General features: G+C 42.5%; 2 protein-coding genes and 1 pseudogene across 2 annotated transcripts; 2 read left to right on the top strand and 1 right to left on the bottom strand.

Annotated features, from left to right (window-relative positions):
* Positions 1 to 287: 287 nt before the first annotated feature.
* retreg1 (reticulophagy regulator 1) lies at positions 288 to 24244 on the top strand. The gene is made up of 9 exons (XM_073492022.1): positions 288 to 462; positions 2104 to 2210; positions 4078 to 4108; positions 18484 to 18601; positions 18730 to 18814; positions 19064 to 19186; positions 19444 to 19514; positions 20184 to 20307; positions 21337 to 24244. Exons 1-9 carry the CDS (start codon positions 290 to 292, stop codon positions 21858 to 21860), a joined length of 1356 nt encoding a protein of 451 aa, XP_073348123.1. The 5' UTR covers positions 288 to 289; the 3' UTR covers positions 21861 to 24244.
* Positions 24245 to 25048: 804 nt separating this feature from the next.
* On the top strand, positions 25049 to 28184 carry LOC141017086 (GTPase IMAP family member 9-like). The gene is given in 4 exon segments (XM_073491703.1): positions 25049 to 25079; positions 26113 to 26526; positions 26529 to 26941; positions 28176 to 28184. Coding segments are annotated over 4 exon segments (867 nt in total).
* Positions 28185 to 28706: 522 nt separating this feature from the next.
* Positions 28707 to 31218, bottom strand: LOC141017414 (tubulin alpha-1B chain-like; annotated as a pseudogene).
* Positions 31219 to 72089: the final 40871 nt, after the last annotated feature.

Consider the following 72089-nt stretch of genomic DNA (forward strand, 5'->3'; position numbering starts at 1 on the left):
ATGAAAACCAATTAAAAAAACCTGTTGATTTTGAGACGGGGGACCCGGAAGTGCAAACTGATTTCCGGTTTTAGGACTAGAAAATACACTACTCTATTAGCAAATAAAGTCAGGTTTTTAACAACACAGTTTCAACGTCAGCAGATAACAGTGTCTTTTATTTTCCAACAGACGGGGCTTTTATTGTGAAAACCCTGACAGGAAGTCGCATCACAGCCCGGTTGACTTGCCGTCTGTCCGCCTGCAGAGGAGCGGAGCGGCGCAGCGGAGGGGCCCCGGTCGTTTTCCAATGCTGGGGAGCCGGGACACAGGAACCGCGGGCGGCCGGGAGGCGGCTGCCGGGCCGCCGGGGCCGCAGAGCGGGCAGCGCCGCGCAGGGTGTCGCCTCTGCGGCCTGGTCAGCTGGAGGCAGAGACCCTGCAGGACCTCAGCCCTGTTTGCTGCAGCCAACACGGTGATCTGGTAGGAACCATGACGCAGGGATACCAGGCAGACTCCCACTGAGACAACCCTGAGCTCCTGTTAATTACATGTTAGACAGTCAGGACTGTGGATTACTGTAAAATACTGTAAAATACTGTAAAATACTGAAAAATCCTTCTGCAGGGATGTGTTTTTTTAAGGGGAAATGTTTGTTGCTTCCAGACAGAAATGAAACGAACTGGTGTGAATCAGGATGTTTGTGGTGATGTCAGAGAAATCTGAGGTTTTTTAAACAGTTTGCACGAGTTTAACTGTTTGTATTTTATTATCTAAATTCACAATAACGCCCATATGTTAGTTTAGCTGATGGTTATAATCTCTTTACATTTTTAATTTCTCAGCAGTGCCAGTAATAAAATTAAAAAGTAAAAAGGTATCTGCTTGATTTAAAAGGTCCAGTGTGTAGGATTCAGGTTTCAACTGAATACAAACTGTTTTTTAAAAATGTCTCACAGTTTCTTGAAGCATCTAAATCCACAATAATATCACAATAATATCCATTTGTCAATTCTGCCTTATACACGCGACAGACAGAGGATCGACGTGTCGTTCCCTTGAACACACGGTGTGAAAACAAAAGGATAAAAACTAAAATTAAAAATATAAATTGTAGCTTAGCTAGTGGGAAGACAAAGGAAACAAGGCACAGGCAAGAACTTAAATATGTGTACATCAAAGAGTATTAAATATATGATATATCGAGGTATTAAATAATATATAACAATATTTTCAGGCTGTATCGTGATAAATATTCTACGTCTTGATACGTCTCAGTCCTCAGGAGCTCTTTGTAAATGTTAGGAGGTGGCGACAAAATCAAATATCACAATATTTTTGAACTAATATCTCGATATCAATATTGCGACAGTGTTGGCTCTCTGACAAAAATGATATGAACGTATGATATTGATCATTGCATCATAGTTGTCGCTGAGCGTCTGCGGTCCTGGTTGTTGTGGTGTGTCGGCAGCTTTTCAACAGACTGAACGTGTTGAACCGGTCGGTCAGTGAGAGAGATCACTCACTCACCACTCACTGATTTCACCTGATTTCACCTGATTTCAGCTGATTTGCCCTTCATGACAATCAGAGGAGAAATCCGGACAGAGAGCTCGCTTTTAAGACACAGCTCTGGAGGAGAAATACTAAACAGTCACATGTTAAAATACTGACTTTAAAAATCGGCCCCTAAAAACTCACCGTTAATAATTTATGTGTAATTTCTGCTCCTCAGTTTAACCCCCAGACTTCCCAGACAACACTGAAGACACGTCATCTGCATCATTCATATTTCAGAGCTTTTCTTTGACATTGTTCATTTAAATTATTAAGTATTTTACTATAAAGTGCTCAAAGGGAAATAATAAGCAAAGGATGGTAATAACGTTCAAGTTAAGTTATTTTAGAGCTTCGATCATCCGACAGCACTGATGACAAACTAAAAATAGAGAAGTGAATATTCGGTCGTTCTCACAGTCTGGGAATTTTGGCCACAATCACAAATTCACTGAATATTTTCCTGCTTCAGTCCAAAAATATCCGAGTTATCCTTCATCGCAGCCTCGCCTGCTGAGCGGGAGGCCCTGATGCAGCAGGGATCTCTGTTTTGTTCCTCTTCAGGTTGGTGGCCTTCAGCTCTCTGCGAGCCTACAGCCTCACGGCCGTCCTGCTGGCTCTGCTGGTCGTCACTGTGACCTCCAGAGACGTCGCTCGGTCCAGATCCACAGGTAAAACCAGACGAATACCTCCTCATATCACCTGGAGGCAGGGCAGGGTAACAATGTCTGTTTCTGTCATAGTTATTTGACGTTGTTTTCTTCTTTTCTTTATCTTATGTGACAGTAAACTGAACATTTTTCTCTTTTTTCTGACACAAAAAAACTAAATTTAACTTTAACTTTGTTTATTGTGCGTCAGTACTGAATCTAATGGGAAGATTAATGATAATAATAGAATAATATAAAGAATTTTATATTGCAACTTTCTAACTTAAATGATTTTTCGGCGCATGTGCCTTCAGTTACTACGTGTTAATTTAGATACTAATACTATAACATCAGTGAACTGTAGGATAATATGGTGAACCTCAGTTACACAGGAGGAACTACGAGTTCATCCCACAGACTGCTGAAAGGATAACTGCAGCTCATCACTTCTTTTTCCTTTTCACAGTTTTTATCTTTTCTGACAATAATTAGACTCTTAGAAAATTAATATATATGTAATATCTTTGTTTGAACAATCAGATGAAGATTATTCAGCCACTATCTTGATAATTTCTTCATTATTAAGTAAAAATTAAAGAAATCTCAAATATAAAAAGTTGCATCTTTGTCTTCACGTCATGCTGAGCTGAGTAATTGGTATTTTTAAGGGTTTCAGGTTTTTTGAATGACTTGAGAAAATATTTGGCTCATTAATTGTTTATGAGAATCTTATTTTCTATCCAAACTGCTGGATGTGAGTTCAGCTCAGACTGCAGATGATTTCACCCTGATGGTGACTCGTTAGCCTGATGAGTCAGGACGAGGATGAGACGAGGATGAGACACAGATGGTCGCTCATCAGCCCGACTGTTGCTCACTGATTACACAAACATTAAGGCCTTGTACACACGTACACGGTGATTTCTTAAAAATGAACCTTTTTCTATGAGTTCTCGTCTTCTGTGCACGTAAACAGTGTTTCACGTCACTGAAAACTGAGCTTTTGGAAAAACTAGAGTGTGCGTCAAGTTTTTTGGCCATAAATCATAGATTCATACGATAATTCAGATAAAATGTATCCTCACAGGATTAAACGATGAAGTTATGACATTTGATCTCCAGTAGGTCAGAGGTTAAATTCACTGTGACATCATAATATTCTGCAAAAAACTGTTATTCAACGCCACAACTCTTAAAGGAACAGTCTGTAGTTTTGTGGAGTAAATGTTAAAGAGCAGAGAAACATCTTCACTGACTGATTTAAACAAACTAAATAATCAAACTCTCTTTGTTTTCATGACTGAATAAACTGAATAAACAAACTGACCTTAAAGGACAACACACTTTGTTTATATGTGGCGGACCCTGCCACCTTTCTAGCTTCAAACAGTGTTCTGGGACCTTATTGTCCTCTGAGAACAGCTTGTTTACTCACTGATGGAGAAAAAGTTTGTTTTATTACCTCATTAATATTATAAATATTAAAATTCTGAGTTTGAATTTCTTCTCCAAAACGACACACTGCCCCTTTACACGTCTGTGGACTGTTGGTCTCCGGCTGTTTTAATGGTTTGTGCCTCTTAGTTCCAGTAAAGGAAATCTTAATGATGAAAAGTCGGACCAGCTCTGTGTCAACAGTTTGTCTTTGTTTCATAACAAAAGCCGTGTGTACAAAACTCGACCCGTCCTTTTTATCTGAGCCCGTGTAAACATGTAATAATGATATAATGTGTTTTTAAGTTATAACTCCTTTTTCTATATTGTCATTCATTATGTGTTCAGACATCAGTCTTATCTTTATTATTCATCTCCCTCTCATCATCACGGCTCTTTATTTCCAGTGACCTACTCAGTGATGATGAATAATAGATTTCTTCTTCTCCCACAGGAGCTCACTTATGGCGCAGCATGACTGCAAGGTAGGACACCGAAGAGCATCTGATGTTTGTTTGTTTGTGTGTTTGTTGTCTGTTCTGGGGGCAGGGATCGTCTTATTGGTCGAGATAAAAGTCGAGGGCGGGGTCAAAGCCCTCGGTCGCGTTGGTAACCGGTCGCTCTCTGAACGTCGGAACACTTCGGCACAAACGAGCGCCAAGAGCAGTCGGTGTTTCCCGGACGGTTAAAATGGCCGCAAGCTCTCGGGCTCCTGGGTCAGAAGTGATGAAGCGGCAGAGTTTTTGTTCCTTATTACAACAACAAGGCAGTTTTTTAATTTGTTAGTTCTGGATATTATCACATTAAACAGCTATTTGCCTCTAAAGCTGGCAGGAATTTCTGAGAAACAAACATGAAAATAAAGTTTCATATTTACAGTGAAGAAAAACAAACAGACCCCTGTGACACCTGTCTCTTAAACTGGATCCATGTGGTGTTGATGTGGTGTAAAGTTTCTTTGCACAGCTGGACTTCACCAGAAACGTGTGACGTATCAAACTGAACACACATCCTGTCTGTGAGGACACTCGTCCTGAATCTGCACTGGACCATTGAGAATCTGTATTTTCAACCAGCTCTTGCACAACAGGTTCAACATTTTGTATTATAGGAGCCTAAATATCGATCAGAACGTTAATCCCTTCGTAGAGCATCAGATTGGATTCATGAACACAACCCAGTTTAGGTTAGTTCACCGAAAAATATTTAAAAGTTGAAGACGTCAGAAGACGTGAACAGACAGAGAGGGAGGCTGAATGGGGAGAAAAGGCGTGTTAGTGTCTCATATCTGCAGAGAGTTTCTTATTTTCTCTCTTTGTTGCTGCTCGGGACGCTTTACCAACCCAACATGTGGCTGTTTGACGTCCTGGGAATGAGACTCAACAACCAACTATCTTTGTGGTGCGTTCAGGAACAGCTGGGACAAATCCTACTGACTCTACCTTTAACTTTAATAGTCTGTGAATTATATTAATATGACGTGAGCTTCAGTCAGCTTTGACCACAAATGTCCTTCAGAGGGAGACTTTTTACTCTGATACTCTGAGTACATGTCAGAGTCTGTACTCTATTACTTTTACTGGAGTAAAGAAGGTGAATCAGTACTTCTGCTTTTACCAGAGTCTGTTTCTACACAAGTATCTGAACTTCTCCAGGAGGAAACAGCGTGTGGACTTTTGCCCATCTGGTCAGCAGGCTAGCTAATTAGCTTAGCTTATAGCTACAGGATAGCGTAGGTAATTTGAAATCAGAAGCCCAGCAGACTAACTAATCAGCAGGTTTAATCTAATAAGACTAGACTGGAATTTTAACTTGTTTTGCAGTGCACTACATGAGGGTGCACTGATCGCTATCAGCCAATATTCACTGTAAACGGTTTGATTGGTGATTTCTGTAAAAACTGATCAGTACAAACACACAAGACCGTTTTTCTACGCGCCACTAAAATGGCGTCCCTTCGTCCCCGAAATCAGGGACGACAGAAGATCTGCTCGGGACGAACAGACCGTCAATGTGACCAATGACACGTCTTCTCATGCTGTTACTATGGTTACAATCACTAGCTGGCCACTCAGCAGGAGACCTACAAAACATGAAACGCTTCCCATGGTACCGGTCCATCTATCCCCACGGTCACAGGACCGAGACAACACTGCAAATGAGCAGCAGTGAGCAGGTGGTGGAGTCGTGGCTTCAGGACACAAAGACCTCAGTACTTTTAGTCTTTGTTACGAAAGTCTGTGTCAGTTCAGTTCAGTCATTTTATTGTCTCAGATGGGACACTGGATTTGCAGTAACAAAAGTACAAAAACAAACATTACATCACGTGTTACTGGTAACTTTTAATGTTGTTTTGATTGTAACACTAATAACTAACAACTGTAGATGATAAAGTAAAGTAAAGTCAGCCTGAGGTCGAGCTGAAGCTAAAGATTAAACTCCTGAACGAAGCGGTTTCACAGTCCGCAGTTCAAATCGGTTCACTTTCAGATTCTGGGTCAGTGTGGGATAAATTCACCAGAGTTTTTGTTCCTTATTTCAACAACTAGGCATTTTTAGTTTGTAAGAGCTGCTGAGTCTTCTGGATATTATCACATTAAACAGCTATGTGCCTCTAAAGCTGGCAGGAATTTCTGGGAAACAAACATTAAAATGAGTGAAGAAAAACAAACAAACTGACACCTTCCTCTTAAATTGGACCCACGTGGTGTTGACGTGGTGTTCAGTTTCTTTGCACAGGCGGACTTCACCAGAAATGTGTGACGTATCAAACCGAACTCACAGGTGTGTTGAACACACATCCTCTCTGTGAGGACACTCATCCTGAATCTGCACTGGACCGTTGAGAATCTGCAGAGCTGATCGGTCACACATGACTGTCTAATCTAATCCTCTCTGAGACTGAACCACGTGACCACTCCAACACTGAAACGTTCAGTTTCAAGTCACAAATAACGACCCGACCCCTGTGAGACACCAGTGTTTACATTGAAGATTAGACGGAGCGTTAGGAACACTGCAGGGAATAAATACAATTTGAGAAGTCACAAGATTTTATGAGTGAGTCGGAGGAAACAGATGAGAGCAGCGTGTCGAGAATAAAACCAAAAACATGAAGTACGAATAATGTTTTTAGAGTTAAATTTCCTCCCGTCACCTCAGCCGGAGCCGTCACAGCAGCAGGAAAGTGTTTTATCAGCAGCCACGACGGCGTGCTGGTCGTGTCTTTCACCTCGTGAGTGAGTGTGTGTGTGTGTCATCACGGTAAAATGTGGAAACAACACAGAAACAGTCTGAAGGCCGAGTTTGAAGACGACTGTGGTCGAGTAAGCCCGGTTATTTATCTAGATGGTAATTGGACCTGCATTTCTACAGTGTTTTGTTTCCAGTCTACTGACCGCTCACACTGCTGCACAACATTTGTCACATTCACACACTGATGACAGAGGCTGCCATGCAAGGTGCCAACCTGCTCATCAGCAACAATTCTGGGTTCAGTATCTTGCTCAAGGATACTTTGACCCGCGACCCGCTCCACCTCCTGAGCTACAGCTGCAGAATACGAACAGGCTTTCAGTGTTTAGGCTATTACCATCTGATGGATTTATGGAGCTGCAAGTATCTTCCTATTATTACAAGGACAGAGACACATGAACCTGCTCAGTCACAGTCAGAAGCAGCTAAATGAATCTGTCACTTTTTAACTTGGATTTTGCTCCGTGCTGCTGAGTTCTGACCCGTTTACCTGACGAAGTCTTGTTTGTGACCGAGTGGTGGAGGAGGAGGTGTTGGTGGTGGCATTTGGAGTCACAAACATCGGTCACCTGGTTCACACTCCTGCCCTCATTTTGAAAGTGATTGTGTGTGAGTGTGTGTGTGTGAGTGTGTGTGTGTATATGTGTGTGTGTGTGTGTGTGTGTGTGTGTGTGTGTGTGTGTGTGTGTGTGTGTGTGTCCGTCACTCGATGCTGCTGCCAGCTCTGAAGGCTCTCTGGGATTCTGCGGAGGTGACAGGGATTTGTGGGCGCCAGGCGGGATGCAGCATGTCTGAGTTATATAACTGATAGTCCAGGTCGGGGACGAGTCTCACACACACTCACACACACACACACACACACACACACACACACACACACACACACACACACACACACACACACACACACACACACACACAGATACACGCCAATATTGTCAACAGGGCACTACAAACCTCCACTATCTAAGAGTGGACCTCTGTTTCTGGTCATTTTGAAAAGACAGAAATAGAATAGAAAAGCATCTTTTAACCACACACACACACACCTCATGAGCTGGGTTTCCATCTCACTATAACAACAGTGATCGTAATCCCATAACACATCTTCTTTACGACTAGTGAACAGAAAACGTCTAAAATACACATTCAGGTGTTTCTTGTAGTTCAGATTTCTGTTTTCTGTTCATTTTACACACTTAACATTTATTATTTTTATGTAAGAAACTATTTATTTGTGGTTGACTGTTCTGCACTTTTGCACATTTCATTTTAAAACAGGTAACTCGTTGTCTGCCGGACTGTTTTGTTACTTTCACGGTGGTGGTTGTGTTGTACGATGGACAAACGATGGAGCACGGACAGTCTGTAGTTTTAATATTGGCGTTCAGCTGTGGGGGCCCCCAAACCAAATTCTGCTCAGGGCCCCATAAAGCCTCGGGCCGGCTCTGCTCATCTCTATGGTCTGAAGGTGTTTACAGAGCGGTTTGTTCATATTTCACTCACAGCCTGATTTATAGAACAGTTTATTCATAAAAACATGAAGAAAATAGAGGTTTTATGGCTGTTCAAATATTAATAATAATAATAATAATAATAATAATAATAATAATAATAATGATAATAATAATAATAATAATAATAATAATAAATGCTCTTTATATTGCACCTCCTGTCCTGAGTCACATTTCCTCCTCTAGATATCTCTCTGTACTCGCCGCCTTCCTCTACTTCCTCTCTGTCTCTGTGACATTTGGCCGGCAGGGTGGGATTGTGTCGTCGTCACCTGCTGGTGTCTGTCAGAGGTGTCTTGTGGGCGACTGTACATCAGGCTCAGAGCGAGTCTCAGGCGAAAGGCTTGAGGGAGATTAGTCGCTGACCCAAAATGCGAGCTGACAGCTGGGATGTTTGAACCGCCGATGTCCCCTCCTTTGTAACTGTGTGTGTGTGTGTGTGTGTGTGTGTGCGCACTTCTTAAATGTGATGATTTGCCATTTTTCCTCGCAGTTATTTTTATTTTTATAGACTAAACCATTAATCGATTAATCGTGAAAATAATAAAGCAGATTAATCGATAATGAAAAAAAAAGGACAGTAAGAAGACGACATCACGTCAGAGGAAAGATTAAGAACAGTAAGAAGAATAAAAGATAATAAATCAATTAAAAATGAACAAATAAAAGCAGTTAAGGATGGTTAGAAAAAGACAAAAGAAGATGAGAAATAGAAGAAGGAGTAAAAAGTTAGAAAGTTGAGGTCGTGTTGACTGTTTTCTGGTTTGTGGACTGATAAAACTGTCAAAACCTTTGACTCTTAATACGTATATGAAGCATTAAAATGAGGATTTTCTGATTTCTGATTGTCATTCAGGGCAGTAAATGAAAAGTCTTTGTGTTTGGGACATTTTATAGACTAAACCATTGATTGATTCATTGTGAAAATAACAAGCAGATTCATTGATAATGAAGAAGTTGTACGTTGCAGCTCTGGTTCTGACAGGAAATAACCTGCGTGATTAAAAAACACGATTGTCATCTTCGACTGTGAGAGTTTAAAAAGACGTCACGTGACTTTAAATGGATTCTGTTTTTGTGGCTTCGAGGAAAATCTGTCCGAGCTGCTGTTTGTTCCCACAACAACACAAAGTGTCTTAAGAGTTGTGAAACCTGAGCGCCGTGTGTGTGTGTGTGTGTGTGTGTGTGACTCAGCTGTTTCTCCACTGGCGGAACTGATTCAGAGGTGTGACACGAGGCCGGTCGGGCCAATCAGATGCGCTGCTCGACACAGAGGGGGCGTGCTTCGGAGAGAAGCCTCTGATTGGACGGCGGCCGACTGTTAGAAAACAACAAACACAACAAACCACACAAGTGTTTCATCACAGTCTGATGATGTCATCGTCTTTTATAAACAACTGTCAAAATCTTTAAATGACTCCGTTACAGACTCGTTTTCTTTGTGTTTGTTCAGATGAAGATCTGACTGATGAAGCGGTTCATCTTTAGGAATTAAAGAATAAAGTTTACAGCCTTGATGTGCTCACATTTATCATATTAAACACTATAACACACAGTGTAGTAAGAGCCGACAATCTGATGTAAGTGGTGACAAGAAACGAGCACAGAGAAATGGTTAAAAAGCCACACAGGAAGTAACAACATTCATATTTTCACTGTGAAGTTGATGAGTAGATTCTGATCAATATTTCGATCAGGGTTTAGTCTTTACTGCTTTCTGCTGACGCCTTTCAGCGAGCTGCCTTTGTGTTTATGTTCTGCTTTGCAATTCATCGAGAAAACATGTTTTATTTTATTCCTTTAGCGTCTAACCGCGTCATAACAATGTGTAGATTCTCCTGTCTTTCTTCAAACTGTTGTCGTCCTGAGTAGAAAGAATCGATCACTGCTGATTGATGATATCGGCTTCTTCTCTCTCCGGTTGTCTCAGATCAGTTCACCCTCCTGTTTTACTGCAGCACCTCTACCGTCCCGTGCACTGAGCAGTATGTTTACCATAAAACCAAGTGTGAAACCAGAAGTTTGCGCAACTTCCAAGAAACTTTGTGTGCAGTCATGTCCACCTGTTATTCCACCATCGTGACGCAAGTGCATACAAACTGCAAAACTAAGTCACTAAATCAAAATGTCTCAAGTATTTTAAAAAGTGAAGTTCTGGTGCAGTGAGCCTCATTTTTTGGGAGCATGTTCAAAAATCTTTTGATAATTTTGGTTTGTAGGACTGAAAGAAGTGACCTGATAAAATGGAGATTTTGAAGTGAAGTACTGAATCATATAATAACAACTCAAATAATGTGATTACACGTGATATGAGCTCATATTTATTTTGAAGTAAACCATGTCACGATGGAGAAGAGAACTTGGACCCAGGCAGGATGATGTTTTAATCTGAATCGCGGCATCACAAGAAACCGTCAAACACAACAGATGACTCGACAAAGACTGACCTGAAGTCCGGACTTAAATACGAACTAAACGTAACGAGGGGATGAGGAGCAGGTGAGGAGGAAAAAACCAGGCTGCTGAGGAGAAAACACACAAAATGAAACTGAAGTGACAAAAACATGACAAACTGTCTCATTTCTTTGATAATGATCAATACGTTTGTTGTTTTTTGTCCTTTTACTTTCATTTGTTGCATTTCTGATTTTTCGGAAATATGCTTTAACCCTTTATGGACAAGAGTTGGTTAATTAGAGAAGATCGATGCCACTCTGATGACTTTATCCTTAACGTGAAGCTACAGCTAAGACAAATCTGATTACAGCGTCGGAGGTCGAGCTCCTAGTTGCTCAGTGGCGCTTGAAGCACAAGCGTTGATCCGCATATCGTCAAGCGAATCGTCTTGAGACTTGATGGTGATTTAATTTTGCAGCTCTTCAAGACTTGTCCGACTGTTTTCCCACAGAATGGCTCAGATTCTGATGGTTAACAAGTCATTTTGGGGCCGTGACGCTCCAAAAAACGTATTCAGTGTTTTCCAGCCTCGTCTTATAAAGGTTTTAAAGGCTGCATTACAGTAAAGTGATGTCATTTTCTGAACTCACCCACTGAGTCATTGTATCCACGTTACAGAAGCTCTTTGTGTTCGTATTTTGTGAAAGTACCAACACCATCACTGATATTGAAGTGGGGCCTATCAGTCAAATATATTGTGATATTTGTTTTTGTCGCCCAGTCCTAACGTCGAGGAAGTGCTTTTTAGAAAGGTTTAAAATATCGAGGTATATATCGCGACATGACCTAAAAATATGTAGCAAGTGGAAGAAAGCTGTTCTCCACATGAGACATTTATTGCATGTCTGTCCGTCCTGGGAGAGGATCCCTCGATTTCCCAAGTTTTTGAATCGAAGGAGTGGAAGGACAGAGGATGTACAGATTGTAAAACCCACTATGACGATGAGATTGTGACTTTGGGCCGTATAAATACATGTTATTTGATTTGTAGACTGTTTGAGGGGTGAACCACACACACATCTTTTCTCTTGGTTGAGGCAGCGACTTTGAACTCCACGCGAAGCTGATGTGATTTGCTTCGCCACTGGATGCGAATGTTTTATTTGGAAAGTGAATTGGAGGCGAGTATTTGTTGATTTCACATGCAGATGATAGAAGGAAGAGGAGAATGCTGCCTGACAAAAGCGCCGCGCTGGCCGTTATCCCAACAGTCGACATCCGATGAGTCAGACAGTTAATGTGGCTCCATCTTCTCATCTGACTCCCGGTGAGAAGTTGCATTTCCAAATGTCAAACCTCTCTGAATAAACAGCCAGTGTTTAGGAAAAACAAACATCAGTGAGTCAGTCACACATGTTTCCTCTCGTCGGGCTGTCCATGCCATGTCACTGACACAAGCGGAGGCATGTTTGGGGGGTTGGTGGTGGTGTTGGTGGTGGAGGGTGTTGCTGTTTCTTCCCCCCAACCCCATCCCTCTGTCCTCCTGATGGCTGCCAGTTGGAATGTAGTGTGACCGGGCTATTTTTAGACGAGGCCGCTTGAAATACTCCAACCGGGGCTTCATTGAGGATAAACACAATCTGCTCTCGCGCCGTGTGGCACGTCTGACCCGAGTTCTGCTCGAACCTGACCTGAGTTTTTGTTGGCATTTTTTTTAACTTCAAAAACAAGTTCGACCCGTCTCTTCTGACGCATCACTTCGACCCTCCAGTGCTTGTCTGGCTTTGATAGTGTCGTCAAATCTTCTGAAGGTACCTGAAGCTCCTGAGATGTCTCCTGAAGATCGTGGGGTAGGACTGAGGTAAAGAGAGACTTCAGGAGCAGTGGATTGTTTGTTTCCTGAAAGGATCTGTTCTCCAAAATCACAGAAAAAATAATATCTACTTTATTTTCTCACTTTCCACTTGTGATAGTTTGGGTTTTATTTGTCTGAGTTTTGAGATAAAAGCAGAAGAGATTTATCTCTTTCTTTCCAAAAAGATTTAATTTCATTGAACATTTTGAAACATGTCTTGCATTGAACAATGTCCCAGTTACTCCTGCTTGCTTTTAACAGAAGAAAAGAGAAGTGGTAACTAAGAAAATATGTTTTTCTTGTGAACCTTTGAGGCTTTTGACACTTCGTAATGAGCCATCACATGGGAAACTGTAATCTTGTTTTTAACGTACATACTTTATGATCCCAAACTCGTCAGAAGGGAAGTTCACACATTGTTTTGGCACATTTAACTCGAGTCTAAATGGATCAACAACACGAACAACACGGCACAGATCTACTTGCAAAGCGGTGCACATCGTTGCGTCATCACTCCCCATCCATCCATAACACTGGCGTCTTGTATTACTCGGGGCTCTTGGCTTCATGAGACATGCAGACTGGCCTGCTGCGAAGGCATTAACTGTAAACTCGATCAGCTGAGACTCTGCCTTCTCACTCCATTAATGTCAGCTTACTGTATAAGCAGCTGTACGTGGAGCATAAACAGGTATTAGATGCATCAGAGACGGGGTTTCTGCGTATGTATGTCCACACAGACAGGTTGGTAAACATACTTACACCCCCACCTCCCTCCTCCCCAATCACGAGTGAAGAGCTGGGATGTTTTTGCCGCCATTCTTCGCATTGTTTGTCTCGGCCTATTTTTAAAGCGCCGTCACTGGGCTTGTTAGGGGCTCAGACGCGCTGCTCCCTGTGTTGTTTCAGAGATTACCGATTGGGTAAAAAGTGATATCTGCCTGACAGCTGCTCATGTGGTGCCGCCGCCCTCCTCCCCCGCCTCCAGTCCTCTGACCTGACAAGTTCAGAGGAGTGTTGACTGATTGACACACCAGTGGACGGTGGCGTTTAAGATTTGGTCATCACCAGTGCTACTAAGAAATTTACCCCCTCAGTTACTGTTGCTAGATCAGACGAGCTCGTCAATAAGAAACATGGCGACGGTGATGGTCCTGTTTATTTGGCTGTTCTTGGGCATCAGGTAATACAGCTTCAACAAGCCGACGGCAAGGACGACAGCGTGCAACGGAAGGATATATTCACAAACGTTTAACATTAGGCTAACTCCTCTTAATGTAGCTAAAACTAACCATTACACCATAGCTAGCTCTTGTACTATGACGTGTCCATGAAGACTGTGGCATCTACACAACGTGACTGTACGTCATAATACTTCATTTAAACAATCGTAGGCGTTGTTGAGGGCTGACGCACAGCCTGGTCCACTTATCACATCGGACAGAATATGTCTTCAGTTTTGGGGTATCAAGTGTCGCTTTTACAGATTCACCAGTAACATCTTTTAACCATCTTCTTAAAGTTCCCATGAAGTGCTTTAATTTCAATTATTTTAATCACATACGTCTTGCCAGTATCACGCCCAACAGCGGCAAAAAAAAAGTTTTGTGGAGTTTGTACCTTCCTGGAAACTCATTTGCCCGGAGAAAGTAGCTTTACTTGTTGCTAACAAATGTTTTTCTTTTCAACACAGACAAACCAAATACACTTTGTTTTTGGAGTACAGAGCGAAGACTGGCAGGACTTAGGATGAGTCAGCTGTTTGCAACTTTGCGTGGAAGCTCAATTTTGAATGCAAGTTTGTTGACATCCAATCACATACAGGCCAACCCCCTCTGGAGGACATTTGTGGATTTCCCTTCAAAATATTCATTTAAAAGTTGGCATGACACCTAACTGCAAAAACAGCAAGGTGGACATCATTTTCCACTTCTGATCACGACCAAACTTTCACCCATGCCATTGAACCCTGTCATCTCCAAGAAAAGAGTCTGGCCCAATCCCAGTCCCTCCTCCCCGGCCACTCAGCCCGACCACTCCGCTGTTCACATTCGTGCCAAGAGGTGGGGTGTCCTGATTGTAGTTGGGATAGAGGGGCAGGATGAAGTCTGTCGTTTCAATGTATTACGGTCCTTTTCTGTATAACAACCATAAAACAATCAGGACTAGTGTGCTGTTGTCTTGGTAGCTAACTAGTGAAACACTGCTAGTATCCTGGTAATGAAGCTCTTATTGATTTCATGAACAAATTGCGAGCGTCCGTGCTTTTCTGTCTCCATCAGCGATAACACCAGGATTGCAACGTTAACGTTTGTTGGCATTGTTTTAACTTCAAAAACAAGTTTTACCGTCTCTTCTGACGCATCACTTCGACCCTCCAGTGCTTGGCTGGTTTAATAAGTGTCGATAAATCTTCTGAAGGTACCTGAAGCTCCTGAGATGTCTCCTAAAGCTCGTGGGGTAGATAAACGGCGAAGAGTTTTCTTTCTTTCTTTCCAAAAAATGGAATTTCATTAAACATTTTGAAACAGGTCTTTCCTTGAACATTGTCCCAGTTACTCCTGCTTGCTTTTAATCAAAGAAAGGAGAAGTGGTAACTAAGAAAATACGTTATTTCTTCTTTTTATTGGTGATTTGGGTGAACTGAACCTTTAAGGCTTTTGATAACACGTTGTCAGCTGTCACATATGAAAACTGCATACTGGAAATGTCCGCTAACGTCTCGGAGGGTTGTCCCATTTCATGTGGGGATATTTCAGCCACTACGCCTTGTAACACTTTTCTGAAGTGAACTTGAAAGCAAGGGGTCGGGGGGAAAAATTTGAAATGGGATTGAGCCTTCGTCTCCACGTTGATGGGAAAACAAACTGTAACAAACTCCTTTTCCACGCTCCAGGTGATCTGTGATGTGCTGAAGCTTGACGGTACTTTATCCATGAAGACTTGCGTCTCCTTCCAAGGAAACGTCTGTCTTTCGTGGAACAGGGAAACGCTTATCCTGTCTGTCCCTTCACAGTATCGCTGTCACATGTTCGACACATCATGTTTCCCTGGAAATCAGCCTTGGAGAGGGGAGCAGCGGGTCGACCTTTTCGTCATATGGGTTATGTGAGACACGGCTGGGTCAGGTGGGCGGTGTATATGAGATACTGTAGCGTCTCGTGCTTCTTCCTTGCAGTCATGACTGAGGGGGGGAGGTTTGGATGGGTTTATGGTGGAGAAACTCAACAGGCAGAGTGGCTTTGGGTGGTTTAGTTTGTGAATATGGAGTTAAAACAGCTGTGTGTGTGGAAGAAAACTGACCGGGGGGGGGGGGTTGAATATGTTGCTTAACGGGATTTCCGTCATTAGCAGCTGCCAACAAATGCTAATTCGCACCACTTCAAATGCCAAAACTTTTCCTGAAGAGCTGCCAGCAGGAGGGATCAATCTGTCAGAAACAGCACATTAAACCAGGAAATGTAAAACTGCCTCAGTCAGTATTCAAACTTGTTTTGCTGTAATTTACCATTATTTGCAGAAATGTAATTGCTATAGAATTATGACACCATCAGCGTTGAGATTCGCTCTATTGATCTATAAAGTCCGCTTACACTTTTCACACATTTCTATCTGCTTTAACGTCTTCATTAGAGACTAAATGGATGAATAAAACGTCAAGCAATCTGTTAGGAAATGCTGGTGGGGGAAGTTGTCTGTTTCCACTTTAACAACGCACAGGGATCAAACTTGCGGCCTGTCGGTCTCTGAACGGCTGTTGAACCACTACAAGCAGCTCGTAAAGACTGACCCGATCAGCAGATTAACTGGGTGGAGAGTGGTTGAGATCCCTGTTGTATTCGTTAAGCTCCCCCTTTAACTGTACCAGGGTCGCTGAGGTCAAATCGGTCTCATACCTGAAGCTTACTCAGTGTTTTATATGGCTTCATATCCATATTCACACCCTGAAATGTGATACGGCACATCAGATGTTAAAATACTACCTCAGTAAAAAAAGCAAACTAGAGGTGGCATGATTCTCCAAATCCACAATATAGCATATCTGGATTAGTGAAGGTCAACAGATCGTTGGTTTTATGTCCTGACATGTACATTCAGATTGTTCTTTAAATAGATGGGGGTGTTTTACAACAACAGCTTGACTTTATCCTGGTGGCTTTTTTCAGGTTAAAGTTAGACAAGCTCGAATCATATTCACAAAAAATAAAGACTCCATAGTTCGACATAAAATACCAGCTGTCAGGGATTCAACAATTTAAAAAAAAAGATAGAAGTCTGTTGAATCCGTCCAGAATAAACCCTCCTTGCAAACAAATAAAAAAGGATCTCTGATAAAGAAAATAAATAGATGGATGTTCGTTGGTCGTTTTCAACATTTTAAAATGAGTCTCCAGCTACTTCAGTTGTTTAGGAGAAAGCTGCAATGCTGTTTTGCTGTGAAGCTCCAGAAATGTTTTGTGGACTACAAAACTTCACCTGATAGTGCCTGAATTTAAATTTTTGGATGATCCATAAATGACTCCATGGTGCCATGGTCACACCAGGACAGCTGTTTTCACACACCGGACATGAAGTTTCCATCCTCTGTTGGATTAAGTGTAGTACATTGTCATTTAAACGGTTGAAAGCTGTTGATAACTCACTGTTACACTGTTTTGTATCAGCCATTGAAAAAAACAATAAAGGAAATCCCCGTTGATTCGGCTAGTTGAGTTAACGGAACAGAAGCTAGCCAGGAGAGCGAGCCGGACTCTTGCTGCCTCACACCCTCATCTATTTATCGCACATGACCTCCACATTAGCCACATGTGTGCCTTTTATAGCTGCTTTATGTGAGGTGAGCACGAGGGCTGATAGTAGCTCAAACAGGAGGTGAGTTTTGGGAACCCCTCGAGGTGGAGGGGAAAGTTACCCCTCAGCAGGTGGCCCAGAATTCCTAGCATGAAGAGCACTTTCACATTCCTGTTCTCATCTGTCACCTGTCTATTTAGTCATCTTGCTAGTTTTATGGTAGGTTTCTTAATTTAGAAGATGACATTTGCATCTGACTAGCACTAAATTTTTATCAATGACCCTCAACAGAAGAATTCTAAGGCTCAAAATAAACCTCTTCAATTCCTCTCATGGTGAAGTCAAGAGACTGTGTTTGTAAAGCACATTTAAAGACAACACAAGTCCTGTGCAAAGTCTCCAGATATAAGTATAAAATCTAGACCACCAACAGCTTCCAGTCAGAGGATGTCAGAGTCCTGGAGGAGACTCCAAAGAGAAACTGAAGCATGAATATCATTTTTCACCAGGTAAAATTGTGAGAACAAATCTTGACGTCAAAGATTTTCCATCGCTTCCTCTCCTTCACGACCCACAGCTCTGTCACTGCTCCGGTGTTTCTCCATCTCCTCTTGTGTAAACCGATGTGCTTCAGCTGTTTTAAGCCAGTTTAAGGTCTGAGAATTCAAAGAGCGTAGTTACCTGACCGGATTTCCTCTAAAACATGGATGGAGGATTGGTCTCTGCCCAGAATAGACCCCAAAACTTTGGGGGACGGATCCAGAAACTTTTTTTTTTCTCCATTTGAGACAGATGGTGCCAACCTGTCGAATTCATACTCAAAACAAACAGGGGGCAGCGTATCACCAACTGCTAATGGCTGCTAACTGTAGCTGCCGTTAGCCAGTTAGCTCTATTGGCTGTGCATCTAGTGGTCCAGACTGGGAGCTTCAGGCACGGGGGAAGTGTTGTCGTTTACACCAGGAATGTTGGACCAGTCCTGGACAGGTGTTTGCATATTGCACCTTTAAAGATGACTAACACTGTTCCTGTCTGTCTTGTCTTGTAGCTGGGAGATCATCGACTCAGGCCAGGATAGTCGGTCTGGGACTGGACCTCAGCTCGGCGACTCCCTCAGACTCTTCCTCCAGGAAACGTCGGCTTTCAAACAGCAAAATCCAGGAAAGGTGAGCATGCAGGCGACCTCAGAGTAACCTCAACCGTTCACTGAGTCACTGCAGTGAAAAATTGATCGGGAATAGTTCAACATTTTCATTGTCACGTTGTCTTTGTGTTTGCTCTCCTTCTCGTCTAGTTCTGCCTGCTGGTTTGCAGTTTGTGCACCTTCTTTGCCGTCTTAGGACGCTACATTCCAGGGATTGTTATCTCATATATTCTCGGTGAGTAAACCAAAGATTTGCACATGTACAGACCTTTTCCATCATGCTGAAGGTTTATATGGTTGGACTAGCATATCATCATGGAGTGGTGACACTTACAAGTGGCATATAGCATCAAATACTGTACGAGCAAACTTATTTCTGCAAATAAAGTTAAAAGGACTTTTTTAGTGTATTTTTATGGCTGGTATTTTAATGACATTTCTGGAAACTGAGGCTTACTTTTCTGTTTTTCGTCCGTCTCTGCAGTGCTGGGTTTTTTCCTGTGGCCTCTGATTTCGTCTCACGAGGTTGGTTTGTGGCTGGAGCCAGTTCTGCAGAAGCTGGACTTTGGCATCGGGGAGTTCCTTCAGAAAATCAAAGAGAACCATGGTAACTATGACACATGTCAATACGTTAAATGTCATGTTTCATATGTTATGAAACAGTTTTGTTCTAAGTTTCTTCCAAACAAACAGAAAATACAAAACACTTTTACCCCCAACACACAAGCTGTAATAGCCGCATATAAAAATCAAAGTATAAAAACCCACACAACTTATTTTGTTTTTATTCGTGTCTACCGCACCAACATCTTCTCTTTACTTTCTGTATTCAGCACTCGACTGAAAATGTTTTCTTCCTTTCAGAGCGGAGAATCATGCAGGCTCAGACTGAGAAAGAGAACATCGAGTCGGACCTCTCCTCCATGTTTCCAAAGGTTAGCTCATCATCTCATCTCTATCTAATTACGCCTCTGTGGCACGACAGGGTCCACTCGAAGCTTATTGAAATTCAGTACACATGATCCACATCAGCAAAAGACATCAGCTGTGCCAAACTGAACGCCAGAAGATGGTTTTTAAATGTTGCTCCTCAATCCAAACAGCTGGTTCACTGAGTGCTTCACTCAAAAGTCTTAAAATTGGATCTTTTATATCATCACTATATGAATAAAGTGGATGTAATGTAGAGAGACGATTCATCATACTGCTAGACTGAGACTAGAGATGTGGATTTAAATTAGATTTAAAGGAAAAGTTCACTGAAAAGTTTACCCCCCTCCCACAGCTGAACAACGACTGAAGTAGCTGGAGACTTGTTTTAAAACTTAAAAAACAACGAATTAAAAAAATTAAGTCTCTGGAAGCCCAAATTGCTATGTTAGGGTTAGGGTTAGACATTATTTACACATCACTTTACATTATTTTCAAATCACTTTGGGATCTCAGAGACTTGGATTATGCTGGAAGAGCTGTATGGAGCCATTACATTTTTTTTTGCACTTAAAAATTGTCCCACCAACTCAAGTCTGAGTCAATAAATTATAATATCTGTAGCTTTGTCTGTGGTCCAAAATCTGACGTCTCCACGTGTTTCCCTCCTGCAGCTCGACTCCACAGTGTGTAAGGAAATGTCTGTGTCGGACACAGAGGTGTCGGATGTGACGTGGACGGACAACGGTACTTTCAACCTGTCGGAGGGACACACACCACAGACGGAGAACTCCGAGGGTAAGTTTGTCAGCGCCACAGTTTCCTGCAGATGGACGCACGGTTTTCAAGAACTGGTGCAAATAATGATTATTTTCATTGTGGATGAATCTGTTGATTATATTCTTGATTAACCAAATTTGTTGTGTGGTCTATACAATGTCAGAAAATGGTGAAAAATGTTGATCAAAGACCAGGATGAAGCTGTCTACAACCATAGGGAGGAAAGAAAATATTCACATTTAATAAGCTGGAATCAGAGAATCTTTTCTTAAATAATTACTCAAACCAATTAATCAATTATCAAATCGCGTGAAACTAAGAATTGTTGTGTATTTGTTACCTTTCGTTGAGCCTTTAATATCTACAGAGGGAGCAGCTCCTCTTCAGCAGAGTGCACCGTGTTGCATGGTGTGTTTCTGTGGTGTCTTTTGCCCTTTTTCTTTTTCTAGTGTTCTGCTTCCTTGCGCTCCTTCCCTCCACACCTGTCTTTTATCTGTTTGATCAGCCGAGCCCTGTTACCTGAGTTCTTCTCCAGTCTGCACTGCATCTCCTTCATTAGCCCTTCCCTCTGCTTGTCCAACCTATCAGCTCCTTCCCTGTTTCTAGTGTTTTTTTCCAGTCATTACCCTCACCTGTGTTTCTCTGCCTCATCCCCTCGTTAGTTTAGTTTGTATTTAAGTCCAGTCTTTTGTCCAGTCATCTGTCAAGTTTCATAAAAAAGTCAAAATTCTCTGATTCCAGCCTTTAAAATGTGAATATTTTCTGGTTTCTTTCTTCCTCTATGACAGTAAACTGATTATCTCTGGGTCGTGGACAAGACAAGACATTTGTGGACGACATCTAAGGACATTTTTCACTATTTTCTGCCATTAGTTACTATTTTAATTAGTTGAACAAACAACTAATTGATGATCAAATGACAATGAAAATCTTCAGTTGCAGCCCAATTTCTCTGACATATGTAGCAAACTAAATCTACCATGCACTCTTATAAACATATATAATAAAAAAACTATATTATAAATAAACATCTTTTTTACCTCACAGACCTCGACAGAGAAGAAGCATTCACAGGTGGTCTCCCAGAATTCCCCTCACTTGACAACGGCGCAACGACCAATGGCGACGACGACGATGACCTCAGCCTCGGCCTCCCCTCACCTTCACCTCATCCCCAGCAGCCAATCAAATCCAAGCATTCACCCTCTCCTCACAAAGACCGACCCACCGACAATGCTCTCGAATTAGTCAACCAGATGGCGGGCGACGTCATCGCTGCTGCCGTCACAGCCGCTATCCAGGAGAGAATAGTGGCGGCGGTCGGCTTCACGGCGCTAAGCGAAGACACACAGCGGTCGAGACTCCCAGAAACCACCAGGCTGCTGGAGCTGGCCGAGGAGTCGGACAGCGAAGTGGAGGACTTCGAGCTGCTGGACCAGTCGGAGCTGGAGCAACTGGAGGGGGAGCTGGGGCTGGGGGAGGAGAAGGCCCCGGCTACAGAGGAGGCTCAGGCCCAGAGTGACAAACCGGCCTCTTCTGGATTCTTCTCCAAACTCCTGAGACGCCACTGATCGGGCACGAGAACGGTCGGCAGGGGAGGTGGACGGGTTAACGAGGACATGTGGAGGGGAGATGTTGTGGTCACACAGGACACACTGTCTGAGAAAATAATGTTTCCATTTATCTTTTAACCTGTAGAGCAGTTTGTCAGACATGGAGGTGGAAGTGATGTCACTTTAATCAGAATCATCACAGCCCAATGCCGAGATCAGAACACACAAAGTCAGCCAGATAATGACCCGACCCGGCAGACGTGGGGATGAAAATAAGCAATTTGGGAGATCTGTGAAGGAAACTCAAGTGAATATAACTCATATGCAGGATGTTTCTCCCTGTGCAGTGTGCACGCGGCACTGCATATTTATTTATTTATCTATTTATTTGTTGACATTTATTCAGCTCGTTGTTGAGCGCTCTTTAATCTCAGAGCATATTTGATTACTGGTCAGATCGCGAGTCTGATGTTAACGTGGCAGGCCGGGTCGGGTCGGGTCGGGTCGGGTTCAGGATTGATTTAGTCATTTTTTCGCTGCTTGAAACCGTAAACGATGAAGCTACGATTGGTCAGAGTTCAGCCTTTGATAAAGCTACTATAATCACCTGATATGACTCAGTGACCGTTATAAAGTACAAACGTGGTGTTGTCTGATCCTGGCATTTAAGGTTGTTGATGGTTTAAGGACTAAAAACCTACTTGTGGTTTGAATCAGTTGCTGTGGTTACATTTGTCTTTTCAAAGCGACTTTAATCACCTGATCACATTTTATTTAAATGATTCATGCTTGGTTTCAGAATCGGTCCAGTAGATCTCCTCAGCTGGAAGTCGCATCACTGCAACGGCTGCGATTGTAATCCTTCGGGACAACTCCGACCGTCCACTGAGCGAGACTTCTCCACGATCGAGACTTACTGTATGTTTCCGGTTACTTATTATTTAACAAAGCGGTTCTCTCTCTCTGTAGGAATCATTTCTGTAATGTTGTCAGACAGTTAAAACAACAACCTCAGCCTGTGAGTAGAAAAAAACAAGATGTAACATTGAACGCATCCCAAAAATGGCATTGAAAAGATCAGTATAACTGCGGCAGGATGCGTATTTTACAGCGACCTGAGGCGTCCGACTGCCTTGTCGTCCACTGCTGCTACAGTGTCGACAGCCCACTGCACGTCTCAACACTCACTTTAATGCTGAATCCATTCATCAGACTACATTACCCAGAATTCCACAGACTTCAAATCGAATGACAATCACCTTTAATGCTCAAAATACTTCTACTGGTTGGATAGTTGACTTTATCAACTTTATTTTTTATTATTTCCTTTTTTTAATTTTATATGTATTTTTTTTTTTCCTGGAACATTTATGAAGTCGAGGGACTTTTATTTTATTACAACATGCAGCAGGTATCAAAATGCTTTGCATGGACATCTCATCTTGAGACATAAATATATTTAAACATTAAAACATTTTACTTTCAGTGCATCAAGGCCTTGAATTTCACATTATTCACAGTCGGATCGTTCCCTAACTCGCCAAAATGTAATTTAGATTTTCATACGTCAAACATGACGACAGTCATTATTGTAATTATCACTCACCAGATTCAAGGTTTGCCAGCTGGTTTGAAGTGATCTAAAAAAGGCTAAATCAACACTCAGTGGATGTTTTTTAGAGAAATATCTCAGAACAGAAACAGATGGAGGCTTAAGAGTTACATTTCTGCAAAAAACATACCCAAACAAAGAGCACACATGCAGGAGAAAACAAGACGCTTTTCCAGATAAGACTCGATTACTTACTTACATGAAGACCTCTGCTCTTCACCTCATAGGATGATCCAAAATAGTGTAAAATATAGTTTGAGTGCACTGAAAGTAAAATGTTACGAAACGGCGTGTTTCCATTTGCACCTTAATTATTATTCAACGATGCACCGACGTCTGCTGAGTCAAACAAAGATGAAGAATGACTGGTCGGTTTCTTTAACATGCCTTGTACACTGAAAGACATTGATTTTATAATTAAGACACACAGCAATGTATAATGAATCCTCTTGAATTAATCATGTAATGCCTTGTATTATTACTCTAAAGATCACAGTAGAAATGTTTATCAGTGCCTATAAGAGGACTTTGTAGTGGCTGCAGTTCATTTCTAGCTCACATGTGATAATAATTGTATAAGTCAAAGAAATGTTCAAACATCTGAACACTGAATAATATAAAAACAACTTTTTAAATATTGAGAAAATTGATGAGATAATTCATGTTTTTCATTTACCTTCCTGTTGTCGAAAAGTTCAGAAACATGTTGGTGAGTCAGAACCAAACTGCATTAACATAATGTACTTTTATGTAGTTAAACTCAAGAATGTCAATAAAATGTTGTAACGCAGTCGTGTAGTTTCATTGATCTGACGCAGTGTGTGTTTGTGAACGCAGCGTGTATTACTCATGGAGACATAAATCTGTTTACAGTCACATTTAGAGAACTTTCCTGCCTTTTGGTCTCCAAAATGTAAATTATTTAATTATTGTGCTAAAACTTGATTTAAGGTCGGGGGTAGAGTTTGGCATTTGTTAGGATTAGTCTACATTTACGTCAATACCATGTCTCCTTAAGTAATAAAAACAAGATTTTCCATTGGTTTTGTATCTGGAAACATAAACTAGTTTTATTAAAACAACAGTTATTAGCAGTAGTCAAGTGCATTTACAGAAATACTACACTTCAATACAATCTTGAGGTCCATAAACATGTAGACCTTCATTTTCTGCCAATTTCCACATCTACCCTCCTGTATTTCAGATGGAAATACTTTTAACGCTACAATTATCTGACAGCTTTTAGATTTACTTTTCAAGATTTGACAGTTTGTTCAACATGTTAAATATCACGCAGAGTGTAAAGATAAAACAACTCAACATTACGGGAAAAGTCGTAAAGTACTTGACAACATTGAAAGGCTGCCTACCAACACTCATTCTGCCAAATAATGAGCCCTTTAACTATCTGAAATTTTGCTTTGTTCTGACTTGACGGGAACCTGCTGTAGATAAACTATTCACACCTGTTTCACTTCGTTGTCAACACTGTGATGTGGGTGTGGTTTGGTGAATAAAGCTTTTTAGTTGAAAGGTGTGACACTAAGACACTTCCCTTCAGCTGCACACCTGCTCTGCCCTCAACAACACAAACATGGCCAGCAATGCCAAAGAAGCCAAACACGGTAAGTTCATCAGCTCTCTACTGATAATTCTTTCTTCTACCCTCCTCCGTTCTCAATCTGCGATCACTGCTGAACCACAGTGATCACTTCTGATTGGCATATTTCAGGGGACAAATGGGAGGAGTGTGACTGAAATCTAGTTTGATCAAAAGCCAGGATGGTGTACGTCACGGCAGCTCCTCCTCTACAAATCTACTCCTCTGTTAATTCCAGGAAATAATCTATGTGCAAACTTCTCTTATTTTGTTTACCAATGAGTTTGTGTACCAGTGATGATTGTTTGAGGGTGAATCTACCCGACCCTACAGTCAGAAAAGAGCTTTGATGTCGGGCAAAAAACTAGGATTACATGTGATGCCAAGTAAACTGACACATTTACCATTTACCACACCACCATCATTTTGTTTTTTTTTCTCATAAATTAGTTAATGAACTTAATGTGGATGACTTCAGATGGTTCAAGTAGTGAACATCGAACTTGTATTACTGATTGTTTTGTGTTTCTGCTCCATGAAAAGACGAAGAGGCTGATTCTGTTGTCAGTGTCTTCATAGGTTTTCTAGATATGCGTAAAATCATGTCTGGTAGTAGGAACAGGTACTTGTGGACACGAAGACTGTTTCTATTTTCTTCTTCTTCCTTGAGATTTATTGGCTGCTGGTAAACAACTGTGTTTTTTTCCAGTTTGCGACCTCTTCTTCCTTTGCTCTGTTCATTCCATCGATGTGTAACATAACCAATTCTGATGAAACCATGCTTTGAGTAGCCTAGTTTATTTGCTCCAAACCAGTCGATGGAAATGTGCCTAAACTTTGGCAAAACCTGGATTAAAGTCAGGTTAGAGCTAACTGCTTTAGCTTCCTTAGCTTTCCCAGAGAGGCCATAATCTGGTAACTCCGAGACTTTTGTCCATTTCACACAAACTCATACAGTTCTCCTCTGCACCATGAATGTCCAAAATACAATACAGAGATAAAGTGATTTTTTGTGAATAACACAACTGCATATTAATAATATCCGATCTACTCTTTAGAACTGACCGGATACAATAATGAGGAGCTCAGGATTGTGCTGGTGGGAAAGACAGGTGTTGGGAAGAGCGCCGCAGGAAACACCATTCTGGGAAAACAGATGTTTAAATCACATTTCTCTCCTCAGTCTTTGACTGAACACTGTGCTAAAGCCTTTAGTGAGGCGGATGGACAACTGGTTGCTGTTATCGACACTCCGGGTCTGTTTGACACCAGGAAGGATCAAATGAAAACAATTAAATGTATTGGACAGTGCATCAAGTATGCTTCTCCTGGACCTCACATCTTCCTGATCATCATCAGACTGGGCAGATTCACAGAGGAAGAGAAGAAGACAGTAGAGGAGATTCAGGAAATCTTTGGAGAGGAAGCAAACAAATACAGCATGGTTCTCTTCACCCATGGTGACCTGCTCAAAGAAAACCCATCGAGGAGTTCTTGAAGGAAAATAAAGACCTGCAGGAACTTGTGTCCAAATGTAACGGTCAGTACCACGTCTTCAATAATGAGCTGGAGGATCGTTCTCAGGTCAGTGAGCTGTTCAACAAGATCAGAAATATAACAAAGAAGAACGGAGGAAGACACTACACAACTGAAATGTTCCAGGAGGCAGAGAAGGCGATTGAAGATGAGAAACAACAAATCCTGAAAGAGAAGGAAGAACAAAGGCTCAAAGAGCAGGAGGAACTGAGGAAGCAAATAGAGAAAAAGTATGAGGAAAAACTGAGGAAGATGAAGGCTGACAGAAAGAAGCAGAAACAATTGAGAGAAGCTCGTGAAAGAGAACTGGAAGAGAAAATAAAAAAACTGACAAAAGAGTGGGAAGATCAGGTTAGACAGGAAGCTGAAAACAGTGGTCGCAGTCTTAACCTGATAAAAGCCTTAGTTAAAATAGTTGTAGAAGCACTGGTGAATAAGGTGGCATCCATGATAATTAAATAAAAACTGAGCTGGTTTGCGGAAGAAATTCTGACTTTGTGCAGCAGATTTATCAAACTAAAATCTCTACACTCCTCTTGTTTTTGATTTGCTTGTTGGATGTGATCTATAATAACAGGTAGTTCATGGGTGTTTATGAATGTGCAGTTTACCACTAAATGTATAAAAGTGTTTCCGATTGTCAAGACAAAATGTAACTGTGGTAAATTCTTTGTGAAATAAATATGAACAATTCTTTTCTGAAGTCATTCAGATGTTTAATGTGTAAGAAAAACATTCATTATTCAATAAAGGATCTAAAGGACAGTTTCTGATTTTTCACTCACATATGCATCAAGAGTTTGGATCATATATATATATATATATATATATATATATATATATATATATATATATATATATATATATGTATATATATATATATATATGTATATATGTATGTATATATATGTGTGTGTTTATATACAGTTTATATATATATACACACATTAAGTCACATATATCAGTATGTATATGTGACTTAATGTCATCTAGTTCATAATGTCATAGAAACTAAACTTTCAATAAATGTTAAACAAACATGATCAATAAATGCTGAGTGGAGACACAAATTGTCATGAATATGTTGCTGAGGTGATCATAACGCTGATAATAAATGAGGAGTTGTTGTAGTTGTGCAGTTCATTCATGATCCATCCAAGCTGAATTCCTGCATGAGCATAGATATTGGACAATAGCTCCCTCCACTGGCCAGGAGTGTAAATGGTACAGCTGGAGGGAATTGAACTGAGGACAAAATAACAATAAGCAAAATGTAAAGGCTTGAATTCTTTTAAAATCTATGAAAAAAACATTAATTTATGTAAAATTCAAATTAGCACAACAAGCCTCCAGGCTTATGTTGACATTGTATACCCAAAAATAATTATGTAATATTGTGAAGACTGGATTAATTACCAGGCAGCAGAGCCAAAGCTTAATGTTATATTTTACATACTTACATACTGCACAATGAGGGGATTGGATATTTTAATGCTAACACAGTATTTCTGCACTGTGGGGTTAGTACTTCCCCTTTAGGTGAAATATCTGAACTTAAAACTGAACCCATTCTCATTGTATTCAGTACATTTGAAAGTAACAGCTTGTTCTGTTGTAGACTAGACAGTACCATCTTGTCCTCTGGACAAAAAACAAATCTTACCTCGGAAGCTCAAGACACATTTCACAATTTCAAACTTGAAATCAACTCTTTGATTAGTATAGACTTTATGACAGTTGGCTTTTTTCTTCTAGGCATTCCCAATCAAGCAGGACTCAATCTCACCATCACATCGAAGTGCTTAATGATGAAATGAATTATGAGTCCATGTGTCAACAATCTGCCACTAGCTGATGTCAGAAATGACAAACTTGAAATTGTGAAATACTTGGTGTATTAAGTTACAGAACTAAGATTAATATTTTGTCCAGTGATGAAACACAACATCTAGTATGCAAACTAAAACACTACAAGCTGTAACTCGCAAATTTCCTGAACCCAATGAAAAAAAAAAAAAAAGGCTCAATAGGTGTCACACAAGGTAGAAAACCTTGAAGTCACAGCACGAATATCTACCTATGAAATTAAACCAATAAAAAGGAATACAACTGCCAGTGAAAAGTACAAAGTTCATGTTTTACTTATCCATGTTTGTTACACCTTTAATGCGAGATCTGCACATGATATATCGAAAACATCCGATAGTGTAAAAGTCATTTAGTAGTTAAATTGCAGGCTACTTACAACAGTTTCCATTTTCAGCATGAAACAATACTGCCCCCAAGTGACTAAAGTGAATGGAGAAGCAAGCTCTCTAATGCCAAAAGCAAACCAGTTTGACGTTAGCAGCATACTATTAACATAAGCGAAACTACAGAAATGGAGCAATCTGCACCGCTATTAAAATGCTTAAATGTAATGAATGTACTGGTATGTCAAAGACCGTAAACAGTAGTGTACTCAAACATTTTATTTTACATTACAGATGCATTAGATCAAGAGAATGCATGTCTGTTTAATACTCTTCTCCCTCCTCCTCCTCCTCCTCTCCCAGACTGTCAGCTCCAACCTCCTCATAATCCTTCTCCAGAGCTGCCATGTCCTCTCTGGCCTCGGAGAACTCTCCCTCCTCCATACCCTCACCCACATACCAGTGCACAAAGGCACGCTTGGCGTACATCAGATCGAACTTGTGGTCGAGCCGAGCCCAGGCCTCTGCAATAGCAGTGGTGTTGCTCAGCATGCACACGGCCCTCTCGACCTTGGCCAGGTCTCCACCAGGAACTACAGTGGGTGGCTGGTAGTTGATGCCAACCTTGAAACCGGTGGGGCACCAGTCCACAAACTGGATGGAGCGCTTGGTTTTGATGGTGGCAATGGCAGCGTTCACATCTTTGGGCACCACATCACCACGATACAGGAGGCAGCAAGCCATGTACTTTCCGTGGCGAGGGTCACATTTCACCATCTGATTGGCTGGCTCGAAGCAGGCGTTTGTGATCTCAGGCACTGAGAGCTGCTCATGGTAAGCCTTCTCAGCAGAGATGACAGGGGCGTAGGTGGCCAGAGGGAAGTGGATACGAGGGTAGGGCACCAGGTTGGTCTGGAACTCTGTCAGATCAACATTGAGGGCGCCATCGAAACGAAGGGAGGCAGTGATGGAGGACACAATCTGACTGATCAACCTGTTCAGGTTGGTGTACGAGGGACGCTCAATGTCGAGGTTCCTGCGGCAGATATCGTAGATGGCCTCGTTATCCACCATGAAGGCACAGTCAGAGTGCTCCAGGGTGGTGTGGGTGGTCAGGATGGCGTTGTAGGGCTCCACCACAGCGGTGGACACCTGGGGAGCAGGGTAGATGGAGAACTCCAGCTTGGACTTCTTGCCGTAGTCGACAGACAGACGCTCCATCAGCAGGGAGGTGAAACCAGAGCCGGTGCCGCCTCCAAAGCTGTGGAAAACCAGGAAGCCCTGAAGGCCGGTGCATTGGTCAGCCTGAGGACCGGGAGAAACAGCGACCACATGTGGAGATAGAGTTGTGTCATTTCATATTCTGGAGCCAAGTTGAGAATTCTGTTTTGTATTTCCCCACCAGTTTGCGGATCCTGTCCAGCACCGTGTCAATGATCTCTTTGCCGATGGTGTAGTGTCCACGGGCGTAGTTGTTGGCAGCATCCTCCTTGCCAGTGATCAGCTGCTCTGGGTGAACAGCTGGCGGTAAGTCCCAGAGCGCACTTCATCTGAACATAGATCAATTTAAAAATGAGGGTTAGACTTTGGTAAAATCTTATTAAATATACTGTAGATGAGGTTTTACCAATGACAGAAGGCTCCAGGTCCACAAAAACAGCTCTGGGGACACGCTTTCCAGCTCCAGTCTCACTGAAGAAGGTGTTGAAGGAATCATCTCCTCCAACGGTCTGGTCACTGGGCATCTGTCCGTCCGGCTGGATCCCATGTTCCAGGCAGTAAAGCTCCCAGCAGGCGTTGCCCATCTGGACACCAGCCTGACCGACGTGCACCGAGATACACTCACGCTGTAGAAAAAAAAAAACATAAGGCAATTTGTAATATTCACCATGAAAATTTATCAGACATTTACATGTTGATAATAATTTCTAATCAGATGTTTAGATATGATTAAAAAGGAGAATATCCATTACACAGGATCTGTGGAGGAACAAACAGTCAAAAACAAACAGCTGATAGTTTTCATGCACAAGAAGCTTTTTTTTCTGAGATCAATAAAACATGGAAATATTAAAGATCAAGTGTTTGATTCATTGATTGGCAGCAAGTACAGCTGAGATTAATTACAGGTCCTGCCTCTAACCTTTCATAACAATCAATCTCAGCTACACTTTGATATACAAACATGTGACATAACATTAAAACACAGGTCACAGTTTACTGCCCTCTTCATATCAGACTGCAAACATAAAACTAAAAGCACAATAAGCTAACACTGATTAAAAGGTGTTTAAATTACTAAAATTAAACTACTAAATTGATGTGGATTGTTCCTGTTATTCCATTCTCACCATGTTTCCTGACGCTGTGTCTAAATGACAGACAAAAGACGAAATGAGGCTGAAGAGACTAATTTGGCTCCTACTGGTAAGAAGCTACTCAGGAGTCTTGCTGGGTGGGGCTTTTTATACTCGGGGAAAGCAGCTGAATCCGATTGGCTGAGAGTCACACAAGCTCTTTTCCTATTGGTTAAGCCCAAACATTGACAGAAAGCACAGCAGGTGTTATTAATAACATTAATCATGGCTCCACTATTCTTTTTTTTTCTTTATTGAACAAGATTCAAATACAAACATTTAAGGCACAACTGGTCTGTACACAGCATGAACCTATTAATAAAATAAGCAAAAACAAATTAAAATAAGGAAATGTGAGAGTTTTATTCAAGTGATGCAAGTTCATTCCTAAATCTGTTGAACTGGGGTTTGACCCCGAACCCAAGACAAAAAAATTCAGATAACCTGAATTTTATTCCTAAAATGAAGAAGTACCTTAACCCCCAATCGAGTCAGGGCCAAAAATGCCATTTTTTTTGTCTCCCTGCTGATTGCTTTCCCCACAATTCACTCTGATGGTGTTTTTCTCCTTTTGTGACCAAGAGAAAGTTTGGCTTTATCCTCTCAACAAAGTGGTAACCTTAGAGTATAAATGTGACTGGACCAGCCTCGTGTCATTATAGAAAATGAACCAATGAGCCTCTGCGCCTGCTTTAAGGGCAGGTCGTTAACTACAGGTTGTTTCTTTTCTTTAAATTGAGACTATATCGGTCCCCAGTGTGTAACATCCTGCTGGGGAACAACTAGTATACCAGATAACCAGAACTGTATTCAGTCACCACCTCCTCTTAAAAGACAGACTGTGTAGATCAGTCCCACTTTCAACTGTTGAACACACTTTCTTACCGTGGTGTCCTCTGCAACTTGTCTTTTGAAGTAAATGAGTGGTGTTAAACCAGTCCTTATATGGTACACACAAACAGCTGCACCTCTAAGACTCATGGTTCAACTGAGATCTGTCACACTCTTGGTCTCAGTAGTTTTCCACTGTGACATGGACACAGTTGTGTTCTTCCCACACGATTTAGAAAGATAACTTTAGTTGTTAATTAAAGGACGTCTTGTGCAGTTTAATGTAACTGAAGCGTCAGATTCCAGGTGGAAGCCTTAAAAGAAAACAGATTTTTACACACAAGCTTGTTTAATTTATTTAATTTGATCTAATTTTATGTAACTGTGACACATTAACTATATTCATGGACGCACAAAGCTGATCTCCTGCATGAGCACAGATATTGTACAGTAGCTCCCTCCACTGGCCAGAAGTAACTGTAACATGTGAAAGATGCAGCTGAAATGAACTGAGGAGAAAATAAAATATGATGTTAATCATATCTAAAATGAAAAGGCTTTTAAAATCATCTTTAAATCCATGTAACAACTAAGAATTGATGTTTTATATAAACTGGCGATAACAAAATAGATCAGGAACTTTAATCAGTCCTCTTGTACATACTGACCATGACTAGATCAGTTTTTTTAAGAAGTGGGGGACAAAGTTCATCATCTCATTCTGTGTAAAAAATAATGCTTAAGTTCAGTCAGAGAAGCTGATATGAGGCCGCAAAGACATGAAACATGTTGTGTTGATGAGAAACTATCTCCTTTCTTTACCCGAGAGGAAATTTCAACCTAAAAAACTGAAACATTAACTTTATATCAGAACTATTTTTGTCTCAGCTGAACTTTAAAATGTATTGTAGTTTTCATGACTGCACAGTTTGACCCCTGTCTCTTACAGGAATCACTTCAAGGCCAGTATGAATGAACACAAGGAATAAAAGCAGCTGATGACAGGTGTACTACAACACACAACACAATACTCACATGTCATATATGCAAAAAGAAGGTTATTGGCACATAACACACGACACATGAGGAGAGAGAAAGTTTAATGTAAAATAGGAAATAACTAAACTAAAACCCCAAACCATAACAACAAGATCATTTGATATCATGTTGTGAACAGACAGTACAGTTCAACGGCTATACTGACATGTCTAGTACATGCTGATGGGAGGGGTGAACAGGGTCTGCTGTCTGTAGTTTGTAGTTAACTGAAGGAACCATGAAAATGTAGAAGGACTGGATATTCAAGCCGAGATCAAATTGAACATATATACATAATATAGACATAATAGAAACACAAAAAATAATATGAATACATTACATTTATAAATTATTCTGCAGAGTAACCTCACAAAATAATATTATAATATTATATACAGGTGTCATTTCCTGTGTGATGGAAATATTTTCTAATATTCTGAACAGGTGGTGAACACAAATCAAACCATTATTCATTCAAACTGAATATTTGATCTAAATATCATATTTATTCATGAACATATAAAAACATAGAAACAGAAATAAAGTGAGACACATAAAAACACTGTTACATGGTGTTGCTATAGTCTTAACTTAGGGTTAGGGTTAGGGTTAGGGTTATGGAGCTAGGGTTAGGGTTACGGTCGTCTTTTGACCGATTGACTCGAAATTCGTCACGAATGTGGTCCTCTACTCGCTGAATGAGACACAGCAGTCCCCATCGGATTCCGGTGAAATTTGTATTTTTGGTGAATATTTTAAAGAAAAAAGTGGCCCATTTTTTCAATAGCTTCCAGGTCTTTGGACCGATTGACTCGAAATCGCTCCCAAATGTGCTCCTATACTGGCCGAACGAGACACAGCAGTTCCCATCGGATTCCGGTGAAATTTGTATTTTTGGTGAATATTTTAGTGAAAAGAGACAATGTTTCATGAGACTGCCTTAAGGCTGGCATTAGGGTTAGGGTTAGGGTTATGGAGCTAGGGTTAGGGTTACGGTCGTCTTTTGACCGATTGACTCGAAATTCGTCACGAATGTGGTCCTCTACTCGCTGAATGAGACACAGCAGTCCCCATCGGATTCCGGTGAAATTTGTATTTTTGGTGAATTTTTTAGTGAAAAAAGTGGCCCATTTTTTCATTAGCTTCCAGGTCTTTGGACCGATTGACTGGAAATCGCTCCCAAATGTGCTCCTATACTGGCTGAACGAGACACAGCAGTCCCCACCGGATTCCGGTGAAATTTGTATTTTTGGTGAATATTTTAAAGAAAAAAGTGGCCCATTTTTTCAATAGCTTCCAGGTCTTTGGACCGATTGACTCGAAATCGCTCCCAAATGTGCTCCTATACTGGCTGAACGAGACACAGCAGTCCCCATCGGATTCCGGTGAAATTTGTATTTTTGGTGAATATTTTAGTGAAAAGAGACAATGTTTCATGAGACTGCCTTAAGGCTGGCATTAGGGTTAGGGTTAGGGTTAGGGTTATGGAGCTAGGGTTAGGGTTACGGTCGTCTTTTGACCGATTGACTCGAAATTCGTCACGAATGTGGTCCTCTACTCGCTGAATGAGACACAGCAGTCCCCATCGGATTCCGGTGAAATTTGTATTTTTGGTGAATATTTTAAAGAAAAAAGTGGCCCATTTTTTCAATAGCTTCCAGGTCTTTGGACCGATTGACTCGAAATCGCTCCCAAATGTGCTCCTATACTGGCCGAACGAGACACAGCAGTTCCCATCGGATTCCGGTGAAATTTGTATTTTTGGTGAATATTTTAGTGAAAAGAGACAATGTTTCATGAGACTGCCTTAAGGCTGGCATTAGGGTTAGGGTTAGGGTTATGGAGCTAGGGTTAGGGTTACGGTCGTCTTTTGACCGATTGACTCGAAATTCGTCACGAATGTGGTCCTCTACTCGCTGAATGAGACACAGCAGTCCCCATCGGATTCCGGTGAAATTTGTATTTTTGGTGAATTTTTTAGTGAAAAAAGTGGCCCATTTTTTCATTAGCTTCCAGGTCTTTGGACCGATTGACTGGAAATCGCTCCCAAATGTGCTCCTATACTGGCTGAACGAGACACAGCAGTCCCCACCGGATTCCGGTGAAATTTGTATTTTTGGTGAATATTTTAGTGAAAAGAGACAATGTTTCATGAGACTGCCTTAAGGCTGGCATTAGGGTTAGGGTTAGGGTTAGGGTTATGGAGCTAGGGTTAGGGTTACAGTCGTCTTTTGACCGATTGACTCGAAATTCGTCACGAATGTGGTCCTCTACTCGCTGAATGAGACACAGCAGTCCCCATCGGATTCCGGTGAAATTTGTATTTTTGGTGAATATTTTAAAGAAAAAAGTGGCCCATTTTTTCAATAGCTTCCAGGTCTTTGGACCGATTGACTCGAAATCGCTCCCAAATGTGCTCCTATACTGGCTGAACGAGACACAGCAGTCCCCATCGGATTCCGGTGAAATTTGTATTTTTGGTGAATATTTTAGTGAAAAGAGACAATGTTTCATGAGACTGCCTTAAGGCTGGCATTAGGGTTAGGGTTAGGGTTAGGGTTAGGGTTATGGAGCTAGGGTTAGGGTTACGGTCGTCTTTTGACCGATTGACTCGAAATTCGTCACGAATGTGGTCCTCTACTCGCTGAATGAGACACAGCAGTCCCCATCGGATTCCGGTGAAATTTGTATTTTTGGTGAATATTTTAAAGAAAAAAGCGGCCCATTTTTTCAATAGCTTCCAGGTCTTTGGACCGATTGACTCGAAACTGCTCCCAAATGTGCTCCTATACTGGCTGAACGAGACACAGCAGTCCCCACCGGATTCCGGTGAAATTTGTATTTTTGGTGAATATTTTAGTGAAAAGAGACAATGTTTCATGAGACTGCCTTAAGGCTGGCATTAGGGTTAGGGTTAGGGTTAGGGTTAGGGTTATGGAGCTAGGGTTAGGGTTACGGTCGTCTTTTGACCGATTGACTCGAAATTCGTCACGAATGTGGTCCTCTACTCGCTGAATGAGACACAGCAGTCCCCATCGGATTCCGGTGAAATTTGTATTTTTGGTGAATATTTTAAAGAAAAAAGTGGCCCATTTTTTCAATAGCTTCCAGGTCTTTGGACCGATTGACTCGAAATCGCTCCCAAATGTGCTCCTATACTGGCTGAACGAGACACAGCAGTCCCCATCGGATTCCGGTGAAATTTGTATTTTTGGTGAATTTTTTTGTGAAAAGAGACAATGTTTCATGAGACTGCCTTAAGGCTGGCATTAGGGTTAGGGTTAGGGTTAGGGTTAGGGTTATGGAGCTAGGGTTAGTGTTACGGTCGTCTTTTGACCGATTGACTCGAAATTCGTCACGAATGTGGTCCTCTACTCGCTGAATGAGACACAGCAGTCCCCATCGGATTCCGGTGAAATTTGTATTTTTGGTGAATATTTTAAAGAAAAAAGTGGCCCATTTTTTCAATAGCTTCCAGGTCTTTGGACCGATTGACTCGAAATCGCTCCCAAATGTGCTCCTATACTGGCTGAACGAGACACAGCAGTCCCCATCGGATTCCGGTGAAATTTGTATTTTTGGTGAATATTTTAGTGAAAAGAGACAATGTTTCATGAGACTGCCTTAAGGCTGGCATTAGGGTTAGGGTTAGGGTTAGGGTTATGGAGCTAGGGTTAGGGTTACGGTCGTCTTTTGACCGATTGACTCGAAATTCGTCACGAATGTGGTCCTCTACTCGCTGAATGAGACACAGCAGTCCCCATCGGATTCCGGTGAAATTTGTATTTTTGGTGAATTTTTTTGTGAAAAAAGTGGCCCATTTTTTCAATAGCTTCCAGGTCTTTGGACCGATTGACTCGAAATCGCTCCCAAATGTGCTCCTATACTGGCTGAACGAGACACAGCAGTCCCCATCGGATTCCGGTGAAATTTGTATTTTTGGTGAATATTTTAGTGAAAAGAGACAATGTTTCATGAGACTGCCTTAAGGCTGGCATTAGGGTTAGGGTTAGGGTTAGGGTTATGGAGCTAGGGTTAGGGTTACGGTCGTCTTTTGACCGATTGACTCGAAATTCATCACGAATGTGGTCCTCTACTCGCTGAATAAGACACAGCAGTCCCCATCGGATTCCGGTGAAATTTGTATTTTTGGTGAATTTTTTAGTGAAAAAAGTGGCCCATTTTTTCAATAGCTTCCAGGTCTTTGGACCGATTGACTCGAAATCACTCCCAAATGTGCTCCTATACTGGCTGAACGAGACACAGCAGTCCCCATCGGATTCCAGTGAAATTTGTATTTTTGGTGAATATTTTAGTGAAAAGAGACAATGTTTCATGAGACTGCCTTAAGGCTGGCATTAGGGTTAGGGTTAGGGTTAGGGTTATGGAGCTAGGGTTAGGGTTACAGTCGTCTTTTGACCGATTGACTCGAAATTCGTCACGAATGTGGTCCTCTACTCGCTGAATGAGACACAGCAGTCCCCATTGGATTCCGGTGAAATTTGTATTTTTGGTGAATATTTTAAAGAAAAAAGTGGCCCATTTTTTCAATAGCTTCCAGGTCTTTGGACCGATTGACTCGAAATCGCTCCCAAATGTGCTCCTATACTGGCTGAACGAGACACAGCAGTCCCCATCGGATTCCGGTGAAATTTGTATTTTTGGTGAATATTTTAGTGAAAAGAGACAATGTTTCATGAGACTGCCTTAAGGCTGGCATTAGGGTTAGGGTTAGGGTTAGGGTTATGGAGCTAGGGTTAGGGTTACGGTCGTCTTTTGACCGATTGACTCGAAATTCATCACGAATGTGGTCCTCTACTCGCTGAATGAGACACAGCAGTCCCCATCGGATTCCGGTGAAATTTGTATTTTTGGTGAATATTTTAAAGAAAAAAGTGGCCCATTTTTTCAATAGCTTCCAGGTCTTTGGACCGATTGACTCGAAATCGCTCCCAAATGTGCTCCTATACTGGCTGAACGAGACACAGCAGTCCCCATCGGATTCCAGTGAAATTTGTATTTTTGGTGAATATTTTAGTGAAAAGAGACAATGTTTCATGAGACTGCCTTAAGGCTGGCATTAGGGTTAGGGTTAGGGTTAGGGTTATGGAGCTAGGGTTAGGGTTACAGTCGTCTTTTGACCGATTGACTCGAAATTCGTCACGAATGTGGTCCTCTACTCGCTGAATGAGACACAGCAGTCCCCATCGGATTCCGGTGAAATTTGTATTTTTGGTGAATATTTTAAAGAAAAAAGTGGCCCATTTTTTCAATAGCTTCCAGGTCTTTGGACCGATTGACTCGAAATCGCTCCCAAATGTGCTCCTATACTGGCTGAACGAGACACAGCAGTCCCCATCGGATTCCGGTGAAATTTGTATTTTTGGTGAATATTTTAGTGAAAAGAGACAATGTTTCATGAGACTGCCTTAAGGCTGGCATTAGGGTTAGGGTTAGGGTTAGGGTTATGGAGCTAGGGTTAGGGTTACGGTCGTCTTTTGACCGATTGACTCGAAATTCGTCACGAATGTGCTCCTATACTGGCTGAACGAGACACAGCAGTCCCCATCGGATTCCGGTGAAATTTGTATTTTTGGTGAATATTTTAGTGAAAAGAGACAATGTTTCATGAGACTGCCTTAAGGCTGGCATTAGGGTTAGGGTTAGGGTTAGGGTTAGGGTTATGGAGCTAGGGTTAGGGTTACGGTCGTCTTTTGACCGATTGACTCGAAATTCGTCACGAATGTGGTCCTCTACTCGCTGAATGAGACACAGCAGTCCCCATCGGATTCCGGTGAAATTTGTATTTTTGGTGAATATTTTAAAGAAAAAAGTGGCCCATTTTTTCAATAGCTTCCAGGTCTTTGGACCGATTGACTCGAAATCGCTCCCAAATGTGCTCCTATACTGGCTGAACGAGACACAGCAGTCCCCATCGGATTCCGGTGAAATTTGTATTTTTGGTGAATTTTTTTGTGAAAAGAGACAATGTTTCATGAGACTGCCTTAAGGCTGGCATTAGGGTTAGGGTTAGGGTTAGGGTTATGGAGCTAGGGTTAGTGTTACGGTCGTCTTTTGACCGATTGACTCGAAATTCGTCACGAATGTGGTCCTCTACTCGCTGAATGAGACACAGCAGTCCCCATCGGATTCCGGTGAAATTTGTATTTTTGGTGAATATTTTAAAGAAAAAAGTGGCCCATTTTTTCAATAGCTTCCAGGTCTTTGGACCGATTGACTCGAAATCGCTCCCAAATGTGCTCCTATACTGGCTGAACGAGACACAGCAGTCCCCATCGGATTCCGGTGAAATTTGTATTTTTGGTGAATATTTTAGTGAAAAGAGACAATGTTTCATGAGACTGCCTTAAGGCTGGCATTAGGGTTAGGGTTAGGGTTAGGGTTATGGAGCTAGGGTTAGGGTTACGGTCGTCTTTTGACCGATTGACTCGAAATTCGTCACGAATGTGGTCCTCTACTCGCTGAATGAGACACAGCAGTCCCCATCGGATTCCGGTGAAATTTGTATTTTTGGTGAATATTTTAAAGAAAAAAGTGGCCCATTTTTTCAATAGCTTCCAGGTCTTTGGACCGATTGACTCGAAATCGCTCCCAAATGTGCTCCTATACTGGCTGAACGAGACACAGCAGTCCCCATCGGATTCCGGTGAAATTTGTATTTTTGGTGAATTTTTTTGTGAAAAAAGTGGCCCATTTTTTCAATAGCTTCCAGGTCTTTGGACCGATTGACTCGAAATCGCTCCCAAATGTGCTCCTATACTGGCTGAACGAGACACAGCAGTCCCCATCGGATTCCGGTGAAATTTGTATTTTTGGTGAATATTTTAGTGAAAAGAGACAATGTTTCATGAGACTGCCTTAAGGCTGGCATTAGGGTTAGGGTTAGGGTTAGGGTTATGGAGCTAGGGTTAGGGTTACGGTCGTCTTTTGACCGATTGACTCGAAATTCATCACGAATGTGGTCCTCTACTCGCTGAATAAGACACAGCAGTCCCCATTGGATTCCGGTGAAATTTGTATTTTTGGTGAATATTTTAAAGAAAAAAGTGGCCCATTTTTTCAATAGCTTCCAGGTCTTTGGACCGATTGACTCGAAATCGCTCCCAAATGTGCTCCTATACTGGCTGAACGAGACACAGCAGTCCCCATCGGATTCCGGTGAAATTTGTATTTTTGGTGAATATTTTAGTGAAAAGAGACAATGTTTCATGAGACTGCCTTAAGGCTGGCATTAGGGTTAGGGTTAGGGTTAGGGTTATGGAGCTAGGGTTAGGGTTACGGTCGTCTTTTGACCGATTGACTCGAAATTCATCACGAATGTGGTCCTCTACTCGCTGAATGAGACACAGCAGTCCCCATCGGATTCCGGTGAAATTTGTATTTTTGGTGAATATTTTAAAGAAAAAAGTGGCCCATTTTTTCAATAGCTTCCAGGTCTTTGGACCGATTGACTCGAAATCGCTCCCAAATGTGCTCCTATACTGGCTGAACGAGACACAGCAGTCCCCATCGGATTCCAGTGAAATTTGTATTTTTGGTGAATATTTTAGTGAAAAGAGACAATGTTTCATGAGACTGCCTTAAGGCTGGCATTAGGGTTAGGGTTAGGGTTAGGGTTATGGAGCTAGGGTTAGGGTTACAGTCGTCTTTTGACCGATTGACTCGAAATTCGTCACGAATGTGGTCCTCTACTCGCTGAATGAGACACAGCAGTCCCCGTCGGATTCCGGTGAAATTTGTATTTTTGGTGAATATTTTAAAGAAAAAAGTGGCCCATTTTTTCAATAGCTTCCAGGTCTTTGGACCGATTGACTCGAAATCGCTCCCAAATGTGCTCCTATACTGGCTGAACGAGACACAGCAGTCCCCATCGGATTCCGGTGAAATTTGTATTTTTGGTGAATATTTTAAAGAAAAAAGTGGCCCATTTTTTCAATAGCTTCCAGGTCTTTGGACCGATTGACTCGAAATCGCTCCCAAATGTGCTCCTATACTGGCTGAACGAGACACAGCAGTCCCCATCGGATTCCGGTGAAATTTGTATTTTTGGTGAATATTTTAGTGAAAAGAGACAATGTTTCATGAGACTGCCTTAAGGCTGGCATTAGGGTTAGGGTTAGGGTTAGGGTTATGGAGCTAGGGTTAGGGTTACGGTCGTCTTTTGACCGATTGACTCGAAATTCGTCACGAATGTGCTCCTATACTGGCTGAACGAGACACAGCAGTCCCCATCGGATTCCGGTGAAATTTGTATTTTTGGTGAATATTTTAAAGAAAAAAGTGGCCCATTTTTTCAATAGCTTCCAGGTCTTTGGACCGATTGACTCGAAATCGCTCCCAAATGTGCTCCTATACTGGCTGAACGAGACACAGCAGTCCCCATCGGATTCCGGTGAAATTTGTATTTTTGGTGAATATTTTAGTGAAAAGAGACAATGTTTCATGAGACTGCCTTAAGGCTGGCATTAGGGTTAGGGTTAGGTTTAGGGTTATCGAGCTAGGGTTAGGGTTACGGTCGTCTTTTGACCGATTGACTCGAAATTCGTCACGAATGTGCTCCCATACTGGCTGAACGAGACACAGCAGTCCCCATCGGATTCCGGTGAAATTTGTATTTTTGGTGAATATTTTAGTGAAAAGAGACAATGTTTCATGAGACTGCCTTAAGGCTGGCATTAGGGTTAGGGTTAGGGTTAGGGTTATGGTTATGGAGCTAGGGTTAGGGTTACGGTCCTCTTTTGACCGATTGACTCGAAATTCGTCACGAATGTGGTCCTCTACTCGCTGAATGAGACACAGCAGTCCCCATCGGATTCCGGTGAAATTTGTATTTTTGGTGAATATTTTAAAGAAAAAAGTGGCCCATTTTTTCAATAGCTTCCAGGTCTTTGGACCGATTGACTCGAAATCGCTCCCAAATGTGCTCCTATAGTGGCTGAACGAGACACAGCAGTCCCCATCGGATTCCGGTGAAATTTGTATTTTTGGTGAATATTTTAAAGAAAAAAGTGGCCCATTTTTTCAATAGCTTCCAGGTCTTTGGACCGATTGACTCGAAATCGCTCCCAAATGTGCTCCTATACTGGCTGAACGAGACACAGCAGTCCCCATCGGATTCCGGTGAAATTTGTATTTTTGGTGAATATTTTAGTGAAAAGAGACAATGTTTCATGAGACTGCCTTAAGGCTGGCATTAGGGTTAGGGTTAGGGTTAGGGTTATGGAGCTAGGGTTAGGGTTACGGTCGTCTTTTGACCGATTGACTCGAAATTCGTCACGAATGTGGTCCTCTACTCGCTGAATGAGACACAGCAGTCCCCATCGGATTCCGGTGAAATTTGTATTTTTGGTGAATATTTTAAAGAAAAAAGTGGCCCATTTTTTCAATAGCTTCCAGGTCTTTGGACCGATTGACTCCAAATCGCTCCCAAATGTGCTCCTATACTGGCTGAACGAGACACAGCAGTCCCCATCGGATTCCGGTGAAATTTGTATTTTTGGTGAATATTTTAGTGAAAAGAGACAATGTTTCATGAGACTGCCTTAAGGCTGGCATTAGTGTTAGGGTTAGGGTTAGGGTTATGGAGCTAGGGTTAGGGTTACGGTCGTCTTTTGACCGATTGACTAGAAATTCGTCACGAATGTGCTCCTATACTGGCTGAACGAGGCACAGCAGTCCCCATCGGATTCCGGTGAAATTTGTATTTTTGGTGAATATTTTAGTGTAAAGAGACAATGTTTCATGAGACTGCCTTAAGGCTGGCATTAGGGTTAGGGTTAGGGTTAGGGTTATGGAGCTAGGGTTAGGGTTACGGTCGTCTTTTGACCGATTGACTCGAAATTCGTCACGAATGTGGTCCTCTACTCGCTGAATGAGACACAGCAGTCCCCATCGGATTCCGGTGAAATTTGTATTTTTGGTGAATATTTTAAAGAAAAAAGTGGCCCATTTTTTCAATAGCTTCCAGGTCTTTGGACCGATTGACTCGAAATCGCTCCCAAATGTGCTCCTATACTGGCTGAACGAGACACAGCAGTCCCCATCGGATTCCGGTGAAATTTGTATTTTTGGTGAATATTTTAGTGAAAAGAGACAATGTTTCATGAGACTGCCTTAAGGCTGGCATTAGGGTTAGGGTTAGGGTTAGGGTTATGGAGCTAGGGTTAGGGTTACGGTCGTCTTTTGACCGATTGACTAGAAATTCGTCACGAATGTGCTCCTATACTGGCTGAACGAGGCACAGCAGTCCCCATCGGATTCCGGTGAAATTTGTATTTTTGGTGAATATTTTAGTGAAAAGAGACAATGTTTCATGAGACTGCCTTAAGGCTGGCATTAGGGTTAGGGTTAGGGTTAGGGTTATGGAGCTAGGGTTAGGGTTACGGTCGTCTTTTGACCGATTGACTCGAAATTCGTCACGAATGTGGTCCTCTACTCGCTGAATGAGACAAAGCAGTCCCCATCGGATTCCGGTGAAATTTGTATTTTTGGTGAATATTTTAAAGAAAAAAGTGGCCCATTTTTTCAATAGCTTCCAGGTCTTTGGACCGATTGACTCGAAATCGCTCCCAAATGTGCTCCTATACTGGCTGAACGAGACACAGCAGTCCCCATCGGATTCCGGTGAAATTTGTATTTTTGGTGAATATTTTAGTGTAAAGAGACAATGTTTCATGAGACTGCCTTAAGGCTGGCATTAGGGTTAGGGTTAGGGTTAGGGTTATGGAGCTAGGGTTAGGGTTACGGTCGTCTTTTGACCGATTGACTCGAAATTCGTCACGAATGTGGTCCTCTACTCGCTGAATGAGACACAGCAGTCCCCATCGGATTCCGGTGAAATTTGTATTTTTGGTGAATATTTTAAAGAAAAAAGTGGCCCATTTTTTCAATAGCTTCCAGGTCTTTGGACCGATTGACTCGAAATCGCTCCCAAATGTGCTCCTATACTGGCTGAACGAGACACAGCAGTCCCCATCGGATTCCGGTGAAATTTGTATTTTTGGTGAATATTTTAGTGAAAAGAGACAATGTTTCATGAGACTGCCTTAAGGCTGGCATTAGGGTTAGGGTTAGGGTTAGGGTTATGGAGCTAGGGTTAGGGTTACGGTCGTCTTTTGACCGATTGACTAGAAATTCGTCACGAATGTGCTCCTATACTGGCTGAACGAGGCACAGCAGTCCCCATCGGATTCCGGTGAAATTTGTATTTTTGGTGAATATTTTAGTGAAAAGAGACAATGTTTCATGAGACTGCCTTAAGGCTGGCATTAGGGTTAGGGTTAGGGTTAGGGTTATGGAGCTAGGGTTAGGGTTACGGTCGTCTTTTGACCGATTGACTCGAAATTCGTCACGAATGTGGTCCTCTACTCGCTGAATGAGACACAGCAGTCCCCATCGGATTCCGGTGAAATTTGTATTTTTGGTGAATATTTTAAAGAAAAAAGTGGCCCATTTTTTCAATAGCTTCCAGGTCTTTGGACCGATTGACTCGAAATCGCTCCCAAATGTGCTCCTATACTGGCTGAACGAGACACAGCAGTCCCCATCGGATTCCGGTAAAATTTGTATTTTTGGTGAATATTTTAAAGAAAAAAGTGGCCCATTTTTTCAATAGCTTCCAGGTCTTTGGACCGATTGACTCGAAATCGCTCCCAAATGTGCTCCTGTACTGGCTGAACGAGACACAGCAGTCCCCATCGGATTCCGGTGAAATTTGTATTTTTGGTGAATATTTTAAAGAAAAAAGTGGCCCATTTTTTCAATAGCTTCCAGGTCTTTGGACCGATTGACTCGAAATCGCTCCCAAATGTGCTCCTATACTGGCTGAACGAGACACAGCAGTCCCCATCGGATTCCGGTGAAATTTGTATTTTTGGTGAATATTTTAGTGAAAAGAGACAATGTTTCATGAGACTGCCTTAAGGCTGGCATTAGGGTTAGGGTTAGGGTTAGGGTTATGGAGCTAGGGTTAGGGTTACGGTCGTCTTTTGACCGATTGACTAGAAATTCGTCACGAATGTGCTCCTATACTGGCTGAACGAGGCACAGCAGTCCCCATCGGATTCCGGTGAAATTTGTATTTTTGGTGAATATTTTAGTGAAAAGAGACAATGTTTCATGAGACTGCCTTAAGGCTGGCATTAGGGTTAGGGTTAGGGTTAGGGTTATGGAGCTAGGGTTAGGGTTACGGTCGTCTTTTGACCGATTGACTCGAAATTCGTCACGAATGTGGTCCTCTACTCGCTGAATGAGACACAGCAGTCCCCATCGGATTCCGGTGAAATTTGTATTTTTGGTGAATATTTTAAAGAAAAAAGTGGCCCATTTTTTCAATAGCTTCCAGGTCTTTGGACCGATTGACTCCAAATCGCTCCCAAATGTGCTCCTATACTGGCTGAACGAGACACAGCAGTCCCCATCGGATTCCGGTGAAATTTGTATTTTTGGTGAATATTTTAGTGAAAAGAGACAATGTTTCATGAGACTGCCTTAAGGCTGGCATTAGTGTTAGGGTTAGGGTTAGGGTTATGGAGCTAGGGTTAGGGTTACGGTCGTCTTTTGACCGATTGACTCGAAATTCGTCACGAATGTGGTCCTCTACACGCTGAATGAGACACAGCAGTCCCCATCGGATTCCGGTGAAATTTGTATTTTTGGTGAATATTTTAAAGAAAAAAGTGGCCCATTTTTTCAATAGCTTCCAGGTCTTTGGACCGATTGACTCGAAATCGCTCCCAAATGTGCTCCTGTACTGGCTGAACGAGACACAGCAGTCCCCATCGGATTCCGGTGAAATTTGTATTTTTGGTGAATATTTTAAAGAAAAAAGTGGCCCATTTTTTCAATAGCTTCCAGGTCTTTGGACCGATTGACTCGAAATCGCTCCCAAATGTGCTCCTATACTGGCTGAACGAGACACAGCAGTCCCCATCGGATTCCGGTGAAATTTGTATTTTTGGTGAATATTTTAGTGAAAAGAGACAATGTTTCATGAGACGGCCTTAAGGCTGGCATTAGGGTTAGGGTTAGGGTTAGGGTTATGGAGCTAGGGTTAGGGTTACGGTCGTCTTTTGACCGATTGACTAGAAATTCGTCACGAATGTGCTCCTATACTGGCTGAACGAGGCACAGCAGTCCCCATCGGATTCCGGTGAAATTTGTATTTTTGGTGAATATTTTAGTGAAAAGAGACAATGTTTCATGAGACTGCCTTAAGGCTGGCATTAGGGTTAGGGTTAGGGTTAGGGTTATGGAGCTAGGGTTAGGGTTACGGTCGTCTTTTGACCGATTGACTCGAAATTCGTCACGAATGTGGTCCTCTACTCGCTGAATGAGACACAGCAGTCCCCATCGGATTCCGGTGAAATTTGTATTTTTGGTGAATATTTTAAAGAAAAAAGTGGCCCATTTTTTCAATAGCTTCCAGGTCTTTGGACCGATTGACTCGAAATCGCTCCCAAATGTGCTCCTATACTGGCTGAACGAGACACAGCAGTCCCCATCGGATTCCGGTGACATTTGTATTTTTGGTGAATATTTTAAAGAAAAAAGTGGCCCATTTTTTCAATAGCTTCCAGGTCTTTGGACCGATTGACTCGAAATCGCTCCCAAATGTGCTCCTATACTGGCTGAACGAGACACAGCAGTCCCCATCGGATTCCGGTGAAATTTGTATTTTTGGTGAATATTTTAGTGAAAAGAGACAATGTTTCATGAGACTGCCTTAAGGCTGGCATTAGGGTTAGGGTTAGGTTTAGGGTTATCGAGCTAGGGTTAGGGTTACGGTCGTCTTTTGACCGATTGACTCGAAATTTGTCACGAATGTGCTCCTATACTGGCTGAACGAGACACAGCAGTCCCCATCGGATTCCGGTGAAATTTGTATTTTTGGTGAATATTTTAGTGAAAAGAGACAATGTTTCATGAGACTGCCTTAAGGCTGGCATTAGGGTTAGGGTTAGGGTTAGGGTTATGGAGCTAGGGTTAGGGTTACGGTCGTCTTTTGACCGATTGACTCGAAATTCGTCACGAATGTGGTCCTCTACTCGCTGAATGAGACACAGCAGTCCCCATCGGATTCCGGTGAAATTTGTATTTTTGGTGAATATTTTAAAGAAAAAAGTGGCCCATTTTTTCAATAGCTTCCAGGTCTTTGGACCGATTGACTCGAAATCGCTCCCAAATGTGCTCCTATACTGGCTGAACGAGACACAGCAGTCCCCATCGGATTCCGGTGAAATTTGAATTTTTGGTGAATATTTTAGTGAAAAGAGACAATGTTTCATGAGACTGCCTTAAGGCTGGCATTAGGGTTAGGGTTAGGTTCAGGGTTATCGAGCTAGGGTTAGGGTTACGGTCGTCTTTTGACCGATTGACTCGAAATTCGTCACAAATGTGCTCCTATACTGGCTGAACGAGACACAGCAGTCCCCATCGGATTCCGGTGAAATTTGTATTTTTGGTGAATATTTTAGTGAAAAGAGACAATGTTTCATGAGACTGCCTTAAGGCTGGCATTAGGGTTAGGGTTAGGGTTAGGGTTATGGAGCTAGGGTTAGGGTTACGGTCGTCTTTTGACCGATTGACTCGAAATTCGTCACGAATGTGGTCCTCTACACGCTGAATGAGACACAGCAGTCCCCATCGGATTCCGGTGAAATTTGTATTTTTGGTGAATATTTTAAAGAAAAAAGTGGCCCATTTTTTCAATAGCTTCCAGGTCTTTGGACCGATTGACTCGAAATCGCTCCCAAATGTGCTCCTATACTGGCTGAACGAGACACAGCAGTCCCCATCGGATTCCGGTGAAATTTGTATTTTTGGTGAATATTTTAGTGAAAAGAGACAATGTTTCATGAGACTGCCTTAAGGCTGGCATTAGGGTTAGGGTTAGGGTTAGGGTTATGGAGCTAGGGTTAGGGTTACGGTCGTCTTTTGACCGATTGACTAGAAATTCGTCACGAATGTGCTCCTATACTGGCTGAACGAGACACAGCAGTCCCCATCGGATTCCGGTGAAATTTGTATTTTTGGTGAATATTTTAGTGAAAAGAGACAATGTTTCATGAGACTGCCTTAAGGCTGGCATTAGGGTTAGGGTTAGGGTTAGGGTTATGGAGCTAGGGTTAGGGTTACGGTCGTCTTTTGACCGATTGACTCGAAATTCGTCACGAATGTGGTCCTCTACTCGCTGAATGAGACACAGCAGTCCCCATCGGATTCCGGTGAAATTTGTATTTTTGGTGAATATTTTAAAGAAAAAAGTGGCCCATTTTTTCAATAGCTTCCAGGTCTTTGGACCGATTGACTCGAAATCGCTCCCAAATGTGCTCCTATACTGGCTGAACGAGACACAGCAGTCCCCATCGGATTCCGGTGAAATTTGTATTTTTGGTGAATATTTTAAAGAAAAAAGTGGACCATTTTTTCAATAGCTTCCAGGTTTTTGGACCGATTGACTCGAAATCGCTCCCAAATGTGCTCCTATACTGGCTGAACGAGACACAGCAGTCCCCATCGGATTCCGGTGAAATTTGTATTTTTGGTGAATATTTTAGTGAAAAGAGACAATGTTTCATGAGACTGCCTTAAGGCTGGCATTAGGGTTAGGGTTAGGGTTAGGGTTATGGAGCTAGGGTTAGGGTTACGGTCGTCTTTTGACCGATTGACTAGAAATTCGTCACGAATGTGCTCCTATACTGGCTGAACGAGACACAGCAGTCCCCATCGGATTCCGGTGAAATTTGTATTTTTGGTGAATATTTTAGTGAAAAGAGACAATGTTTCATGAGACTGCCTTAAGGCTGGCATTAGGGTTAGGGTTAGGGTTAGGGTTATGGAGCTAGGGTTAGGGTTACGGTCGTCTTTTGACCGATTGACTCGAAATTCGTCACGAATGTGGTCCTCTACTCGCTGAATGAGACACAGCAGTCCCCATCGGATTCCGGTGAAATTTGTATTTTTGGTGAATATTTTAAAGAAAAAAGTGGCCCATTTTTTCAATAGCTTCCAGGTCTTTGGACCGATTGACTCGAAATCGCTCCCAAATGTGCTCCTATACTGGCTGAACGAGACACAGCAGTCCCCATCGGATTCCGGTGAAATTTGTATTTTTGGTGAATATTTTAAAGAAAAAAGTGGCCCATTTTTTCAATAGCTTCCAGGTTTTTGGACCGATTGACTCGAAATCGCTCCCAAATGTGCTCCTATACTGGCTGAACGAGACACAGCAGTCCCCATCGGATTCCGGTGAAATTTGTATTTTTGGTGAATATTTTAGTGAAAAGAGACAATGTTTCATGAGACTGCCTTAAGGCTGGCATTAGGGTTAGGGTTAGGGTTAGGGTTATGGAGCTAGGGTTAGGGTTACGGTCGTCTTTTGACCGATTGACTCGAAATTCGTCACGAATGTGGTCCTCTACTCGCTGAATGAGACACAGCAGTCCCCATCGGATTCCGGTGAAATTTGTATTTTTGGTGAATATTTTAGTGAAAAGAGACAATGTTTCATGAGACTGCCTTAAGGCTGGCATTAGGGTTAGGGTTAGGGTTAGGGTTATGGAGCTAGGGTTAGGGTTACGGTCGTCTTTTGACCGATTGACTAGAAATTCGTCACGAATGTGCTCCTATACTGGCTGAACGAGGCACAGCAGTCCCCATCGGATTCCGGTGAAATTTGTATTTTTGGTGAATATTTTAGTGAAAAGAGACAATGTTTCATGAGACTGCCTTAAGGCTGGCATTAGGGTTAGGGTTAGGGTTAGGGTTATGGAGCTAGGGTTAGGGTTACGGTCGTCTTTTGACCGATTGACTCGAAATTCGTCACGAATGTGGTCCTCTACTCGCTGAATGAGACACAGCAGTCCCCATCGGATTCCGGTGAAATTTGTATTTTTGGTGAATATTTTAAAGAAAAAAGTGGCCCATTTTTTCAATAGCTTCCAGGTCTTTGGACCGATTGACTCGAAATCGCTCCCAAATGTGCTCCTATACTGGCTGAACGAGACACAGCAGTCCCCATCGGATTCCGGTGACATTTGTATTTTTGGTGAATATTTTAAAGAAAAAAGTGGCCCATTTTTTCAATAGCTTCCAGGTCTTTGGACCGATTGACTCGAAATCGCTCCCAAATGTGCTCCTATACTGGCTGAACGAGACACAGCAGTCCCCATCGGATTCCGGTGAAATTTGTATTTTTGGTGAATATTTTAGTGAAAAGAGACAATGTTTCATGAGACTGCCTTAAGGCTGGCATTAGGGTTAGGGTTAGGTTTAGGGTTATCGAGCTAGGGTTAGGGTTATGGTCGTCTTTTGACCGATTGACTCGAAATTCGTCACGAATGTGCTCCTATACTGGCTGAACGAGACACAGCAGTCCCCATCGGATTCCGGTGAAATTTGAATTTTTGGTGAATATTTTAGTGAAAAGAGACAATGTTTCATGAGACTGCCTTAAGGCTGGCATTAGGGTTAGGGTTAGGGTTAGGGTTATGGAGCTAGGGTTAGGGTTACGGTCGTCTTTTGACCGATTGACTCGAAATTCGTCACGAATGTGGTCCTCTACTCGCTGAATGAGACACAGCAGTCCCCATCGGATTCCGGTGAAATTTGTATTTTTGGTGAATATTTTAAAGAAAAAAGTGGCCCATTTTTTCAATAGCTTCCAGGTCTTTGGACCGATTGACTCGAAATCGCTCCCAAATGTGCTCCTATACTGGCTGAATGAGACACAGCAGTCCCCATCGGATTCCGGTGAAATTTGTATTTTTGGTGAATATTTTAAAGAAAAAAGTGGCCCATTTTTTCAATAGCTTCCAGGTCTTTGGACCGATTGACTCGAAATCGCTCCCAAATGTGCTCCTATACTGGCTGAACGAGACACAGCAGTCCCCATCGGATTCCGGTGAAATTTGTATTTTTGGTGAATATTTTAGTGAAAAGAGACAATGTTTCATGAGACTGCCTTAAGGCTGGCATTAGGGTTAGGGTTAGGTTCAGGGTTATCGAGCTAGGGTTAGGGTTACGGTCGTCTTTTGACCGATTGACTCGAAATTCGTCACAAATGTGCTCCTATACTGGCTGAACGAGACACAGCAGTCCCCATCGGATTCCGGTGAAATTTGTATTTTTGGTGAATATTTTAGTGAAAAGAGACAATGTTTCATGAGACTGCCTTAAGGCTGGCATTAGGGTTAGGGTTAGGGTTAGGGTTATGGAGCTAGGGTTAGGGTTACGGTCGTCTTTTGACCGATTGACTCGAAATTCGTCACGAATGTGGTCCTCTACTCGCTGAATGAGACACAGCAGTCCCCATCGGATTCCGGTGAAATTTGTATTTTTGGTGAATATTTTAAAGAAAAAAGTGGCCCATTTTTTCAATAGCTTCCAGGTCTTTGGACCGATTGACTCGAAATCGCTCCCAAATGTGCTCCTATACTGGCTGAACGAGACACAGCAGTCCCCATCGGATTCCGGTGAAATTTGTATTTTTGGTGAATATTTTAAAGAAAAAAGTGGACCATTTTTTCAATAGCTTCCAGGTTTTTGGACCGATTGACTCGAAATCGCTCCCAAATGTGCTCCTATACTGGCTGAACGAGACACAGCAGTCCCCATCGGATTCCGGTGAAATTTGTATTTTTGGTGAATATTTTAGTGAAAAGAGACAATGTTTCATGAGACTGCCTTAAGGCTGGCATTAGGGTTAGGGTTAGGCTTAGGGTTATGGAGCTAGGGTTAGGGTTACGGTCGTCTTTTGACCGATTGACTAGAAATTCGTCACGAATGTGCTCCTATACTGGCTGAACGAGACACAGCAGTCCCCATCGGATTCCGGTGAAATTTGTATTTTTGGTGAATATTTTAGTGAAAAGAGACAATGTTTCATGAGACTGCCTTAAGGCTGGCATTAGGGTTAGGGTTAGGGTTAGGGTTATGGAGCTAGGGTTAGGGTTACGGTCGTCTTTTGACCGATTGACTCGAAATTCGTCACGAATGTGGTCCTCTACTCGCTGAATGAGACACAGCAGTCCCCATCGGATTCCGGTGAAATTTGTATTTTTGGTGAATATTTTAAAGAAAAAAGTGGCCCATTTTTTCAATAGCTTCCAGGTCTTTGGACCGATTGACTCGAAATCGCTCCCAAATGTGCTCCTATACTGGCTGAACGAGACACAGCAGTCCCCATCGGATTCCGGTGAAATTTGTATTTTTGGTGAATATTTTAAAGAAAAAAGTGGCCCATTTTTTCAATAGCTTCCAGGTTTTTGGACCGATTGACTCGAAATCGCTCCCAAATGTGCTCCTATACTGGCTGAACGAGACACAGCAGTCCCCATCGGATTCCGGTGAAATTTGTATTTTTGGTGAATATTTTAGTGAAAAGAGACAATGTTTCATGAGACTGCCTTAAGGCTGGCATTAGGGTTAGGGTTAGGGTTAGGGTTATGGAGCTAGGGTTAGGGTTACGGTCGTCTTTTGACCGATTGACTCGAAATTCGTCACGAATGTGGTCCTCTACTCGCTGAATGAGACACAGCAGTCCCCATCGGATTCCGGTGAAATTTGTATTTTTGGTGAATATTTTAGTGAAAAGAGACAATGTTTCATGAGACTGCCTTAAGGCTGGCATTAGGGTTAGGGTTAGGGTTAGGGTTATGGAGCTAGGGTTAGGGTTACGGTCGTCTTTTGACCGATTGACTAGAAATTCGTCACGAATGTGCTCCTATACTGGCTGAACGAGGCACAGCAGTCCCCATCGGATTCCGGTGAAATTTGTATTTTTGGTGAATATTTTAGTGAAAAGAGACAATGTTTCATGAGACTGCCTTAAGGCTGGCATTAGGGTTAGGGTTAGGGTTAGGGTTATGGAGCTAGGGTTAGGGTTACGGTCGTCTTTTGACCGATTGACTCGAAATTCGTCACGAATGTGGTCCTCTACTCGCTGAATGAGACACAGCAGTCCCCATCGGATTCCGGTGAAATTTGTATTTTTGGTGAATATTTTAAAGAAAAAAGTGGCCCATTTTTTCAATAGCTTCCAGGTCTTTGGACCGATTGACTCGAAATCGCTCCCAAATGTGCTCCTATACTGGCTGAACGAGACACAGCAGTCCCCATCGGATTCCGGTGAAATTTGTATTTTTGGTGAATATTTTAAAGAAAAAAGTGGACCATTTTTTCAATAGCTTCCAGGTTTTTGGACCGATTGACTCGAAATCGCTCCCAAATGTGCTCCTATACTGGCTGAACGAGACACAGCAGTCCCCATCGGATTCCGGTGAAATTTGTATTTTTGGTGAATATTTTAGTGAAAAGAGACAATGTTTCATGAGACTGCCTTAAGGCTGGCATTAGGGTTAGGGTTAGGGTTAGGGTTATGGAGCTAGGGTTAGGGTTACGGTCGTCTTTTGACCGATTGACTAGAAATTCGTCACGAATGTGCTCCTATACTGGCTGAACGAGACACAGCAGTCCCCATCGGATTCCGGTGAAATTTGTATTTTTGGTGAATATTTTAGTGAAAAGAGACAATGTTTCATGAGACTGCCTTAAGGCTGGCATTAGGGTTAGGGTTAGGGTTAGGGTTATGGAGCTAGGGTTAGGGTTACGGTCGTCTTTTGACCGATTGACTCGAAATTCGTCACGAATGTGGTCCTCTACTCGCTGAATGAGACACAGCAGTCCCCATCGGATTCCGGTGAAATTTGTATTTTTGGTGAATATTTTAAAGAAAAAAGTGGCCCATTTTTTCAATAGCTTCCAGGTCTTTGGACCGATTGACTCGAAATCGCTCCCAAATGTGCTCCTATACTGGCTGAACGAGACACAGCAGTCCCCATCGGATTCCGGTGAAATTTGTATTTTTGGTGAATATTTTAAAGAAAAAAGTGGCCCATTTTTTCAATAGCTTCCAGGTTTTTGGACCGATTGACTCGAAATCGCTCCCAAATGTGCTCCTATACTGGCTGAACGAGACACAGCAGTCCCCATCGGATTCCGGTGAAATTTGTATTTTTGGTGAATATTTTAGTGAAAAGAGACAATGTTTCATGAGACTGCCTTAAGGCTGGCATTAGGGTTAGGGTTAGGGTTAGGGTTATGGAGCTAGGGTTAGGGTTACGGTCGTCTTTTGACCGATTGACTCGAAATTCGTCACGAATGTGGTCCTCTACTCGCTGAATGAGACACAGCAGTCCCCATCGGATTCCGGTGAAATTTGTATTTTTGGTGAATATTTTAGTGAAAAGAGACAATGTTTCATGAGACTGCCTTAAGGCTGGCATTAGGGTTAGGGTTAGGGTTAGGGTTATGGAGCTAGGGTTAGGGTTACGGTCGTCTTTTGACCGATTGACTAGAAATTCGTCACGAATGTGCTCCTATACTGGCTGAACGAGGCACAGCAGTCCCCATCGGATTCCGGTGAAATTTGTATTTTTGGTGAATATTTTAGTGAAAAGAGACAATGTTTCATGAGACTGCCTTAAGGCTGGCATTAGGGTTAGGGTTAGGGTTAGGGTTATGGAGCTAGGGTTAGGGTTACGGTCGTCTTTTGACCGATTGACTCGAAATTCGTCACGAATGTGGTCCTCTACTCGCTGAATGAGACACAGCAGTCCCCATCGGATTCCGGTGAAATTTGTATTTTTGGTGAATATTTTAAAGAAAAAAGTGGCCCATTTTTTCAATAGCTTCCAGGTCTTTGGACCGATTGACTCGAAATCGCTCCCAAATGTGCTCCTATACTGGCTGAACGAGACACAGCAGTCCCCATCGGATTCCGGTGACATTTGTATTTTTGGTGAATATTTTAAAGAAAAAAGTGGCCCATTTTTTCAATAGCTTCCAGGTCTTTGGACCGATTGACTCGAAATCGCTCCCAAATGTGCTCCTATACTGGCTGAACGAGACACAGCAGTCCCCATCGGATTCCGGTGAAATTTGTATTTTTGGTGAATATTTTAGTGAAAAGAGACAATGTTTCATGAGACTGCCTTAAGGCTGGCATTAGGGTTAGGGTTAGGTTTAGGGTTATCGAGCTAGGGTTAGGGTTATGGTCGTCTTTTGACCGATTGACTCGAAATTCGTCACGAATGTGCTCCTATACTGGCTGAACGAGACACAGCAGTCCCCATCGGATTCCGGTGAAATTTGAATTTTTGGTGAATATTTTAGTGAAAAGAGACAATGTTTCATGAGACTGCCTTAAGGCTGGCATTAGGGTTAGGGTTAGGGTTAGGGTTATGGAGCTAGGGTTAGGGTTACGGTCGTCTTTTGACCGATTGACTCGAAATTCGTCACGAATGTGGTCCTCTACTCGCTGAATGAGACACAGCAGTCCCCATCGGATTCCGGTGAAATTTGTATTTTTGGTGAATATTTTAAAGAAAAAAGTGGCCCATTTTTTCAATAGCTTCCAGGTCTTTGGACCGATTGACTCGAAATCGCTCCCAAATGTGCTCCTATACTGGCTGAATGAGACACAGCAGTCCCCATCGGATTCCGGTGAAATTTGTATTTTTGGTGAATATTTTAAAGAAAAAAGTGGCCCATTTTTTCAATAGCTTCCAGGTCTTTGGACCGATTGACTCGAAATCGCTCCCAAATGTGCTCCTATACTGGCTGAACGAGACACAGCAGTCCCCATCGGATTCCGGTGAAATTTGTATTTTTGGTGAATATTTTAGTGAAAAGAGACAATGTTTCATGAGACTGCCTTAAGGCTGGCATTAGGGTTAGGGTTAGGTTCAGGGTTATCGAGCTAGGGTTAGGGTTACGGTCGTCTTTTGACCGATTGACTCGAAATTCGTCACAAATGTGCTCCTATACTGGCTGAACGAGACACAGCAGTCCCCATCGGATTCCGGTGAAATTTGTATTTTTGGTGAATATTTTAGTGAAAAGAGACAATGTTTCATGAGACTGCCTTAAGGCTGGCATTAGGGTTAGGGTTAGGGTTAGGGTTATGGAGCTAGGGTTAGGGTTACGGTCGTCTTTTGACCGATTGACTCGAAATTCGTCACGAATGTGGTCCTCTACTCGCTGAATGAGACACAGCAGTCCCCATCGGATTCCGGTGAAATTTGTATTTTTGGTGAATATTTTAAAGAAAAAAGTGGCCCATTTTTTCAATAGCTTCCAGGTCTTTGGACCGATTGACTCGAAATCGCTCCCAAATGTGCTCCTATACTGGCTGAACGAGACACAGCAGTCCCCATCGGATTCCGGTGAAATTTGTATTTTTGGTGAATATTTTAAAGAAAAAAGTGGACCATTTTTTCAATAGCTTCCAGGTTTTTGGACCGATTGACTCGAAATCGCTCCCAAATGTGCTCCTATACTGGCTGAACGAGACACAGCAGTCCCCATCGGATTCCGGTGAAATTTGTATTTTTGGTGAATATTTTAGTGAAAAGAGACAATGTTTCATGAGACTGCCTTAAGGCTGGCATTAGGGTTAGGGTTAGGCTTAGGGTTATGGAGCTAGGGTTAGGGTTACGGTCGTCTTTTGACCGATTGACTAGAAATTCGTCACGAATGTGCTCCTATACTGGCTGAACGAGACACAGCAGTCCCCATCGGATTCCGGTGAAATTTGTATTTTTGGTGAATATTTTAGTGAAAAGAGACAATGTTTCATGAGACTGCCTTAAGGCTGGCATTAGGGTTAGGGTTAGGGTTAGGGTTATGGAGCTAGGGTTAGGGTTACGGTCGTCTTTTGACCGATTGACTCGAAATTCGTCACGAATGTGGTCCTCTACTCGCTGAATGAGACACAGCAGTCCCCATCGGATTCCGGTGAAATTTGTATTTTTGGTGAATATTTTAAAGAAAAAAGTGGCCCATTTTTTCAATAGCTTCCAGGTCTTTGGACCGATTGACTCGAAATCGCTCCCAAATGTGCTCCTATACTGGCTGAACGAGACACAGCAGTCCCCATCGGATTCCGGTGAAATTTGTATTTTTGGTGAATATTTTAAAGAAAAAAGTGGCCCATTTTTTCAATAGCTTCCAGGTTTTTGGACCGATTGACTCGAAATCGCTCCCAAATGTGCTCCTATACTGGCTGAACGAGACACAGCAGTCCCCATCGGATTCCGGTGAAATTTGTATTTTTGGTGAATATTTTAGTGAAAAGAGACAATGTTTCATGAGACTGCCTTAAGGCTGGCATTAGGGTTAGGGTTAGGGTTAGGGTTATGGAGCTAGGGTTAGGGTTACGGTCGTCTTTTGACCGATTGACTCGAAATTCGTCACGAATGTGGTCCTCTACTCGCTGAATGAGACACAGCAGTCCCCATCGGATTCCGGTGAAATTTGTATTTTTGGTGAATATTTTAGTGAAAAGAGACAATGTTTCATGAGACTGCCTTAAGGCTGGCATTAGGGTTAGGGTTAGGGTTAGGGTTATGGAGCTAGGGTTAGGGTTACGGTCGTCTTTTGACCGATTGACTAGAAATTCGTCACGAATGTGCTCCTATACTGGCTGAACGAGGCACAGCAGTCCCCATCGGATTCCGGTGAAATTTGTATTTTTGGTGAATATTTTAGTGAAAAGAGACAATGTTTCATGAGACTGCCTTAAGGCTGGCATTAGGGTTAGGGTTAGGGTTAGGGTTATGGAGCTAGGGTTAGGGTTACGGTCGTCTTTTGACCGATTGACTCGAAATTCGTCACGAATGTGGTCCTCTACTCGCTGAATGAGACACAGCAGTCCCCATCGGATTCCGGTGAAATTTGTATTTTTGGTGAATATTTTAAAGAAAAAAGTGGCCCATTTTTTCAATAGCTTCCAGGTCTTTGGACCGATTGACTCGAAATCGCTCCCAAATGTGCTCCTATACTGGCTGAACGAGACACAGCAGTCCCCATCGGATTCCGGTGAAATTTGTATTTTTGGTGAATATTTTAAAGAAAAAAGTGGACCATTTTTTCAATAGCTTCCAGGTTTTTGGACCGATTGACTCGAAATCGCTCCCAAATGTGCTCCTATACTGGCTGAACGAGACACAGCAGTCCCCATCGGATTCCGGTGAAATTTGTATTTTTGGTGAATATTTTAGTGAAAAGAGACAATGTTTCATGAGACTGCCTTAAGGCTGGCATTAGGGTTAGGGTTAGGCTTAGGGTTATGGAGCTAGGGTTAGGGTTACGGTCGTCTTTTGACCGATTGACTAGAAATTCGTCACGAATGTGCTCCTATACTGGCTGAACGAGACACAGCAGTCCCCATCGGATTCCGGTGAAATTTGTATTTTTGGTGAATATTTTAGTGAAAAGAGACAATGTTTCATGAGACTGCCTTAAGGCTGGCATTAGGGTTAGGGTTAGGGTTAGGGTTATGGAGCTAGGGTTAGGGTTACGGTCGTCTTTTGACCGATTGACTCGAAATTCGTCACGAATGTGGTCCTCTACTCGCTGAATGAGACACAGCAGTCCCCATCGGATTCCGGTGAAATTTGTATTTTTGGTGAATATTTTAAAGAAAAAAGTGGCCCATTTTTTCAATAGCTTCCAGGTCTTTGGACCGATTGACTCGAAATCGCTCCCAAATGTGCTCCTATACTGGCTGAACGAGACACAGCAGTCCCCATCGGATTCCGGTGAAATTTGTATTTTTGGTGAATATTTTAAAGAAAAAAGTGGCCCATTTTTTCAATAGCTTCCAGGTTTTTGGACCGATTGACTCGAAATCGCTCCCAAATGTGCTCCTATACTGGCTGAACGAGACACAGCAGTCCCCATCGGATTCCGGTGAAATTTGTATTTTTGGTGAATATTTTAGTGAAAAGAGACAATGTTTCATGAGACTGCCTTAAGGCTGGCATTAGGGTTAGGGTTAGGGTTAGGGTTATGGAGCTAGGGTTAGGGTTACGGTCGTCTTTTGACCGATTGACTCGAAATTCGTCACGAATGTGGTCCTCTACTCGCTGAATGAGACACAGCAGTCCCCATCGGATTCCGGTGAAATTTGTATTTTTGGTGAATATTTTAGTGAAAAGAGACAATGTTTCATGAGACTGCCTTAAGGCTGGCATTAGGGTTAGGGTTAGGGTTAGGGTTATGGAGCTAGGGTTAGGGTTACGGTCGTCTTTTGACCGATTGACTAGAAATTCGTCACGAATGTGCTCCTATACTGGCTGAACGAGGCACAGCAGTCCCCATCGGATTCCGGTGAAATTTGTATTTTTGGTGAATATTTTAGTGAAAAGAGACAATGTTTCATGAGACTGCCTTAAGGCTGGCATTAGGGTTAGGGTTAGGGTTAGGGTTAGGGTTATGGAGCTAGGGTTAGGGTTACGGTCGTCTTTTGACCGATTGACTCGAAATTCGTCACGAATGTGGTCCTCTACTCGCTGAATGAGACACAGCAGTCCCCATCGGATTCCGGTGAAATTTGTATTTTTGGTGAATATTTTAAAGAAAAAAGTGGCCCATTTTTTCAATAGCTTCCAGGTCTTTGGACCGATTGACTCGAAATCGCTCCCAAATGTGCTCCTATACTGGCTGAACGAGACACAGCAGTCCCCATCGGATTCCGGTGACATTTGTATTTTTGGTGAATATTTTAAAGAAAAAAGTGGCCCATTTTTTCAATAGCTTCCAGGTCTTTGGACCGATTGACTCGAAATCGCTCCCAAATGTGCTCCTATACTGGCTGAACGAGACACAGCAGTCCCCATCGGATTCCGGTGAAATTTGTATTTTTGGTGAATATTTTAGTGAAAAGAGACAATGTTTCATGAGACTGCCTTAAGGCTGGCATTAGGGTTAGGGTTAGGTTTAGGGTTATCGAGCTAGGGTTAGGGTTATGGTCGTCTTTTGACCGATTGACTCGAAATTCGTCACGAATGTGCTCCTATACTGGCTGAACGAGACACAGCAGTCCCCATCGGATTCCGGTGAAATTTGAATTTTTGGTGAATATTTTAGTGAAAAGAGACAATGTTTCATGAGACTGCCTTAAGGCTGGCATTAGGGTTAGGGTTAGGGTTAGGGTTATGGAGCTAGGGTTAGGGTTACGGTCGTCTTTTGACCGATTGACTAGAAATTCGTCACGAATGTGCTCCTATACTGGCTGAACGAGGCACAGCAGTCCCCATCGGATTCCGGTGAAATTTGTATTTTTGGTGAATATTTTAGTGAAAAGAGACAATGTTTCATGAGACTGCCTTAAGGCTGGCATTAGGGTTAGGGTTAGGTTCAGGGTTATCGAGCTAGGGTTAGGGTTACGGTCGTCTTTTGACCGATTGACTCGAAATTCGTCACAAATGTGCTCCTATACTGGCTGAACGAGACACAGCAGTCCCCATCGGATTCCGGTGAAATTTGTATTTTTGGTGAATATTTTAGTGAAAAGAGACAATGTTTCATGAGACTGCCTTAAGGCTGGCATTAGGGTTAGGGTTATGGAGCTAGGGTTAGGGTTACGGTCGTCTTTTGACCGATTGACTCGAAATTCGTCACGAATGTGGTCCTCTACTCGCTGAATGAGACACAGCAGTCCCCATCGGATTCCGGTGAAATTTGTATTTTTGGTGAATATTTTAAAGAAAAAAGTGGCCCATTTTTTCAATAGCTTCCAGGTCTTTGGACCGATTGACTCGAAATCGCTCCCAAATGTGCTCCTATACTGGCTGAACGAGACACAGCAGTCCCCATCGGATTCCGGTGAAATTTGTATTTTTGGTGAATATTTTAAAGAAAAAAGTGGACCATTTTTTCAATAGCTTCCAGGTTTTTGGACCGATTGACTCGAAATCGCTCCCAAATGTGCTCCTATACTGGCTGAACGAGACACAGCAGTCCCCATCGGATTCCGGTGAAATTTGTATTTTTGGTGAATATTTTAGTGAAAAGAGACAATGTTTCATGAGACTGCCTTAAGGCTGGCATTAGGGTTAGGGTTAGGGTTAGGGTTATGGAGCTAGGGTTAGGGTTACGGTCGTCTTTTGACCGATTGACTAGAAATTCGTCACGAATGTGCTCCTATACTGGCTGAACGAGACACAGCAGTCCCCATCGGATTCCGGTGAAATTTGTATTTTTGGTGAATATTTTAGTGAAAAGAGACAATGTTTCATGAGACTGCCTTAAGGCTGGCATTAGGGTTAGGGTTAGGGTTAGGGTTATGGAGCTAGGGTTAGGGTTACGGTCGTCTTTTGACCGATTGACTCGAAATTCGTCACGAATGTGGTCCTCTACTCGCTGAATGAGACACAGCAGTCCCCATCGGATTCCGGTGAAATTTGTATTTTTGGTGAATATTTTAGTGAAAAGAGACAATGTTTCATGAGACTGCCTTAAGGCTGGCATTAGGGTTAGGGTTAGGGTTAGGGTTATGGAGCTAGGGTTAGGGTTACGGTCGTCTTTTGACCGATTGACTAGAAATTCGTCACGAATGTGCTCCTATACTGGCTGAACGAGGCACAGCAGTCCCCATCGGATTCCGGTGAAATTTGTATTTTTGGTGAATATTTTAGTGAAAAGAGACAATGTTTCATGAGACTGCCTTAAGGCTGGCATTAGGGTTAGGGTTAGGGTTAGGGTTATGGAGCTAGGGTTAGGGTTACGGTCGTCTTTTGACCGATTGACTCGAAATTCGTCACGAATGTGGTCCTCTACTCGCTGAATGAGACACAGCAGTCCCCATCGGATTCCGGTGAAATTTGTATTTTTGGTGAATATTTTAAAGAAAAAAGTGGCCCATTTTTTCAATAGCTTCCAGGTCTTTGGACCGATTGACTCGAAATCGCTCCCAAATGTGCTCCTATACTGGCTGAACGAGACACAGCAGTCCCCATCGGATTCCGGTGACATTTGTATTTTTGGTGAATATTTTAAAGAAAAAAGTGGCCCATTTTTTCAATAGCTTCCAGGTCTTTGGACCGATTGACTCGAAATCGCTCCCAAATGTGCTCCTATACTGGCTGAACGAGACACAGCAGTCCCCATCGGATTCCGGTGAAATTTGTATTTTTGGTGAATATTTTAGTGAAAAGAGACAATGTTTCATGAGACTGCCTTAAGGCTGGCATTAGGGTTAGGGTTAGGTTTAGGGTTATCGAGCTAGGGTTAGGGTTATGGTCGTCTTTTGACCGATTGACTCGAAATTCGTCACGAATGTGCTCCTATACTGGCTGAACGAGACACAGCAGTCCCCATCGGATTCCGGTGAAATTTGAATTTTTGGTGAATATTTTAGTGAAAAGAGACAATGTTTCATGAGACTGCCTTAAGGCTGGCATTAGGGTTAGGGTTAGGGTTAGGGTTATGGAGCTAGGGTTAGGGTTACGGTCGTCTTTTGACCGATTGACTCGAAATTCGTCACGAATGTGGTCCTCTACTCGCTGAATGAGACACAGCAGTCCCCATCGGATTCCGGTGAAATTTGTATTTTTGGTGAATATTTTAAAGAAAAAAGTGGCCCATTTTTTCAATAGCTTCCAGGTCTTTGGACCGATTGACTCGAAATCGCTCCCAAATGTGCTCCTATACTGGCTGAACGAGACACAGCAGTCCCCATCGGATTCCGGTGAAATTTGTATTTTTGGTGAATATTTTAAAGAAAAAAGTGGCCCATTTTTTCAATAGCTTCCAGGTCTTTGGACCGATTGACTCGAAATCGCTCCCAAATGTGCTCCTATACTGGCTGAACGAGACACAGCAGTCCCCATCGGATTCCGGTGAAATTTGTATTTTTGGTGAATATTTTAGTGAAAAGAGACAATGTTTCATGAGACTGCCTTAAGGCTGGCATTAGGGTTAGGGTTAGGTTCAGGGTTATCGAGCTAGGGTTAGGGTTACGGTCGTCTTTTGACCGATTGACTCGAAATTCGTCACAAATGTGCTCCTATACTGGCTGAACGAGACACAGCAGTCCCCATCGGATTCCGGTGAAATTTGTATTTTTGGTGAATATTTTAGTGAAAAGAGACAATGTTTCATGAGACTGCCTTAAGGCTGGCATTAGGGTTAGGGTTAGGGTTAGGGTTATGGAGCTAGGGTTAGGGTTACGGTTGTCTTTTGACCGATTGACTCGAAATTCGTCACGAATGTGGTCCTCTACACGCTGAATGAGACACAGCAGTCCCCATCGGATTCCGGTGAAATTTGTATTTTTGGTGAATATTTTAAAGAAAAAAGTGGCCCATTTTTTCAATAGCTTCCAGGTCTTTGGACCGATTGACTCGAAATCGCTCCCAAATGTGCTCCTATACTGGCTGAACGAGACACAGCAGTCCCCATCGGATTCCGGTGAAATTTGTATTTTTGGTGAATATTTTAGTGAAAAGAGACAATGTTTCATGAGACTGCCTTAAGGCTGGCATTAGGGTTAGGGTTAGGGTTAGGGTTATGGAGCTAGGGTTAGGGTTACGGTCGTCTTTTGACCGATTGACTAGAAATTCGTCACGAATGTGCTCCTATACTGGCTGAACGAGACACAGCAGTCCCCATCGGATTCCGGTGAAATTTGTATTTTTGGTGAATATTTTAGTGAAAAGAGACAATGTTTCATGAGACTGCCTTAAGGCTGGCATTAGGGTTAGGGTTAGGGTTAGGGTTATGGAGCTAGGGTTAGGGTTACGGTCGTCTTTTGACCGATTGACTCGAAATTCGTCACGAATGTGGTCCTCTACTCGCTGAATGAGACACAGCAGTCCCCATCGGATTCCGGTGAAATTTGTATTTTTGGTGAATATTTTAAAGAAAAAAGTGGCCCATTTTTTCAATAGCTTCCAGGTCTTTGGACCGATTGACTCGAAATCGCTCCCAAATGTGCTCCTATACTGGCTGAACGAGACACAGCAGTCCCCATCGGATTCCGGTGAAATTTGTATTTTTGGTGAATATTTTAAAGAAAAAAGTGGCCCATTTTTTCAATAGCTTCCAGGTTTTTGGACCGATTGACTCGAAATCGCTCCCAAATGTGCTCCTATACTGGCTGAACGAGACACAGCAGTCCCCATCGGATTCCGGTGAAATTTGTATTTTTGGTGAATATTTTAGTGAAAAGAGACAATGTTTCATGAGACTGCCTTAAGGCTGGCATTAGGGTTAGGGTTAGGGTTAGGGTTATGGAGCTAGGGTTAAGGTTACGGTCGTCTTTTGACCGATTGACTAGAAATTCGTCACGAATGTGCTCCTATACTGGCTGAACGAGGCACAGCAGTCCCCATCGGATTCCGGTGAAATTTGTATTTTTGGTGAATATTTTAGTGAAAAGAGACAATGTTTCATGAGACTGCCTTAAGGCTGGCATTAGGGTTAGGGTTAGGGTTAGGGTTATGGAGCTAGGGTTAGGGTTACGGTCGTCTTTTGATCGATTGACTCGAAATTCGTCAGGAATGTGGTCCTCTACTCGCTGAATGAGACACAGCAGTCCCCATCGGATTCCGGTGAAATTTGTATTTTTGGTGAATATTTTAAAGAAAAAAGTGGCCCATTTTTTCAATAGCTTCCAGGTCTTTGGACCGATTGACTCGAAATCGCTCCCAAATGTGCTCCTGTACTGGCTGAACGAGACACAGCAGTCCCCATCGGATTCCGGTGAAATTTGTATTTTTGGTGAATATTTTAAAGAAAAAAGTGGCCCATTTTTTCAATAGCTTCCAGGTCTTTGGACCGATTGACTCGAAATCGCTCCCAAATGTGCTCCTATACTGGCTGAACAAGACACAGCAGTCCCCATCGGATTCCGGTGAAATTTGTATTTTTGGTGAATATTTTAGTGAAAAGAGACAATGTTTCATGAGACGGCCTTAAGGCTGGCATTAGGGTTAGGGTTAGGGTTATGGAGCTAGGGTTAGGGTTACGGTCGTCTTTTGACCGATTGACTAGAAATTCGTCACGAATGTGCTCCTATACTGGCTGAACGAGGCACAGCAGTCCCCATCGGATTCCGGTGAAATTTGTATTTTTGGTGAATATTTTAGTGAAAAGAGACAATGTTTCATGAGACTGCCTTAAGGCTGGCATTAGGGTTAGGGTTAGGGTTATGGAGCTAGGGTTAGGGTTACGGTCGTCTTTTGACCGATTGACTCGAAATTCGTCACGAATGTGGTCCTCTACTCGCTGAATGAGACACAGCAGTCCCCATCGGATTCCGGTGAAATTTGTATTTTTGGTGAATATTTTAAAGAAAAAAGTGGCCCATTTTTTCAATAGCTTCCAGGTCTTTGGACCGATTGACTCGAAATCGCTCCCAAATGTGCTCCTATACTGGCTGAACGAGACACAGCAGTCCCCATCGGATTCCGGTGAAATTTGTATTTTTGGTGAATATTTTAGTGAAAAGAGACAATGTTTCATGAGACTGCCTTAAGGCTGGCATTAGGGTTAGGGTTAGGGTTAGGGTTATGGAGCTAGGGTTAGGGTTACGGTCGTCTTTTGACCGATTGACTAGAAATTCGTCACGAATGTGCTCCTATACTGGCTGAACGAGGCACAGCAGTCCCCATCGGATTCCGGTGAAATTTGTATTTTTGGTGAATATTTTAGTGAAAAGAGACAATGTTTCATGAGACTGCCTTAAGGCTGGCATTAGGGTTAGGGTTAGGGTTAGGGTTATGGAGCTAGGGTTAGGGTTACGGTCGTCTTTTGACCGATTGACTCGAAATTCGTCACGAATGTGGTCCTCTACTCGCTGAATGAGACACAGCAGTCCCCATCGGATTCCGGTGAAATTTGTATTTTTGGTGAATATTTTAAAGAAAAAAGTGGCCCATTTTTTCAATAGCTTCCAGGTCTTTGGACCGATTGACTCCAAATCGCTCCCAAATGTGCTCCTATACTGGCTGAACGAGACACAGCAGTCCCCATCGGATTCCGGTGAAATTTGTATTTTTGGTGAATATTTTAGTGAAAAGAGACAATGTTTCATGAGACTGCCTTAAGGCTGGCATTAGTGTTAGGGTTAGGGTTAGGGTTATGGAGCTAGGGTTAGGGTTACGGTCGTCTTTTGACCGATTGACTCGAAATTCGTCACGAATGTGGTCCTCTACACGCTGAATGAGACACAGCAGTCCCCATCGGATTCCGGTGAAATTTGTATTTTTGGTGAATATTTTAAAGAAAAAAGTGGCCCATTTTTTCAATAGCTTCCAGGTCTTTGGACCGATTGACTCGAAATCGCTCCCAAATGTGCTCCTGTACTGGCTGAACGAGACACAGCAGTCCCCATCGGATTCCGGTGAAATTTGTATTTTTGGTGAATATTTTAAAGAAAAAAGTGGCCCATTTTTTCAATAGCTTCCAGGTCTTTGGACCGATTGACTCGAAATCGCTCCCAAATGTGCTCCTATACTGGCTGAACGAGACACAGCAGTCCCCATCGGATTCCGGTGAAATTTGTATTTTTGGTGAATATTTTAGTGAAAAGAGACAATGTTTCATGAGACTGCCTTAAGGCTGGCATTAGGGTTAGGGTTAGGGTTAGGGTTATGGAGCTAGGGTTAGGGTTACGGTCGTCTTTTGACCGATTGACTAGAAATTCGTCACGAATGTGCTCCTATACTGGCTGAACGAGGCACAGCAGTCCCCATCGGATTCCGGTGAAATTTGTATTTTTGGTGAATATTTTAGTGAAAAGAGACAATGTTTCATGAGACTGCCTTAAGGCTGGCATTAGGGTTAGGGTTAGGGTTAGGGTTATGGAGCTAGGGTTAGGGTTACGGTCGTCTTTTGACCGATTGACTCGAAATTCGTCACGAATGTGGTCCTCTACTCGCTGAATGAGACACAGCAGTCCCCATCGGATTCCGGTGAAATTTGTATTTTTGGTGAATATTTTAAAGAAAAAAGTGGCCCATTTTTTCAATAGCTTCCAGGTCTTTGGACCGATTGACTCGAAATCGCTCCCAAATGTGCTCCTATACTGGCTGAACGAGACACAGCAGTCCCCATCGGATTCCGGTGACATTTGTATTTTTGGTGAATATTTTAAAGAAAAAAGTGGCCCATTTTTTCAATAGCTTCCAGGTCTTTGGACCGATTGACTCGAAATCGCTCCCAAATGTGCTCCTATACTGGCTGAACGAGACACAGCAGTCCCCATCGGATTCCGGTGAAATTTGTATTTTTGGTGAATATTTTAGTGAAAAGAGACAATGTTTCATGAGACTGCCTTAAGGCTGGCATTAGGGTTAGGGTTAGGTTTAGGGTTATCGAGCTAGGGTTAGGGTTACGGTCGTCTTTTGACCGATTGACTCGAAATTTGTCACGAATGTGCTCCTATACTGGCTGAACGAGACACAGCAGTCCCCATCGGATTCCGGTGAAATTTGTATTTTTGGTGAATATTTTAGTGAAAAGAGACAATGTTTCATGAGACTGCCTTAAGGCTGGCATTAGGGTTAGGGTTAGGGTTAGGGTTATGGAGCTAGGGTTAGGGTTACGGTCGTCTTTTGACCGATTGACTCGAAATTCGTCACGAATGTGGTCCTCTACTCGCTGAATGAGACACAGCAGTCCCCATCGGATTCCGGTGAAATTTGTATTTTTGGTGAATATTTTAAAGAAAAAAGTGGCCCATTTTTTCAATAGCTTCCAGGTCTTTGGACCGATTGACTCGAAATCGCTCCCAAATGTGCTCCTATACTGGCTGAACGAGACACAGCAGTCCCCATCGGATTCCGGTGAAATTTGTATTTTTGGTGAATATTTTAAAGAAAAAAGTGGCCCATTTTTTCAATAGCTTCCAGGTTTTTGGACCGATTGACTCGAAATCGCTCCCAAATGTGCTCCTATACTGGCTGAACGAGACACAGCAGTCCCCATCGGATTCCGGTGAAATTTGTATTTTTGGTGAATATTTTAGTGAAAAGAGACAATGTTTCATGAGACTGCCTTAAGGCTGGCATTAGGGTTAGGGTTAGGGTTAGGGTTATGGAGCTAGGGTTAGGGTTACGGTCGTCTTTTGACCGATTGACTCGAAATTCGTCACGAATGTGGTCCTCTACTCGCTGAATGAGACACAGCAGTCCCCATCGGATTCCGGTGAAATTTGTATTTTTGGTGAATATTTTAAAGAAAAAAGTGGCCCATTTTTTCAATAGCTTCCAGGTCTTTGGACCGATTGACTCGAAATCGCTCCCAAATGTGCTCCTATACTGGCTGAACGAGACACAGCAGTCCCCATCGGATTCCGGTGAAATTTGTATTTTTGGTGAATATTTTAAAGAAAAAAGTGGCCCATTTTTTCAATAGCTTCCAGGTTTTTGGACCGATTGACTCGAAATCGCTCCCAAATGTGCTCCTATACTGGCTGAACGAGACACAGCAGTCCCCATCGGATTCCGGTGAAATTTGTATTTTTGGTGAATATTTTAGTGAAAAGAGACAATGTTTCATGAGACTGCCTTAAGGCTGGCATTAGGGTTAGGGTTAGGGTTAGGGTTATGGAGCTAGGGTTAGGGTTACGGTCGTCTTTTGACCGATTGACTCGAAATTTGTCACGAATGTGCTCCTATACTGGCTGAACGAGACACAGCAGTCCCCATCGGATTCCGGTGAAATTTGTATTTTTGGTGAATATTTTAGTGAAAAGAGACAATGTTTCATGAGACTGCCTTAAGGCTGGCATTAGGGTTAGGGTTAGGGTTAGGGTTATGGAGCTAGGGTTAGGGTTACGGTCGTCTTTTGACCGATTGACTCGAAATTCGTCACGAATGTGGTCCTCTACTCGCTGAATGAGACACAGCAGTCCCCATCGGATTCCGGTGAAATTTGTATTTTTGGTGAATATTTTAAAGAAAAAAGTGGCCCATTTTTTCAATAGCTTCCAGGTCTTTGGACCGATTGACTCGAAATCGCTCCCAAATGTGCTCCTATACTGGCTGAACGAGACACAGCAGTCCCCATCGGATTCCGGTGAAATTTGTATTTTTGGTGAATATTTTAAAGAAAAAAGTGGCCCATTTTTTCAATAGCTTCCAGGTTTTTGGACCGATTGACTCGAAATCGCTCCCAAATGTGCTCCTATACTGGCTGAACGAGACACAGCAGTCCCCATCGGATTCCGGTGAAATTTGTATTTTTGGTGAATATTTTAGTGAAAAGAGACAATGTTTCATGAGACTGCCTTAAGGCTGGCATTAGGGTTAGGGTTAGGGTTAGGGTTATGGAGCTAGGGTTAGGGTTACGGTCGTCTTTTGACCGATTGACTCGAAATTCGTCACGAATGTGGTCCTCTACTCGCTGAATGAGACACAGCAGTCCCCATCGGATTCCGGTGAAATTTGTATTTTTGGTGAATATTTTAAAGAAAAAAGTGGCCCATTTTTTCAATAGCTTCCAGGTCTTTGGACCGATTGACTCGAAATCGCTCCCAAATGTGCTCCTATACTGGCTGAACGAGACACAGCAGTCCCCATCGGATTCCGGTGAAATTTGTATTTTTGGTGAATATTTTAAAGAAAAAAGTGGCCCATTTTTTCAATAGCTTCCAGGTTTTTGGACCGATTGACTCGAAATCGCTCCCAAATGTGCTCCTATACTGGCTGAACGAGACACAGCAGTCCCCATCGGATTCCGGTGAAATTTGTATTTTTGGTGAATATTTTAGTGAAAAGAGACAATGTTTCATGAGACTGCCTTAAGGCTGGCATTAGGGTTAGGGTTAGGGTTAGGGTTATGGAGCTAGGGTTAGGGTTACGGTCGTCTTTTGACCGATTGACTCGAAATTCGTCACGAATGTGGTCCTCTACTCGCTGAATGAGACACAGCAGTCCCCATCGGATTCCGGTGAAATTTGTATTTTTGGTGAATATTTTAGTGAAAAGAGACAATGTTTCATGAGACTGCCTTAAGGCTGGCATTAGGGTTAGGGTTAGGGTTAGGGTTATGGAGCTAGGGTTAGGGTTACGGTCGTCTTTTGACCGATTGACTAGAAATTCGTCACGAATGTGCTCCTATACTGGCTGAACGAGGCACAGCAGTCCCCATCGGATTCCGGTGAAATTTGTATTTTTGGTGAATATTTTAGTGAAAAGAGACAATGTTTCATGAGACTGCCTTAAGGCTGGCATTAGGGTTAGGGTTAGGGTTAGGGTTATGGAGCTAGGGTTAGGGTTACGGTCGTCTTTTGACCGATTGACTCGAAATTCGTCACGAATGTGGTCCTCTACTCGCTGAATGAGACACAGCAGTCCCCATCGGATTCCGGTGAAATTTGTATTTTTGGTGAATATTTTAAAGAAAAAAGTGGCCCATTTTTTCAATAGCTTCCAGGTCTTTGGACCGATTGACTCGAAATCGCTCCCAAATGTGCTCCTATACTGGCTGAACGAGACACAGCAGTCCCCATCGGATTCCGGTGACATTTGTATTTTTGGTGAATATTTTAAAGAAAAAAGTGGCCCATTTTTTCAATAGCTTCCAGGTCTTTGGACCGATTGACTCGAAATCGCTCCCAAATGTGCTCCTATACTGGCTGAACGAGACACAGCAGTCCCCATCGGATTCCGGTGAAATTTGTATTTTTGGTGAATATTTTAGTGAAAAGAGACAATGTTTCATGAGACTGCCTTAAGGCTGGCATTAGGGTTAGGGTTAGGTTCAGGGTTATCGAGCTAGGGTTAGGGTTACGGTCGTCTTTTGACCGATTGACTCGAAATTCGTCACAAATGTGCTCCTATACTGGCTGAACGAGACACAGCAGTCCCCATCGGATTCCGGTGAAATTTGTATTTTTGGTGAATATTTTAGTGAAAAGAGACAATGTTTCATGAGACTGCCTTAAGGCTGGCATTAGGGTTAGGGTTAGGGTTAGGGTTATGGAGCTAGGGTTAGGGTTACGGTTGTCTTTTGACCGATTGACTCGAAATTCGTCACGAATGTGGTCCTCTACACGCTGAATGAGACACAGCAGTCCCCATCGGATTCCGGTGAAATTTGTATTTTTGGTGAATATTTTAAAGAAAAAAGTGGCCCATTTTTTCAATAGCTTCCAGGTCTTTGGACCGATTGACTCGAAATCGCTCCCAAATGTGCTCCTATACTGGCTGAACGAGACACAGCAGTCCCCATCGGATTCCGGTGAAATTTGTATTTTTGGTGAATATTTTAGTGAAAAGAGACAATGTTTCATGAGACTGCCTTAAGGCTGGCATTAGGGTTAGGGTTAGGGTTAGGGTTATGGAGCTAGGGTTAGGGTTACGGTCGTCTTTTGACCGATTGACTAGAAATTCGTCACGAATGTGCTCCTATACTGGCTGAACGAGACACAGCAGTCCCCATCGGATTCCGGTGAAATTTGTATTTTTGGTGAATATTTTAGTGAAAAGAGACAATGTTTCATGAGACTGCCTTAAGGCTGGCATTAGGGTTAGGGTTAGGGTTAGGGTTATGGAGCTAGGGTTAGGGTTACGGTCGTCTTTTGACCGATTGACTCGAAATTCGTCACGAATGTGGTCCTCTACTCGCTGAATGAGACACAGCAGTCCCCATCGGATTCCGGTGAAATTTGTATTTTTGGTGAATATTTTAAAGAAAAAAGTGGCCCATTTTTTCAATAGCTTCCAGGTCTTTGGACCGATTGACTCGAAATCGCTCCCAAATGTGCTCCTATACTGGCTGAACGAGACACAGCAGTCCCCATCGGATTCCGGTGAAATTTGTATTTTTGGTGAATATTTTAAAGAAAAAAGTGGCCCATTTTTTGAATAGCTTCCAGGTTTTTGGACCGATTGACTCGAAATCGCTCCCAAATGTGCTCCTATACTGGCTGAACGAGACACAGCAGTCCCCATCGGATTCCGGTGAAATTTGTATTTTTGGTGAATATTTTAGTGAAAAGAGACAATGTTTCATGAGACTGCCTTAAGGCTGGCATTAGGGTTAGGGTTAGGGTTAGGGTTATGGAGCTAGGGTTAAGGTTACGGTCGTCTTTTGACCGATTGACTAGAAATTCGTCACGAATGTGCTCCTATACTGGCTGAACGAGGCACAGCAGTCCCCATCGGATTCCGGTGAAATTTGTATTTTTGGTGAATATTTTAGTGAAAAGAGACAATGTTTCATGAGACTGCCTTAAGGCTGGCATTAGGGTTAGGGTTAGGGTTA

Source organism: Pagrus major, chromosome 21 (assembly GCF_040436345.1).
Source record: "Pagrus major chromosome 21, Pma_NU_1.0".
In the NCBI taxonomy this organism is placed as follows: domain Eukaryota; kingdom Metazoa; phylum Chordata; class Actinopteri; order Spariformes; family Sparidae; genus Pagrus; species Pagrus major.

Excerpts from the sequence above, each read along its gene's own strand:
- retreg1 (XM_073492022.1), top strand. The coding sequence starts at position 290 with ATGCTGGGGAGCCGGGACACAGGAACCGCGGGCGGCCGGGAGGCGGCT. Across the intron at positions 19,515-20,183 it reads TCTCCTCCATGTTTCCAAAG|CTCGACTCCACAGTGTGTAA; the intron begins GTTAGCTCATCA and ends TCCCTCCTGCAG. Across the intron at positions 20,308-21,336 it reads ACAGACGGAGAACTCCGAGG|ACCTCGACAGAGAAGAAGCA; the intron begins GTAAGTTTGTCA and ends TTTACCTCACAG.